Source organism: Amblyomma mixtum, chromosome 4, assembly GCF_055824585.1.
Source record: "Amblyomma mixtum isolate Tamu chromosome 4, ASM5582458v1, whole genome shotgun sequence".
NCBI classification, from domain to species: Eukaryota; Metazoa; Arthropoda; class Arachnida; order Ixodida; family Ixodidae; genus Amblyomma; species Amblyomma mixtum.
Window position 1 is genome coordinate 2,614,892 of NC_143015.1, and position 72,089 is coordinate 2,686,980.

The 72,089-nt window shown below is 46.7% G+C and overlaps 2 protein-coding genes and 1 non-coding gene across 3 annotated transcripts; 2 read left to right on the plus strand and 1 right to left on the minus strand.

Moving 5' to 3' along the window:
- The first annotated feature begins 3,306 nt into the window (after positions 1–3,306).
- LOC149345493 (uncharacterized) lies at positions 3,307–12,817 on the plus strand. Its single transcript, XM_089586094.1, has 3 exons — positions 3,307–3,537; positions 7,047–7,797; positions 12,678–12,817. The coding sequence occupies exons 1-3, from the start codon at positions 3,307–3,309 to the stop codon at positions 12,815–12,817; spliced, it is 1,122 nt and encodes a 373-aa protein (XP_089442220.1).
- Positions 12,818–13,505: 688 nt separating this feature from the next.
- Positions 13,506–13,579, plus strand: TRNAI-GAU (transfer RNA isoleucine (anticodon GAU)). Its single transcript has one exon. It is a non-coding gene; the product is annotated as a tRNA-Ile (tRNA).
- Positions 13,580–25,252: 11,673 nt separating this feature from the next.
- Positions 25,253–26,637, minus strand: LOC149345495 (uncharacterized). Its single transcript, XM_089585237.1, has one exon. The coding sequence runs from the start codon at positions 26,635–26,637 to the stop codon at positions 25,714–25,716; it is 924 nt and encodes a 307-aa protein (XP_089441363.1). The 3' UTR covers positions 25,253–25,713.
- Positions 26,638–72,089: the final 45,452 nt, after the last annotated feature.

Below are 72,089 nucleotides of genomic sequence, written 5' to 3' on the forward strand. Positions count from 1 at the left end.
GTGTTGGTTAAAACTTCTTGCTTAAGGAGCAAGAAGGCGTCTTGTGTGGACAAGTCCGCTCTGAAGCCAATAATAGATGGGTGAAAGAGGTTGTTGTCCTCTATGTAGCTCTGTAGTGGTGTCTGGATTGCCCGTTCTCAGAGTTTTCCCAGACGTGATGTTAGAGAGATGGGGCGTAGTGCTTCGATCGTCGGTTGTTTCCTTGCTTTGGGTATGACGATCTCACCCTGTTTTCACTCCTGTGGTATCGCCTTTTCCAGCGATACGGAGTCGTTAATGAATTCGGTGAGCTGGCTTTATTTGCTCGGTATTTGGGTTTCGAATCATGGCGTTGTTGATTTGTCAGCGCTAGCTGCGGTGTTCTTTTTACTTGCGCGTGTTGCAGCGTGCACTTCGGATTCACTGATGGGGGCGGCCTGTTCCGGGCAAGTCCGTCTGGTATAAGGTACTGTGCAGGGTAGCACCGCTGTTCCGTTTACCCCAATGTATTTGCCTTTCATGGCTTTGAGTAGTGCGTCACCACTAAGGTAGGTGTGGGCGATGAGTTTCAGTGTTCTTTTCACTTCTGATTTGGATTTAGAGGGGCCAATTAGGTTCCTAAGGACGGCTAATGTTTTCTGCCAATTGTTGCAAACTAGCTGTGAAGCATATTTTTGTGCTTCTTCTGTAATGGCCGCTATTCTAAGGCGCAGCAGTGTTTTCAGCTTTTCTTCCCTCTGCGCGCCATACGACGTCGTTGTCGCCAAAGTTTTACGAAATGCTTGTCTCTTTGGGCGGTGTCAAGAGTGCGTTTTTGGTTTCTGTGGCCTCTTCGTGGGCTGTACGAATGTTTTCACTCCAGTGTGTTATGGATGTTATTTGTTGACCTGTTTCTAAGGCCCAATTTCCGAAAAGGGCCCAATCCGTAAGATTGGCGATGCCAACCTTTCGACGGATGTTGGTGGTTAATACGGAGGTGCTTATTGTGTGGTGCTCGCTGCCTAGCATTTCGCCTAGGTTTGTCCTCGTCGCTTCCTTGATGTTTTTAATCATTCTTAGCTCGGGGAATGTGTTTCTCGGGACATTGTTACCCTTCCTGGTTTGGTACAGTAGGTTGGTGAGGAGCTCCAGGTTCAGCGTGGTAATTGCATTGAATATCTAGTCCCCTCTTTGTGTGTTTGATATGTGTCCCCATTTCAAGTGGGGTGAACTGAAGTCGCCCACTATGACGAGCAGATTTGACTGCGCCAACTTCTGAGTTTCTGTGATGATGTTCGTAAACGACTGCCTAATTGACTTTGGCTGTTTGTATGCTTGTATTTGTTTGCAATGAGGGTGCTCTTCCGCCTTTGCTTGTTCGGGACAATCTCGGCGGCCAGGTGATCAATGATTTAGTCTGGGAGAGTATGTTCAGTGGCCTTTATGTCTTTGGCCACGAGAACGGCTGCCGTAGGCTTGAGGGATTGGCTTATAGTGTAGTAGACCGGTAGGGTAGGGGTCTTGGCCGCTCCTATGTCCTGCAGGAAGATCGTTATATGGTTTCACCGGTGCATTGACAATGTACTGCTTGATGAGGGGCTGCTTACGCTGGTATCTCCTGCAGTTCCATTGTCAAATCTAGTTGTTCTGTTGTCTCCGTGCGATGATGCCCTCCTATGTAAATGCTAAGTCTAAGGGCTTTGGAAGCTGGGCTAAAGGAGTCGGTGCGAGGACGCATTTTTGGAGGCTGTGAGTCTGTATAACGACGTTTTTTGCGTTTTTGAGACTGTGTACGTCCTGTGACAAGTTATTCATGTGTTGCATCATCGTTGCCTCAAGGTCTTGGACGACACGACTCGTGTCCAGATTTGTTTTCGTCAAGGCCGGTAGGACATGTTTCTGTACTGCTTGTGCTACATACTGGTGTAGGCATGATACAGTCTGTGACGTTACTTTAATTTCTATACAGATGGGCTGCTGAGCCGGTTTTTTATTTTTGGCGCGGGGCTTTGTTCATGCTGGACGGTTGTACCGCGGCTATGTATGATTTGTTCGATCTAAGTTTGCACGCGCTAGATCTTTGCTTGTTGCTCTGCTGGCTGTATGCTTTGAGCATCAATGACGGCTTGGAGTTGTGGAATTCTTGGGTAAGCCAGTGGCGGCTGCGAATGTTTAAGCCTCTCTGCCCAGCTAACCTGTTTATCTTGTGCTGTCTGCTCCCTCCGCCTTCAGCTTTGTGACTGTGGGTGTTGTTGTCCTTGTCTGCTTGGCGCCTGAGGGGCGGGCGCCGGCGGCGGTGCGCCGTGCTGAGGTGTCAGTAGCCGCCTCGGTGTCGGCACCGGTCGCCGAGGGGGTCTCTGCTCTTGCGGCTCGCTGTTTGCTCTACCTTGGACTGCCTCAGTGCACGGTTGCGCGCTCCATTCTCATTCCGTTGTTTCCTGGCTGCACGTTCCTTGCTTGCGCTACGAGCGTTCTCCGCTTTGTGCCTTTGGGTGGACGCATCTAGATCTTCCGTGCTGAGCCCTCTCCGACGGTTGCTTGCTTGAGGTACCTCTTTTAGAGAGGCGTGACTCGTCTGCTGTGAAACTGCCGGTGGTTTGTTTGCGTGAGCAGGCTTGAAGCGTTGCAGGCACTCTCGGCTGCTGGATATAGGTCGACCCCGCAGATGGTGCCCTTGGGCTGGCACGTGTGGTCCTTTAGGACGTCTGGCTACTGCAGCAGCGACAGATAGACTAAGTTGGCTTAGGGCATATATCCGGTCGGTGTCCTACTTGCATGCAGTATTCGCAGAACTGACGCGCAGGGCCTATAATGATAGCAGTGGTACTCTCAGCTACTGTGATATGCGAGTTTCGGCAAGCTCGGGCCATCCAGCGTAAGGAGGGCAGTCGTGGATTTCCCTTTGATTGAGCATCGAGGATCTTGATTATTGTGCCTCTTGTTCATAGGCGCTTCGTCAAGGTTTCTCTTCTGTTGGTGGGGTGGAGTCCGTGTATGACTCCTCGCAACGGTTGTGGTGAGAACGGAAAACTCCGCGGCTGCCGACGAGAGTAGACGGGCGCTGATGCGCTTCCGCTGCAACGCTAAAACTGTGTCTTTGAACCCGTCGTATAGGATGACCAGCATAGTTTCCGCCGCAGCCGCCGTCGCTTATTGGAGCTGCGACTTCGTGAGGCCCCTCTTAGCCGTCTGGCCTACGGGCGACCTGACGTCGTCGTCGACGAGATTCTCTGTCTCGGCCGTGCCGCGCTAGACCTGTCGATCAAGTGGCCGGAGAATTGGACATCTCTTGTACCTCTTTGCAGTGTTAGCGGTCGCCCATCTCAGCGGACAACGTCTCGATACACCATGGCTACCGAGGGAGCGCAAGGCGAAGCCGGCATCTTCCAAGGGACTTTACATAACGAGCTCGAGAGTGAAGACATACCCGAGGATTACGACTGCATGGATGACAGTCCGGAACCCGACACTGTCTACTTCGAATCCTGCAATGAAAAAGGACCCCTGTCGTCGACCGCGGGTGCTCTTGGTGATCTTCCTTGCGACCCAGCGTGGGAGGACGCTATCAGGAGGTCTCGGGCGAGGAAGCTCCGCAGGTCAGCTCGAATGGAACCAAACCCTCAAAATGCAAGCCAACATGTCAACAGTGCACCAGCTGTTAATGCAATCGAGCAAACTCACAAGCAAGGCCCGCCACTTAGGACGAGGCTCCCGTCGCTACGCAAAGGAGAAATCAATGTAGTTATACACCCGACAAGGGGGCTCCGAGACTACCCGAACCAGGCCAACGCCACGGCCAGCACCAACTCGTCTCTCAGCTGAAATCCGTCAATGGCAAATAACTCATCAGGCCACATCTGGGTCCTAACATCACCGTGGCCAGTACCGACCACGAAAAAGTAGCAGCGACGCTTCTGCAACTCACTTACTTGAAAATAGCAGCCCAACAGCAAGGTGCTAAGAAAGTCGATGAGAAAATGACAGTTCGTCTAGACAGCAGAGACAAGTTTTTCATTTGAAGCCGCGGAGAGCAGTGTCAATCATGCTTTTGAATGTGACCGGAGCATTGCACAGGCCGAATGGCGTAACGTTGATTTCAACAATCATTCGGGTGGGGAGCCCTAATGCGTCGATACTTTCCAGTTTCCTTATCTTAACCGTAGACAATACAAAAAATTGATCACCTTGCAGTCGTGGACATCGTCAATCGATGGCCGTGAATGAACATCCTTTGGGGGGATTTTATTCAGAACATAATCGTCGACACAAAAGCGTGCTGAACCGTCCTTCTTTTGAACTTACGCAACAGGCGGAGGGTAAGGACTTAAAGAAGGGTGTATGATCTGGCGCTTGCGCATGTCGGCTATGTTATCTTGAATAATTTTGCGCGCACTAAAAGACACGATTCGGACGACGGCGAATGATACTGGAACCTTCTTTGTGGATTCGATTTATATCTGCGGCGGTTTGGCCCAAAACTGTTGAATGGGCATAGGAGGAAGCGGATTGCTAGTCAAGACAGAAAGTTATTCTTCTTTTTGAGCCGGTGTAAGATCGGTGTTGATTGTACCTTAAATAAGAGCAGACAGAAATACATAGGCCAAACCAGCGAAGCTTGATGGAGAAGAGGAAAGAACGGTGACAGGCTTAGCGTTAGCCATAGAAGAGATTACCGTGCGATTGCGCAGAAGGGCTCCAACGTATAGTTGAGTGCAGTGAGAAGTGAAGACCCTTTGTGAAGCGGAGCAGGGAAGCGATGAATATACCCGATGAGACAAGACAGGGGCTTGGTGCGACGAAAACATCCCCAGCGTTGACACAGGCAGAGGTAACTGAGAGGGCATCTTCGCAGCCTGGATAAAGTAAGGGTCAGTGGTGGTAACCAAATGATGAGAAGGTGATAATGCAGTGTCAAAAAGGTTGATATTCAGTAACATGAAGAGTAGAAGAAGAACATATAATTACAGCTTGCGCAAAGTGAAGGAAATACCAGGCGAAGATGAGGTCGAGCACAGGAGGGCCGCACAGCGAACTGTATGTGGTGCAAGCTGGGGTCGAGAGGGACACGTGCTGTGCACCGTCCGGAAAAATACATCGCTTGTTCCTTAGCATCACGGAGCGAAGGACCGCAGTAACGAGTGCACACCTTGCGAAAATGTGAGCACAAAGCAGAACTAATGACTGACAAAGCGGCGCGTGTACCAATCGAAGCTTCTACAATATTGCCTTCAATATCAAGTAAGTAACATGATCGACGGCGGCGGAGGAGTAATTGGCAGGTCGACAGGCGGTGCAGATTTAGCTCCGGAAACTGCGTGCACACTAGTTTTCTGCGTGGCCAGGGGTCTGAGAAGGCGGGCGAAGAGGCGGCGAGGAGCGGCGGAATGTTGACGCTGAGCGGTGGTGCGGCTACCGAGCGTTGGGCGAGTGGTCTGGAGAGGTCGACGGAGAGGAGGAGTGAGGAGGAACATTGGCGGTAAGCATAAGACAATACGTGTTGCCCGGAGGAATTTACCTTAGGAAGATAAAGAGGATAAAGAGGAAGATAAAGAGGTGGCAAACATCGGGTCGTAAGCAGACAACGAATACGTGCCGTCATGGCGGAAGTCACCATACCATAAAAACTCGTCGCACTGACGCCGACTATAAACGCGGTCTATATTGCTACGCATTCCACAGTAGTAGCACGCCGGACGAGCCGGATGTGGCTTCCAAACTGAAGACATAGCGGATCTCGGGATAAGGAAGCCAGAGTCTGCTGGGCTATCTGCACATGTAGAGGTTAGACCGCAAAAGCAGGAGTCGCAGGAACCTGGGTTTGTGGGGGCATGAAATAGGGTACAAATGGTTCCGGAGCCATGGGGCGAGTAATGAAAGCGAGCTCGTCCTTGATGAGATAACGCAAAGGCGAGGATGAAGGTGGTCGCGGATGACATACCAATGGCGGTAGGGTGATTAAAACCACTGGCCTTAAGCTGGCCGCCACGCAATTATATATGTGGGTGTGTGTCACGATAAACTTACTCGACTGCTGATAACGTAAGTAAAGGGCTGAAATCCGCTTCTTCAAGAAACACCTTTTATGCCAGCGATTTCGGACGGTGGGTCGTCCTTCATCAGAGGCGTAAGATGATGTCTGAGCGGTAAGATTCACGTGTTCAGACCACTGAATGAGGATGGAAAAGAAGAACTTTCTCCTGGAAATAAACATAAGCACATCACGAAATAGACATACAAAGTGAAAAGAGTGCTCCGGTCGATAAACAGAACAAAGAACAGTCGCAAACCAAGGAGGCGGGAAAAAGATGAGGAGTAATGAAATAGAGTAAATAAGACAACGGAAGGAGAAGTAAGAGTGATGAATCGGAGGTCGAGCGGGGTTGGTTGCGTCACAGCAAACGTCAGCAGTAGTATTGGGGGTGCTTTCCTTCGGCGGGAGAGAGAAGTTCTAAGACAAGGGAAGAAAATAGCACAAGAAACATGAAAACATTAAAATTACATCATCATCAGCCTGACTACACACACTGCAGGGCAAATCCCTCTCCACGTCTCTCCAATTGACCCTGTCCTTTGCCAGTTGCGGCTACTGTATCCCAGCAAACGGGTTAATCTCATCCGGCCACATAAATTTCTGCCGCTCCCTGCTACGCTTGACTTCCCTTGGAATCCGCACCGTTACCCTTAAAGACCAGCAGTTATCTTGCGTTCGCATTACATGCCCTGGCCAAGCCGATTTCTTCCTCTTGATTTCAACTAGGATGTCATTAACCCGCGTTTGTTCCCTCTCTCACTCCGCCCTCTTCCGATGTCTTAAAGTCACACCTATCATATTCCTTTCCATAGGTCGCTGCGTTGTTCTTAACTTAAGCTGAACCCTCTTTCTTAGCCTCCACATTTCTGCCCCATATGTGAGTACTGGTAAGATACAGCTGTTGTATACTTTCCTCTAAAGGGATATTGGTAAACTACCATTCATGATCTGAGAGAACCTGCCATATGCCCTCCACCCCATTCTTATTCTTCTAGTTATTTTCCTCTCATGATTCAGATCTGCGGTCCCTATCTGCCCTACAAAAAAAATTTGCTAGCGAGGTGCTGGAAGTAGTAAGTTGAGTGGGCATGGGAGCAGCGACACGATGTGGTTCACCAATGTCTTTCGTTTTTTCATCCTTCAGTTTCTTGTCCTGTGCACTGGCAGCGTCGCTTCAGATCCAGTTCTGTGCCACGATGGAATCCCATCAGCGCTTTTTGACTGGAGTGCGCCGGCGTCAAGCGACAAATGCTCTAGCGGCCCATGGAATGCTTTCATGACGCAGCTGATCACCGCTTCGCAAGATTTTTACCCCGGATCGACATCGACGTCAACCATCCCAGAAGATATAAATGGGATGCACCGTCGCCACCCCTTCAGTGGGCATGGGAGCAGCGACACGATGTGGTTCACCAATGTCTTTCGTTTTTTCATCCTTCAGGTTAGTTCAGTTTCATCCAAGCGTTCAAATGATGTCTGCCTCGTTGTGCTCCCTTGCCCACAAGTGCTGTTGGAAAATGTATGCCAGTGTTATTGTGTGCTCAAATGGCTCTTGTCCGGAGACGTTCAATTAAACCCTGGCCCTGGCCATAGCACTCGTAGCAACACTCAGAACCCGACGACCGACTCTGACAGCAGTGCCATACTCACCCTTCTGGAGGATCTAAGAATGCGCTCAACAAACATTGAACAGGGGCAGGTCGAAATATTGAACTCAATTAAAACTATTACATGCAATCAAGAGGAACTAGACGTGAAGGTTACTGATATTTCAAACAGGCTTACCAATGTTGAGACCAAACTTGCAGGTTTTGAATCCTTCCGTCAGGACCTGAATGCTCTGAAAGCAACTGCTGAATGCCTCGCCAAAGAAAATTACTCATTAAGGTCCCGAATGAATGACCTCGAAGATAGATCCCGCAGAGATAACCTCTTATTTTTTGGTATATCTGAAGGCGCTAGAGCCACCGAAACATGGTTGCAATCAGAAGAAAAAATTGTGAATGCAATACAGCAAGAAATGTCAATTACCATTTCTAATACTGATATCGCCCGGGCCCACCGAATAGGCATTGCAGACCCTACCAAAACGCGACCAATAATGGTAAAATTATCCAACTACAAAAAAAAGCAAATGCTTTTAAACGCTCAGTCTAAACTGAAAGATTCAGATGTTTCTATGTCTGAAGATTTTAGTCCATCTACAAGGCATGCTAGAAAAAAACTGGCAGAATTTGCGAAGGAAACTGCGCCTAACACGCGCTTTAAACTGAGGCATGCACGGTTATTCTTAAATAAGAAATGCTACACCTATTGTGCTGAAAGTGATAGAGTTTATGAACAAACTAGCCTGTATGCTACTACTTCACGTGTTGATTCTAGTGCCGCGGGCGGTTCTGATTATTCGAGATAGCTGGCTGGGCGCTTTCGTCCGCGTGCGCAGCCGATCTCTGGAATTTCAGTGCTTTTCACCAATATACGCAGTGTTGTGCGAAATCGTGATGACCTTTCCTGTGCCGCCGATACCACATCGGCCGACATTATTGTCTTAACGGAAACATGGCTGAATGATTGTGTTAAAAACACGGAAATCCTCGCTACCGAAAAACGGTACTCCATATTTCGCCGTGATCGCGCAGTCGCACGGGGTGGCGGTGTTCTGCTCGCCGTCTCGGATCATCTTGATAGCCTTCACATTGATATTCCTACGACACTGGAGTTTTTATGTGTTCTGATAACGACTGAATATCAAAAACTTGTATTTTGTGCATTGCTACCGTTCGCCTTCCACTGGGATTGGTTTTTCCAGTGAACTTCATGACACGCTAAGCGCTTTGTGTGCCAAATTTCCGAATTTCCCTATTTTTTTATTTGGTGATATTAATTTCCCTAATATTACCTGGTCTAGCTTTCCGTATTCTACTACCAACTCTACGTCAGAATTGTCTAATTTTTTAGACGTTTGTTCAGACTTTTGCTTAACTCAGGTAATAACGCAGCCTACTAGGGTCACATCTTCAACATCCAATGTATTAGACTTGTTGCTAACAACAGCCTCTGATGCTGTATCTAACATTACCTACTTATCAGGTATAAGTGATCATTCTTTATTACATGTCATGTTGAACTTCCCTGCTCGAACGTCGTATAACAATATAAAACTAATATATGATTATGCTAAGGGAAATTACACTACGACCAATAAAGCACTTGAAGACTTCCTTGACGAATTTCTGGCAAACTTCAACGATAGATCTGTAAATACAAATTGGCGCCTTTTCAGAAACAAGCTTTGCGAGCTGGTCGACTTGTATATTCCTCGAAAAAAGCTTTTAACCAACCGGCAGTGTCCATGGTACAACCGCTCATTAAAACGTCTGGCAAACAAAAAAAAGAAGGCTTTTCCGCAAAGCGAAGTCTTCTGGAAAGCGTGAGCACTGGTCAGCACTCCAAAAAACTGTTAACATTTATAAGAAGTCTTTGAAGGAATCGAAGCACTACTACTTTAATGTGACGTTGCCGACGCTTCTAACGAGCAACCCCAAAAAATTTTGGAGTAGTGTCAATCAACGAGACCAGTCACTTGTATCTCTCGTTGACTCTCTATCACACCCTATTACAAGCACTGACGTCACCGGCATCTTTAATGAGACCTTTAGTGCAGCGTTTTCAAGTACCGCAACTGACATTACTGATATTAGAGACTATGCATGTAACATAAGCTTTCCAATGGACCCTGTCAGGTTTAGTTATGACGGAATTATTAACATAATTAACAATTTGAAAATTTCCTCTTCTTGCGGCCTGATAACATTAACACCAAAGTACTGAATAATACTAAAGTGTACTCCGCAATTTTTTTACTGAAGATATGTGAACAATCGCTTCAAACAGGAGATATACCACACGAATGGAAACTGGCTAAAGTGATTCCACTCCATAAATCTGGCGACAGACATTCACCCCTTAATTATCGTCCAATATCATTAACTTCCATTTCCTGTAAAATCATGGAGCATATAATTTTTTCTCAGTTACCTAGTTGTCTTGAATCATTTTCGTTTTTCACACCTACACAACATGGTTTCAGAAAGCAGTTTTCCTGTGAAACACAGTTATTATCCTTCAGCAACGAAATTCATTCGATTCTTGATGAAGGTTCAGAGGTCAACGTCATTTTTTTCAATTTTTGCAGGGCTTTCGATAAAGTGTCCCATAGTCTTCTGTTGTATAAGCTTGCTCATCTTCATATCGACCCAAATGTTCTAGCATGGATTCGTTGTTTTTTAACTAATCGCTCGCAGTTTGTCTACGTTAACGGTCTTCAATCTTCTATGCCGGTTACGTCTGGGGTACCACAAGGATCGGTACTCGGACCCTTGTTATTCCTTGTGTACATTAATGATCTTCCTAACAATATAAAATCCTCGATCAAACTTTTTGCAGACGATTGCATACTGTACCGTGAAATTAAAAACACTAATGATGTCAACTTATTGCAAGCTGATCTTAACTGTATTACAGAGTGGTGCATTAAATGGAAAATGGTTTTAAACACATCAAAATGCAAAACCATGCGCTTTTCACGTCAAGGCGTCTCGCCACCAGCCTCTTACAGTATCAACAGTGCTTCGTTAGCCCCGGTTACCTCGTATAAATACCTCGGTGTAAGTACATCTGACATCAAACTTATCCTGGAACCAGCATATCACCTACATTACTGGAAACGCTAACCGCATGCTTGGTTATATAAAAAGAAACTTTTCTAATGCACCCACCTCAGTCAAACTCCTTCTGTATAAAACACTGGTTCGTTCGAAGCTTGAATACGCCGCGTCGATATGGGATCCTCATACTAAGTCACATATATCTGTTTTGGAAGCTGTTCAGAACCGTGCCGCTCGTTTTATTCTTCACGACTATGGCCGTACATCAAGTGTCACACAAATGAAAAGTACATTGTCACTACCATTACTTTCACTGCGCCGAAAAATTTCACGACTCTGTCTTTTTTTTAAGATCTACAATTTCAATCATGTTTTGAAAAACGCTTTGCTCAATCCACCCACGTATGTTTCATCGCGCATTGACCATCCACGCAAAGTGGGCGTTCCACCTTGTCACACTACTGCTCGCCAAAATTCTTTCATTCCAACTACACCATCCGAGTGGAATCACTTGCCAGCAGATGTGGCAATCACCGACGATCTCGAGCATTTTAAGAAAAAGTTGAGTGCCTGCTTTTCTTTCTCATGACATGTGTGCGACAGGTTAGTAGTGCGACATGAACTCTGTGTTCTCGATTTGTAGTTTTGTTTTTGTTGGGTTTTGTTCTCTTTTCTCGTTTTTTCTTTCCTTCTTCGTCTAGGCTTCCATGAATTGTTGAAATTTGTAATAACTCAGTGCAGTGAACAATATGTGGTCCTGTAACCCGTGATTGTATTCATTTTTTTTATCTGTGCTTGTTCCACTCCCCTCAATAATGCCCTCAGGGCCATGAGGGTATTTGAAATAAATAAATAACTAAATAACTAAATAAATAAATAAATAAATAAAATTACAAAAGGAAAGAAAAGCACCACAGTGCTCAAGTGTACAGCTCCCGTCAAAACTATACAGAATAAGGGGTATGGATTGCAATTAAATTCAAATTCAAATTCTTCATTTCTGCCTTGTAAAGATACAGACAGCGGAGGCGCAGAAAAAGCTCTGAGAGGCAGCTTGACTAAGCCGCAGCCCCCTTTCGCTTTGCAGCAGCTTAACAGCAAGACTTCTAAGACAAAAAGCAGTTGCAAAGCATGCTAACAAGTATAAAATAATGAGCAGGTACAAGAGAAAACGAAAGAACATTATACAATATTGACACAATATTCACATTGGGTAAACACAAGTAATGGCAGCAAAGAAAAAAAGAAAAAAAGAAAAGAGAAAGAAAAGGGCGCAAAACAAAAATTTTACATGCTAGGATACAAAGCACGCAAAGACCTGTTTGACGAACAGAAAAGGTCAAAATTATTATATACGTACGCGTTTAGCAGGGAAGGAAGAGTCAACTGCAGGCGTTCTCTACCAGAGTTTAACCGTAAGTCTTATTAAGAGCAGAAATACGAAAGCCTTTCCCTGTCCTCTTTCTCCCTTCATTTCTGTTCTTATTTCTGGGCCAGTATTTTTGTTTTCTAAAAATCGCTATTTGTGTTTTCTTTTTCTTATTATTGATATTTTTATTTGTTTAAGTTATGTTTTAATCATTTTTGTATTTGTGTATTTTTTGTTTCTATTTGACTTTCTTGACCACGGAAGGACTCTTTAGGCAGTTTAGCCAATGTATAGATTGTAATGTGGATAGTGTTCGATTGGCTATGGATCTGTCTCTTCGGAAAAGGCCATTGATGAGCCAAGAAATGCTTGCGGATTAAAACATGAAAATTACGAAAGGAAAGAGAAATGAGAGGAAAAACACCAGAGCGCGTATATGTACAGCCACTGTCAAAAGTATACAGACCAAGGGGTTTGCTTCTAAGTTATTTTGCGTGGCACGCTAGCAAATCTAGCAGTCCAATGCTGGGGAGGATTGAGGGCGCGAACAAATACCTCTTTCAAGAGATTGAGGTTGCTGAGGATGGATAAAGAAGCATACAGCAGAGCGGACAAGCAAACCCATTGAGCCGCACACTTTTGACGTGTGCAGCACAGCATGACCCGTCCTCCAGAGGTTTCGTTGTTGAAGACAGTTTTGATGCGATTTACGGCATGTTTTCGGGACAGCGTTGTTTCGCACTGCTCATCGGCATGGCGGCGGCGCGCGGCCGCAGCGGCACAGATTTGTGACAAATACAGAAAGAAGGCTACAAGGAAGTAATTTAGGTCATAGTCTGCCGTACAGATTAGACGGAATTGTGGTTCAGCAAAGGCTCCTGGTTTTATTTATTTATTTTGAAAAGGGGTTTGCGTACTAGTGAACTCGGCGATACAGTTAACCAAACAGCTGAGCGTACGGCAGCAAAATCACAGTCAGTGTAGACAGCCAGAGAGCTGGAGCCGCGCGCCGGCACTTCGTCGTCTGCCATCGAGGCAACATGAGGCGCGTTCATCATAGTTCAGGCGCATTCATTGTAATTCACTACAATGGCCCCGGGATGGAAGAGGAGCCATCCTGGCGACCTGAGGTGATGGCAAGAGGAGCGGGCCGTAATAAGTCTTGAGGCGACTGACATGGACAAGTTCATGGCCGCGACGACGGAAGTCCGAAGAGGGTGTAAGCGAAGAGGGTGTAAGAGCGAATTGATCAATAACTAGAAGTGGGAACTGGTTTGGTCAAATGTTTAGGGGAATCCCCCAAGGTGGAGTAGATTTGTAATAAGGGAGTAATTACTCATTGACATCCACCCAAGCGCAGCCATACGGCTACAAAGGAAAGCTATACAGCTTTCTCAGAAACTTCGTAGTTAAAGAAAAAAACCCAGTTCCCACTTCGAGTTATTGATCAATTCGCTCTCGCCCTACCACAAGCTTGCCGTCCCGGTTAGCTCAATTGGTAGAGCGACTGCTCCGATGAAGCGGTGGTCCCGGGTTCAAACCCCGGACCAGGACAAATTTTTCTTTAACTACGAAGTTTCTGAGAAAGCTGTATAGCTTTCCTTTGTAGCCGTATGGCTGCGCTTGGGTGGATGTCAATGAGTAATTACTCCCTTATTACAAATTTACTCCACCTTTGGGGATTCCCCTAAACATTTGACCAACCCAGTTCCCACTTCGAGTTATTGATCAATTCGCTCTCTCCCTACCATAAGCTTGCCGTCCCGGTTAGCTCAATTGGGAGAGCGACTGCTCCGGTGAAGCGGTGGTCCCGGGTTCGATCCCCGGACAAGGACGAATTTTTTTTAACTACGAAGTTTCTGAGAAAGCTGTATAGCTTTCCTTTGTAGCCGTATGGCTGCGCTTGGGTGGATGTCAAGGAGTAATTACTCCCTTATTACAAATCTACTCCACCTTGGGGGATTCCCCTAAACATTTCATCAGCCTGTTAGTTTGAGGGCGGTAGGCAGTGGTGGTCCGGTGAATGATGCGACACTCTTTGAGGAGGGCTTCCAACACGTCCGAAAGAAAGACACGGCCTCGATCACTGCCTTACCTCTTGCCTTAGCGTTGGTCACGACGTCGATTATAGACGCAAGCCACGGGACTTTGCGCTGTTCCGCAAGCATATCAGAGGTAATAAGAGGCGAGAGGACGGGTCTTAAACAGACGACAACCAGCAAAGCGCGTGATGGTCCGTGACGACATCTAACTGGCTGCCGTACAGATAGGGTCGAAATTTCATGAGTGCCCAGATGATCGCTAAGCATTCCTTCTCCGTAACGGAATAGTTGCATTCAGCCTTGCTGAGCACCCGACTCGCATTCGCCACGACGTATTCCTCAAAACCATCTTTCCGCTGAGTCAGGACCGCTCCGATGCCGACGCCACTTGCATCGGTATGTACCTCGGTAGGGGCTCTCGGATCGTAGTGGCGAAGTATGGACAACGAGGTGAGAAGACGGCGCAGTATGGTGAATGCGTTGTCGCATTCGGGTGACCAAGAGGACAGGTGGTTGTCGGTTCCAAGCAGTTTCGTGAGTGGCGCAATGATCGACGCAAAATTGCGGACGAAGCGCCGAAAACACGAGCACAGACCGATAAAGGTCCGAAGCTGCTTCATTGATGTAGGCTTAGGAAACTCCGCAACAGCGCGGAGTTTGGCCGGGTCAGGGAGAATGTCTTCCTTGGATACAATGTGCCCAAGATGGTTAGCTGCCGGGCGACGAAGTGGCACTTCTTGAGATTAAGCTGCAGGCCGGCGTCGGTGAGGCACGTCAGAACCTGCTGCAGGCGCGTGAGGTGAGTAGAAAAATCTGCTGAAAAGACAACGATATCGTCCAAGTAACAGAGGCACGTATGCCACTTCAGCTTGCGTAAGACGTTATCCATCATTCTTTCGAATGTAGCTGGCGCGCTGCACAGGCCGAATGGCATAACGGTGAACTCGTAAAGGCCGTCAAGGGTAACGAATGCTGTCTTCTCACGGTCAGCGGCAGCCATCGGGACCTGCCAGTAGCCCGAACTCAAGTCAAGAGAGGAGAAGTATTCTGCGCCTTGGAGACAGTCAAGAGCGTCATCGATGTGGGGGAGCGGATAATTTTCTTTGTGGGTAATTTTGTTGAGTCGCCGGTAATCGACACAAAATATGACAGAACCGTCTTTCTTCTTGAACAGCACCACCGAAGAAGACCAAGGGTTGTGAGAGGGACTGATGACGCCACACAGCCGATAGGGCCGCTGCCGAAAAGGCTGGTGGGAGCCGGTCTCAATGCGATGAGCCACGGTTGATGTACGGCCTAAAGGCTTATGGGCTGCATCGAAAGCGAAGCAGAAAGTGTGGAGAAGGGCTGAAAGCTGCTGACGGTAGGTGGACGGAAGAGTATCGTCGATGGCGGCGCGGAAAAGTTCGTCACGCTCAGGTTCAGTAGCGAGCTCGGAATGAATGGCGTTTAGTAAGGGACTGCTGGCTGCCTCGGAGACATTAAGGGCAGAGAGAAGGCAGACAGGTTGAATGCAGCCAGGGGACTCACCAGGGAGCAGGGTAAAGGGACACGGGGATGGATTGTAGAGCAGCATCTTCGCGACACCCTGGCGGACATCGAGGACAGCAGAAAGTAGCTGCAGGTTCGTGCGGCGTACAAAGGAAGCAGACGGCGTAAATAAAACGGTGTCATCCGACGCGGCACGGCACGACAGGGAAACGAGGGCAGATGCTCCCGGCGCTACTTCAACATCTTCAGTGATGGTGACCTTGAGTGACAAGGGTGCAGAGGTTTCAGTAGTAAGCTCGTCAAATAAGGCAGAAAATTCAACTTTAGCGCGGGCGCAAGTGATGACGGCGTTGTCGTGTGACAGAAAGTCCCACCCGAGAATTGTCATGTGAGCGTGAGGACAGCACCAAGAATTCGACTGGATACACAATATCGTCAATAATGACTCGTGCTGTACATGAGGCGAGAGGGGCAATGCGCTGTTCACTAGCGGTGCGGAGTGAGAGACCCGTATATGATATCGTGACTTTGGGCAAACGGCGGCAGTGTTTCGCGAAAAGCTGATACTGAGGCATCCGTGTCGATAATTGCATGTACCGGCAGTCCGTCGATGATGACCTGAAGAACGTTGCGTGGGGAAAACGGAGGCCTTGAGCTTTTCGAACAGCGCGCAGTTCTTGCCTCTGGAACTTCGGATCTTAGTTTCCCTCTTCAGTGGAGGGAGGGCGACGGCGCATTGGTGGCAGTGAGCGGCGGCGTGGTGATGGAGAACGTCGGGTCTCGTAGGGACGACGGTCGGGGGCGTACGCGTCTAGAGGCGAGGATGGAGAAGCCGAATAAAGCATCTGAGATGGATGCACAGGGGTTGAGATGGTTGGCGATGCCACTATGCGAAGGTGACAGTGGCGGGCGACATGTCCCGACATGTACCCACAGGAGTAACGGATGGGACGGTTGTCCGATGTGCGCCAAGGGGTGTAAAGCCGCTGCGGTGACGGCGAAAAAAACGGGGCTGGTCGTAAAGACGGGCTGGGCACAGGACGGGCTGACGAGGTGCAAGGTTCCGGGCTAGTTGGTATAGCATTTAAACGAAGAAACAGCGCTCGTGTGTGTGTCGTTTCTTCTTGTGTCCGTGTTTCGTCGCGTTGTTCCTTCGTGTAACTGACGAGGTGGAACAGTCAGGGGCACGGAGCGCGCCGCTGCTTCTGCGTAGGTCATCCAGGCGGGTATCGGAGATGGTTGGTGATACTGAGCCTCGGCGTGGGTTAATGGAGCAACCGGAGGGACAGGATGTGCAGTGAGAAGAGCCTCGGCAACTTCATGGCGGATGACCTCCTGCAATGGCGCCACCAGAGGACTCGCAGCGTCGTGACTGCAGGGCATCAACGAGAGCTGACGCGCGGCTTCCTCCCCAACAAACTGCTTAATCTGCGGTGACAGTTGCGCCGGGTCGGTGTCACACCTGAGGGAACCAAGCGAATCCTGCTGCGAGAGCGGAGAACGGGTGAGGATGCGTCGCTTCCGACATTCGTCAAAGTTCTGGCAGTGGGTTATGACGTCGGCGATTGTGGTGGAATTGCGTGCCAGAAGCATCTGGAACGCATAGTCGTCGATTCCTTTCATAATGTTTTCAATCTTGGCGCGCTCAGACATAGAGGCATCGACGCGTGTGAAAAAGTTCACAACGTCCTCTATGTAGCTGGTGAAATTTTCACCAGGCAGCTGCGCCCGACTCCGCAGGCGTTGCTCCGTGTGTAGCTTGCGCACCGTAGGCCTGCCAAATACATCAGAAAAATTGTATTTGAAGGCTGACCATGTGGGGATGTCGACTTCGTGGTTTCTGAACCATAGGTTCGCAACGTTCGAAAGGTAGAACATAATGTTGTTAGGCTTGAGTGTATCATCCCACTTGTTATGGGTGCTCACCCGTTCGTAGGATTCCAACCAATCCTCGACCTCATCGTTGCTGGTGCCACTGAAGACAGCGGGATCACGCTGTCGGAGCGCTACAGCGCAGAGAACGGTCGGGGCGGGTGGGGCAGGACTTGGCACGGAGTACTTAGGCATTCTGGGGGGTGGGAGAAGACGGCTGCGAAGGTCCAGGGCGTCAGACGACCGCAACCTCCACAAAATGAAAGGGGGTTCGCGTACTAGTGAACTCGGCGATACAGTTCACCAAACAGCTGAGCGTACAGCCGAAAAATAAGTCAGTGTAGACAGTCAGAGAGCTGGAGCCGCGCGCCGGCGCTTCGTCGTCAACTTCTTCCTCTGCCATCGAGGCAGCATGAGGCGCGTTCATCATAGTTCACGCGCGATCATTGTAATTCACTACAATTTATTCAAAATGCCCTTAAAGGTCTTTTTCGAGGGTACTATATAAGGGGAGAGGGTGGGCAATAGGAAGGAAACTTACGATGTGATATGAAAAAAGCGCGCAATAAAACACAAATTATTATACAGAGTCATGCAAATAAATTTCAAATACCAACAAGAAATATACCGAGTGCAATAACAACAACAGGTGAATTACTAAATCTAAATACATAGAGTAACATGCGCATCTTAACGTACGGGATGGCAAAGGATGGTACTACTAGAACTGTCGATGTCGTTAGATGGTATCCAAAACAGAGACCAGTTCTTGAAATTTATATGCGTTAAATTTGGTAGCGATTTTGGATGGTAAGCGGTTCCAATCGATGATCGTGCGTGGTATGAATGATTTTGTAAAAAGAGATGTGCGGTATGGCGTGCGTGTCACTTTAAAAGGATGATCACGCCGTCGAAAATTGGCGCCAGGTTTCTGAAAGAAATCGTCATGCAGCGATGCGTCATGATAAAGTCTATGAAAAAGGGGAAGACGGGCAAATTTACGGCGGAAAGTAAGTTCTTTTAATTGAGCGCTTGCGTTTAAAGCTGTGACGCTGGTATTGCGTGAATAATCTGAATAAATGAAACGTACCACACGATTTTGCAAGGCTTCTGTGTTATTTGTGACGCAAGTTTGTTCGGGGTACCAAATGGCAGACGCCTATTATATTTCAGGGCGGATTAAGGTGGCGAAGGCAAGTTGCCGCCGCAGTCGGCAGCAACCTTTTGTCGCGAACTGACTGCAATCTTTGTGTACGACAGGTAACTGCTTCCGACGGCCACCTGATACCATTATCCTGCGCATATTGTGGAAGAACTGTACAGCTCGGCGCAGCAAATCAGTCCACTTCGGGGCAGCGTGACCGGAAGGACCATCACTGCCAGGCTTCCTGGAGGCGGCACTGCCGCCGCTAGACAGCTATAAAGCCGTGGTTCACCTGGTTCACCTTCGCAGCCGGCGGCAACCTTTTGTCGCGAACTGACTGCAATCTTTGTGTACGACAGGTAACTGCTTCCGACGGCCACCTGTTACCATTATCCTGCGCATATCGTGGAAGAACTGGACAGCTCGGCGCAGCAAATCAGTCCACTTCAGGACAGCGTGACCGGAAGGACCATCACTGCCAGGCTTCCTGGAGGCGGCACTGCCGCCGCTCGACAGCTATAAAACCGTGGTTCACCTGGATCACCTTCGCAGTCGGCGGCAACCTTTTGTCGCGAACTGACTGCAATCTCTGTGTACGACAGGTGAGCATTTCTGAAAACTCATTACTAGCCTTTTGTCTCGTTATGCCGTCGACTGCAGTCTGTGCAATTTGTACCTTGTCATACCGTGTGCTTTGCTACACCTGCTAATATTATTCTCGACTGTTCACAATGGCACGTTGTGGTGTTTGTAATGAGGCTCTACCTACAGATGGAAAACGAACTGTTTGCTGCGAATGTAGCATTGGGCACCATCTCGGTGACTGCTCCGGTCTTTCCGAGAATACATTTTCATCCATGGGACCAGGAAAACGCGAAAAATGGCGATGTCGCGTGTGTCGCGGGGTGTCACTTCCCGTGAAATCCAATGATAAGCCAACTGAAGAACCATCGGACGTTGTTAAAAAAGTGGCTGCGTTGGAAGAAAACTTGATGGTTATTTCTGAACTGAAGATAAGCATAGATAGCCTCCTGGCTCTGCCGGCGCAGCTCGAGAAGCTTGTCAGGACAATTCAAGGCCTGCAAACGACAGTTACTGAGGTTGAAACCTCAGTAGAATTCTTGGCATCCAAATACAACACGCTCATTGCGACATGCAACGATGCCGTGCAGGCAACAAAGACGCTTGAGCAAAAGGTTGCATTTCTAGAAGGGACTATTGACGAACAGGCTTCGATGATTCACTGAATTCAGTGGGAACTCAATGAAAGTGAACAGTACAGCCGTCTGTCCAATCTAGAGATAAGCGGACTGCCAGTTCAGCCACAGGAAGACCTGCGGGCTGAAGTTGCGCAGATAGCTGAAACACTTGAAGTGCGTGACTTCAACCAATCTGAGATAGCCTCCTTGCACCGTCTATCATCGAGACAAGGGAAGATTCCGGTCGCATTGGTCAGGTTTTCGTCCCCGAGCTTAAGGGAGAAATGGCTGCAGGTAAAAAGTAAACTTAGGACGCTAAATGAGCCCCAGAAGCTCTCCTCAGTTTTCTTCAATGAAAACTTGACCCGTATGAACAGTGAGCTGTTCTGGAAAGCTCGAATCCGAGGAAAGGAAAAATCTTTCAAATTTGTCTGGGTCAAGAATGGCAAAGTTTTCGCCAGAAAAGAAGTGGGGGCTTCCGTTATCAAAATCGCGTCTCTTTCAGACATTGACAAAATGACGTAGGGAAATTCACTATTACTGCTATGGCTTCTTTTTCAAGTTATGACGTCTGTTTCCAATCGTTCCATCCAGTTTCATTCAGTTCTCTTACAATTCTTCACACTAACATTAGAAGTATTCGAAAACATTGGAATCAATTTCTGGCAATCGCACAAGACCTTTACCAAGTAGTAGACGTATTTGCTTTCACAGAGGTAAATATTGCTGACCATATTACCTGCATGTTCCAGCTTCCGGGTTATACGGAGCATTTCCTTACCCGCCAAAAGCGTAAGGGTGGAGGAATTGCTGTTTTCTTCAAGGATTCATTATCGGTTTCCAATATCAACATCTCCATCAACGCTGCAGAGGCAATGGGATTTGAAATTTTGTACAGCAACATTTCGAGTGATCTCCTTATCATATACCGCCGACCGTCTGGAAACGTGGCTAATTTTATCACAGCATTGCATGATGTTTGTAAGCAAAGCTTTAGCCCAGGTAACCTAAGCATAATGGGTGACTTGAATATTGATCTGTTAAAGCCTGAGACAGCATCTGCGCAAAACTGCCTAAATGCCCTTGCTGATCATGGTATAGAAACACTACTTTTAGATCCTACTAGAGAAGAGATCGTAAATAAAAGTTTGTTAAAACTTGCATAGACCACGTTAACGTACGCGCGTCGGACTTATCTTATGTTATGGCAGCTGTCATTCAAAAGAAATCAGCGGATCATTACTTTACACTATGCCACTTTGCTAAGGTCGATTCTGCACAGACACCTAATGATAGCAGGTGTGTTATGACTATACTAGATCGAAAACTATTTGACAGTAATGTGTCATCCTTCGACTGGAACTCATTCATATCACGAAATAACAAAGATACCGCCTACGATAACTTTGTTTTGGTTCTTTAAAATTTAAAAGAATCCTGCAAAAAAAAGTATCGTTGTCAAAAAACGAAATAATAAATGCTTCTGGCTTACAGCTGACATTCACAGCCATTAGATGCAAACAAGCGCTGTGGTCAAAATGTCGCGCTTCACCAAAAAATGCAATTTTACGAAACGAATTTCGGGCTGCTAGGAACAAAGTAACCGCTCTTCTTCGGTCCTCTAAAAGGCGTTACTATGCTAGCCAGTTTCGCAATTGCCACCATGACGTGTCCAAAACTTGGGCTATCGTGAACGAACTACGTGGGCGTCAGCGTAGACCGGTCAAGGACGCAATAGAGCATAGTTTTGGTCACTTGACATCCACTTTGGCAAATGATTTTAATAACTTTTTTCTACAGAACAGCGCATTGCCCGTGCCACATCACGTTCGCCGTTACTTCCTTCTTCTGTGATTGACTCAGCATTTCTTCCACACATAACAGAGCCAGATCTTTTCAGCATAATCTCCTGTCTACGGCATATCAAATCAGCTGGAATTGATGGAATACTTATCAGCGACCTTTCCAGAAACTTCCAAAGCTTGTAGTGTGTCCTTCTTTTTATGCTAAATGATATGATTGAAAGTGGCTTCTTACCATGCTCTCTTAAACAAGCGCGTGTTATACCACTTTACAAGGGTGGCAAAAGAAATGATATCTCGAATTATCGCCCAATATCTATCGTGTCGTGTATATCACAAGTTTTAGAAAAACACGTCTTATGCGCAATGTCAGCATCTTTACTGAGGCATAACGTGCTTAGCCCACATCAATACGGATTTGTTGCTGGTTCTGGTACCCAAACGTTATTAGAAAAGATGTCGGATTACGTTCATTCTAGTTTTGATGAAAATGAAGTGGCATTTGGTCTCTTTCTTGATGTCAGGAAGGCATTTAATACTGTTCACCATGATATTCTCTTTGAAAAGTTGTTTTGCTATGGTTTTCGTGGTCCTTTTCAAATGTTACTAAGAAATTATGTGTCTCAGCGATCTCAAATGGTGGAACTTGGACCTGTGCAAAGCAGAATTATAGACTTATATAGTGGTGTTCCCCAGGGATCCATCTTATCACCCCTCTTATTTAATCTCTATGTTAATGACCTCCCCAGCATTATAACTTCATCACAGATTTATCAATATGCAGATGACACCCTCCTCATCTCATCTAATACAGATTTTTCTTGCGCACTCCATCAACTAATAATAATAATAATAATGGTTTTATTTGCGCCAAATGAATACATGGCGCGGGAGACCCGCAGTAAAAGCTGTCACAAGCGACAGCTTGACAAAGCCGGAGGCCCCCCTATACACTTGACAGCATCATAGGCGCAATGAAACGGCATGTCTCATCCAAAAAGAAAATAGAACAAAACATGAAAACATCTGCAATTACAATCACTCATAAGAACTACATAAAATTATACAGAAAATGTGTTAGAATGAAGCTAAAAAGCACTTACAAAAGCAATGGAACATTCATGTGCGATGGCAATGAGTTTAGCGAAAGTAACAGATAAATTAAGCACATTTTTGCTTCAAATAAAATTCAAATCAAAGTGAATACAGACAAGCGGTACAGTCAGGGTAAACAACAATGTGACAGAGTAAACAGGAATGGCAAGCGAAGTGTCCTAGTACATGTTGAAATACCGGCGGAGTGTTTTGAACGTCACCTTTTCAAGTTGGATATGTTTATGATTTAAATCATTTAGTAACCGGGGTAGTTTATTCTGTAGTGTTTGTAGGCCGTATGTTGTGCGAAACGTCCTTACTTTCCAGAGCTCCGTGTAACGTGTCTGGCGTGTAGTAGCGTTTTGTTGTAACCTGGCTAGACGATGTAGAAATGAACTGTTGCTGGCGTTTTCATTCTTAATTGCCTTGCAAAGGATATAATCAAACAGCTTGGTAACAGGAATTATGTTGTATTTGGGAAATAGATGATACGTATGTGAATAAAACGGCAGATTTTCTATTACTCTTACAAACCTTTTCTGCAACTTGTGAAGCTTCTGCAAATTTCCATAAGTTGTCGTAGACCAAACTAAGTGACAATAATTGAGTCGGGAGGAGAATAGGGTATTATAAATTAACAGTAAGATTTTTGGTGGTAGTAAATTGCGATTGCGGTATACTAGCCCAATTACCTGTGCCAGCTTAATAAGCATACTGTCCACGTGGACATCCCATGACATATTCTGCTGAAAGATAACACCTAATGTCTTAATACTGGAAGTTATTTCGAGAGGAGTGGCATTTAAGTAGATAGACTTTTGTATTGTTAGGTTTTTGTTTTTACTTCGAAAGAATACGGCTTTTGTTTTGTTTGCATTAATCGTCAGGCTGTTTTTACGCGTCCATTCGTCTAGTTTTATTAATGTTAAATTAGCAGCATCAACAAGGTCGTCACTAGTTTTACCGGTTAATAATATGCTGGTATCATCCGCGTACATGATAAATTTCACGGTTGCATCAATATTCACAATATCATTCACGTACATATTAAATAAAAAAGGTCCTAATATACTGCCCTGTGGGACGCCTGCTGAAATAGATAATGGGTTAGAACTGTGATTGTTTATGACGACTATTTGTCTACGAAATTCCAAGTAGGAGCATAAAAGAGATGCGGCTTTACCACGAAAGCCATAGTGTTGGAGTTTCTTAATTAAAAGTTGATGACTAATGGAGTCAAATGCTTTTGACAGGTCAATAAAAATTCCTAACACAAGTCTTCCTTCTTCAAACTGATTTAGTATGTGTTCTTTTTGTTGTAGCAATGCGAGTTGTGTGCCTAAACCCTTACGGAAGCCATACTGGCAATCAGTCAGCAGGCAATGTTTCTGCTCAAATTCGGATAGTCGCTTTAAAATAACTTTTTCGAAGACTTTTGAAAAGACGGGAAGGATTGATAACGGTCGATAGTTTCCTAAGTCGTTTTTATCGCCTTTTTTAAAGAGCGCAGCGACTCGCGCTATCTGCATCGTTCGAGGAAACGTGCCTTCGCTTATACAGATATTAAAGATATATGTAAGACAAGGAGAGAGAAGGTCAGCAACATATTTGATGGGTTTTATTTGGATACCATCAATATCTTTAGCGGTACTATTATTTAGACTGTGAATTGTGCTAATTATCTCTCCCTCATTTACTGGATACAAAAATATAGAGCTAGAGTTGTATGGAATACCATCAAGATCATTGTCTGGTGCGTTGTTACTTCCAATTTTAACAAAGTGTTCGTTAAAAGCGTCAGCAAGTGCTTTTCCCTCTAACTCAAGACCATTTATTTTTAAGCTCTGTATCCTTTCCCCAGGAATATTGCAATTCAACAAAGAGTTCAGTTTTTTCCACATTGTGGCCGTACGTGGAACCAGTGAATTAAAAGAAAGTGTATAGTAATCTCGCCTGGCCTTTTTTATATCTTTGTCTAAACGATTCCTAATTTTTTTAAAAGCCTGAAATATTTCAGGGTCTCTTGTCTTTATAAATTCACTGTATAATGCATTCTTTCTCCGTATTCTGGCAGATAGCTCTGCACTAATCCATGGTTTACGTATTTTCTTTTTTTGTTTAATGCACTTAAAAGGAAAGCTAATGTCATAACTTTCTTTCAATAGGCTGAAAAAAGCCTCGTAAGCCAAATTTGCGTCTTTAAGATCGTATACAGTATCCCAACATGTCTGAGCTATCTTCTCACGAAAAATAGAAAGAGTCTGATCTGTTATTAGTTGAATGAAATGGTTTGTCTTTGTTTCCTTGTTTCGTACGTGACCCTTGAAACATAAATATATCGGCAAGTGATCACTGAGATCCGATGCGAAGACGCCAGCATTAATGAGTTCAGAACTTAAATTCGTAATAAATACGTCAATTAAAGATGACGAATTCTCGGTCACTCTGGTAGGAAGACTGATAGTATTCCAACACGCATTCATCTCCAAGAGAGTATCTAACCTAAGTTTTGGTGAATCATTCTTTATCATGTTAATGTTAATGTCTCCGCCATAAATTAAATTGAAATTGTTTTCATTTATAAAGACGAGAAAAGTTTCTAAGAACTCCAAAAATGATGTAACGGAACCATTCGGCGGGCGATAGCAAACAGCGAAAACAGTATTGTTTTGTATCACTGATAAAAATTCATAGTCATGAGTTATTACTGAAAACTGGTTCAATATTTCACATGCAGACGGCTTTTTAACCAAGGTGCATATTCCGCCACCACGACCTGTTGATCGATTCAGGTAGAAAGTATTGTACAATGGAAGCCGAAAGATGTTCACATCGTCAACACACCAAGTCTCTGTCAGCATAATGACGTCAAAGGATTGCTTTGTTTGCTCAAAAAAGAGTTGTAAGTCATGTTCCTTGCGAGTAAAAGAACGTATGTTTAAGTGAAAACATTTGAAAGCCTTCGAAAACGCTGTACCTAAGTGATGGTTGAAAGTGTGTGGCAATACATACGAGTGAGTAGGTGCCATAGTGTTCTTAGTGTTCAGCTGATCTGTTGCTTAAGTTTGTCGCGGTCACTAGAGCAGGAAATGACCACCGCATTTTGCCCATCAGCTTTCCGGACCAAGACCTTGTTGTTGTTGTTGTGCCATACGTATTTGTAGTTATTTGTCTTGGCCCAGAGCTTTGTTTCGGTAAGCAGAGTACGTGTCCTTTTTGTCAGGTTTTCTAACACAAAAATGCTGTCATTTCCTTGGCACAGTGTTTTCCTGTTTTGCCACCATTTGTCTCTTGCTGATTGTTTGGCGAAACGACAGATAATGCCAGGTATCTTATCTTGCTTTGAGGGCAGGCGATGAATGGACACTATGTCACTTTCCTGAAGCTGTGGCAGGTTGTTTAGAGTTGCCGGCTTATTTATCTCATCAATCAGGTTTTCATCCTTCATTGCTTTAATTCCATGGAATTCAAGGTTGAGCTTTCGGCTTCTCCATTCCAAACAGTCCATTTCGTTTTTCAGCTGCATTATTTCATCGTCTTGCTTCTCAATCTTATCTACCCTGTGTTTCAGGTCCTTGACTTCACGTTCGTTCTTTTCTATCCGAGTTAGAAGCTCATCGTACTGGTCACTCATGTACTGAACTGTGTCTTCGACGCTGTCAACTGTTTCTTTTAGCGGTAAAAGGTACTCCAGCTTTTCATTGATTGATTTCAGCAGTGCACGAACATCTTGGTCATCCGTATCAATGCTGGATCTATCGAGTTGTGGAGCACGACCTTTCGAACGCCTACAATTTGAGCAACGCCACGCACTGCGATACTGCTCCCCTTTTGACTTGATAGTAGCATCTGAAATTCCTGCACATTTTCCCGTGTGATAGACAGATTTACAGTCACTACAGTCGATTTTGGAATCAAGTTCCTCGAGTTGCATATCACATGACCCACACTGTTCATCAAGGGGCATAGCGACACTTCTGGCAGCAGCAGCAGCAGCAGTAAAAGAAGACAGCGGGAAAATATATTAACAGAGATGCAACTAACCTGCAATTGCAGAGAAAAACTTCTTAAGATGGTGCCTTTCCCGTGCCGCTGCCAGTGTGACAGCCGCAGGTCTCTGGGCTTTCTTTATAGCCTCGTCCGATGGGTGGGCGTGTCCGCTGGCCGGTAGCGATGCAGTCCTGGATGACGTTATCTTCCGCAGCAACCAGCACACGTGCACGCAGACGGTTGTAGTCGATGTCAAAACTTCATATCTGCAATTGCAGAGAAAAACTTCTTAAGATGGTGCCTTTCCCGTGCCGCTGCCGCTGCCAGTCTGCCGCTGCAACTCTAAACAACTTCAACAGGACGCTACTAATCTATATGATTGGTTTCAATGTAACCTGATTGATATAAACCCCCAAAAAACTCATCAAGTGTGCTTTAGAAATGCACACAAGCCAATCCCGAAAAACGCTGTGTTTTTTTTTGCACAGCTCCAGTTGCACTGCATGTTCTTGCTACCCCATTACATGTGTTCCGTCCGTGAAATACCTTGGCATTTACTTTGACAGTGATTTATCCTGGAACACGCACATGGCACACCTCAGTAAGAAGCTTAGAGGCGTCGCATGCTTGCTCTATGCTCTAAGGGCCTACCTGCCATTTGCCATAAGACGTTTAATTGCACAGTCTTTGGGATATTCTCTGCTGAGATTTCGCATGTGCTGTTTCTTCAACTGTTATGCAACATGGAAAAATAGGATAAACCGTATTCTCAAGAATATGGCTAAGAGTGTCATCTATTCAATACCCCATAAACAGCAAACTGTATTCCTTTCTTCAGGTCTGCCTTCCTTTGGCATTGTGTTCAAACAAATCACTGTACTCAGATATTTCTGGAACTCTGAATTTCGGTCCAAAAACGTTAAACCAATCCCATTAAGAAAAGTTTCTCGATATATTGTCCCTGCAGTGCGAACTCATTTTGGTATGTCTATGAGGTCATATTACATCCCATGTATAGTCAATGAGACGCCTGATAATGTTTTCAACTTGAACACTCGCAGACAGTTACGTGATGCTATTGCCGAGCTTGAACAGCTATAGTGCATATGTTTTAATGTACACAAAACAAAGAATTTGTTTGGTAACAGAGGTTGTTGCTGCTGCCGGACGGCGCCCTACAAGCCCAATTGAGGCTTTGGCGCGTCCGAGTCTTGTATTGTTTCTTTGGTGTGAATAAAGTATTTATTATTTATTATTATTTTTTTGCACAAGTGGGCAGGAGCGTGTGTAAGGTTGAGTTTAAGAAGGCCCAATGAGCGGTTAGCAAAGGCAAGGATGACATTTATGTGGTGACGCCAAGGAAAGTCTGACTGTATGCGGAGTCCAAGATATTTATATGTATTTGTAAGTTCGATTGCTTCATTGCTAATCTGATAAGAACTTTAACACCAGGTTAAATGATGATGAAGGACACGGTTTTAGTTTTAGAGAGATTCAAAGCATTAACCAAGAAGAACACCATTCAACTATTGCATTTAGATCGGACTGTAAAGCGAAGCTGTCAGTGTCACGGGAGATGTTACAATAAAGCACACAGTCGTCATCAAATAATCTAATAGAAGAAGGTACACATGCGTTGATATCATTGATAAAAAATTACCGACGATTACGTTACTTCCTAATGCGAAATTTGAGCGCAGCAAATAAGCTGTTTCACCTTTTCGATAGATTGAGGCAAAGAAATCGAGTAACACATGTATGCGCTATCACTTTTTTTTTATTTTTCCCACGTATTCCTTTAACAAAGACTCCACTAACAGTTCTTGACAGTCATGAAGGAAGCTTTGTGGTCGGAGAAATAGACTGATATATGTTCGACTTGGTACACCAATGCTTGATTCTCAAAGACGAGATCTATACAAGTGCCTCGCGAGGTTGTCACAGCCGTGGGACGCGTTACGAGCGAGAGGAACGGGATGTTCTCCCGCATAAGTGTTAGGAAATTGCTGTTTGTCTTTATGTCAACATTAAAGTCCCCCACTACTAACATCGGTGTGGATCGATGGACGGTTAATGCGAGTTGTAGGAAGTGCACGACGTCTTTCGTGAGTGCGGTAGGGGCGAAGTAGGCAGCTACTACCAGCAAGCCGTTGGGCAACTTTGCGGCGCACAGTTCGCCAACTTCATGTGACGTGCCAAACATTTCGACTGGTATTGCAGAGAGACCTGTGCGCAAGTAGATAGCGACTCCCGCCGCTCTGTTGTGGTCTCTGCGAGCACCACAGCAGTATAGGAAATCTATGATTTCGAGAGGCTCTTCGGGATCCATCCAGGTTTCAGCAAAGCAAAGTACAGAGGAATGGCGCAGAATGTGATCGTGGTGTACGTCCTTGGCATGTGCGGCAAGGGAGCGTACGTTAAGAATGTGGTTGTGAATGATGAATCAAGTGCTGCCAGCGAATGACGCGTCCATTGGCTGTCTGCGTGTGTTACTGATGTGTGGTTAACATGTTAAGCTTCGCCTGTAAGAGTGGAACGCGACAGCGTCTTGCAACGCTGCCAGGGAGTCCACAGAACGCCATTGCCAATTCGGCTGTACGCCTTGCTGGACGGTAAATTTTTTTTTGAGGAAAGGAAATGTATCTCTCTCGCATATCTGGGTGGACACCTGCACCTCGCCGTAAGGGAAAGGGGGAAGATGGGAGTGAACGAAGACGCCGTATTAGCTAGACGCGCCTTTGTTCATTCCAAACCATTCAGCTCGCATTACGGAGTGGCTAGCGTGCTCGTATCGCACTCCGGAGACCCTGGTTCGATTCCCCAACTCGACCAATTTCGTTCTCGGTTTTATTGATTTATGCGGTCTAACTAGAAAAGTTAATTAGGCTATTTCATATTTATATTATTGTATTTCTATTCATCGTGTTCTGTCATTAACCTGTCAATTGTTGGAACTGTCTAGGATGTTCGACACAACGTATATGAAACGAGCAACGTCTTACTGAGTGGGGAAGTGCGTGGTGGTGGAGGGAACGCGGCTTCGTACTTATCTGTTTTTTTTCAGCAGCGTCTCCTTCCGCGGACGCTGTTGTCGCTGCGGCGCGCGTCTTTCTTTTCTTTTCTTCTGACCTCTTCATTCTCCTCTATATTTATTAGGCTAATTGATTAATTAAACAATTAACTAAATTCAGTCCAACTTAGTTGCAGCATCACTATACGATCCCTTTGATTGGTTGCAAGGTTACTAGCCAAAGTACAATTGGCCCCATTTGAAATTCGCGCACTGTGACGTCACGAGCATTTCGACCAATTGAAAAGCGTGACATTGGGGGCGGAGCTGGTTACGAGGCCGACGACGCCGCGAAACCCAGGAACGGATGCCAAAGAGCTGCGCTCTAAAATAAGAAATAACAGTGGACCAATCACACTGCCTTGAAGGACACCAGACAGCAAAAAGAAGAGCTGCAATTATTAACGGAGGTAAACTTTATTTATTCAAAGCGGACAATATTGCGGACAATATTGTACTATCAGCGGATACCCAGGGAGTTTTGAAAACTCTGGTTAATTGTTGTGGAGATGAAGGAGAGATATACTAGTAGGTTTCAGTTTTAGCGCAACTAATTCAGGTGTAATGATTTTCATCTTTACAATTGATGAGGTGTTTAAAATACAAGGCCATGAAATACCTAGAGTGGCCTAATACAAATACCTCGGGATATGGGTAAACGAAGGGCAGATATACAAGGGGAAACATGCACAGTCTCTTAGGGTAAAAGGGCGGAGAGAAGCCGGGATAATGAAGCATAGTGTACTATGGGGTACAACAAATATGAAATACTGAAAGGTATTTCAAAAGGAAAAACGGTACCGGGGCTAATTTTCGGGAATGCGGTTCGGTAGAAGTTCAGAAGGGCAGAAGTTCTGTCGAGATTACCAGTAAATGAGAAAGCTGATGGAAGACCAGCACTAGATCCTCAAAGCAAAACCGCAAACGAGGCAGTACAGGAGGATATGGGCTGGGTATCGTTCAAAGCACGGGAAGCTTAGAGTAAAATACTACAGGAAGAACGCCTTAGGAAATTGGACGATAACCGGTGCGCAGCTATGGTATATACAGAAAGAGCGTTAGCTCACAGAGGCGGAAAAGAACTTGGAATCTAGCCAGTAAGTATGCCGGACACGAAGACGGAGAGAAAGGATTAAACGACTGATTAAAAACGCGGAAGTTAAAAATTGGATTATTTCAGAGTAAAAGAAGCATAGCGTAGAACTATACCGACAATGTAAAAGGTGCATCAGCAAGGAATTTTTCTGTGATAACTCGAGGCAATGCCCTTCTTTTTAAAGCTAGGTCGCGGTGTCGTAGAACGCGCAGCTACAAAAAAATTTAACCATGATGATGGCACATGTGCTGTGTGTTTTAAAGCTGTAGAAACAATTGAACACCTCATATGCAAATGTGATGTTATACATCCGCATGTCTCTTCTTGAGGCCCTAGAGTTTAGAGATAGCAATGGTCATGTAAATAAACCTGCAGAGGAAGTTAGCAAAAAGCGATTGGGAGATTCGTGGCTGAAAAGCAGATAGGTGACATAAGGCTAAAAGTGTGGGAAACAATAGTGAAACTAAATGGCGAATTACAGACCAGATAAACAAAAATAAACGAGAAAAGGAATTTTTCCATCTGTCCATCCATCCGCCCGCCCACCCGTCCGTCCGTCCGTCCGTCCGTCCGTCCGTCCGTCCGTCCGTCCGTCCGTCCGTCCGTCCGTGCGTCCGTGCGTCCGTGCATCCATCCGCCCATCCATTCATACGTCCATCCATCCATCCGTCCGTCCATCCGTCCGTCCGTCCGTCCGTCCATCCATCAGAACCTCGGGTGAAGCTAGGGTGTAGTGATCCCGCATGAGTTTGATTCCGCATCCATTTTATTCGGTAGCACATACATTTGCAGCTGAGGGAAACACATTTCGAGCGGAAGAGGGCTAGGACGCGCGCATGTATTTCAGGTGTTCTTTTCATATAAAGGTCCCTTATTCTCTGCAAGTTAGTCTCTTTACACTAAATATGCGATTCATGAGCGAAACTGCGCATCCTGAAGTATACGTTGGCTGAGCATTTTAAACAGAATTTGCGATTATGCGCTATATGCTCGCATAAACGATCGTATCCAGTGTCATGTGCGCAATAAAAATGAACGCCTATAAACGCTGGGTGGGAATGCGATTGAACTATTCTCTAACAGCAACCGCTGCGAAAAAGCATTGCGCTACTGGGATTTATTCGCTGGTGTTGGCATTGGAAACAAGAGAATGCTGCTCCTGCTTTCTTTGAAAATTGCACCATGAAGCTTAGCATATGACATAGCAAGATCGACTACTTGTGGTTGCAATCCATGAGCAGCCTATTTTCGAGAAGACCATCCCGTGACACCCTGAAGGTGGTAGTGACAATTTCCAATATACTGTAGCGCAGCAAAAGACGAGGACACAAGAGACGAGAGACGAACAACACGAGCGCGAGTGGTAGTGAATTATACTGCATTTATCTCAGCCTGAACTCCCCAAGGCTCCTTAACTGCATTGTCATCCTTCACGCCATTATCGTTGTAAGTGCACACAAGCTTATTGTGCGCTCTGACGGCGCGGGCAGGGCACTTGTTAAGCGCATAGAGCTGAAGTTGATGGTACACGAAAGACGGGACGAAATACAAAGGTGTCCCACGAACAAGCACTGACTATAAACTCAGTTTATTCAAGATCAAAACCTATATATATATATATATATATATATATATATATATATATATATTCGGTTGACTCACGGGAGAAAAACATCAACTTTATTCTTTATACTTTACAGCTTTATAGAATAAAGTTGTTTTTTCTACCGTGTGTGAACCGAATTACGTTTATGTTCTACCGGATCCATCCGAACTTCCCCCTTCTTATATATATATACATGTTTTGAAAGAAATTATGATTATAAGACGTTATAAACGTTATATGAAAGACACGTGGGAAGAGTGCAACAGAGGAGCTGCTGACACACATCGGGCCCTTCTGATGAGTTCACGCCACCTTTGTCTCGCGTGTTAAAGGGAAGCTGAAGAGTTTTTCGAATTCATTAAAATGCTCACGTGTCGATGTGGGAACTTTATAAATCATGCAGGTGAACTTTTTTTTACAGATTCATAACTTAGGAGCGACGTAATCACCGTTTAAAATTACGCGGTAGCTCCGCCTCCCCCCCCCCCCCCCCCCCCCCCCCGCGTCCGCCGAGCGCTGCAGATGACTCTGACGATGCGAGCCAAAACCGGAAACCGCGGAGCGGTGACGTAAACACCGGTGATCCGTCACTTCACAGCCTCCGCGGCCGTGCTTGTTTCTGCGTGCGTGCCGTCATAAACTGCTTCGAGCTGCCGTGTGCTTCTGTATTTGTGCGTTTTTATGTTTGTGATGAGGTACAGAAGGTGTGTAGCATCGAAGGAAGCGGTGGACCCATCATGCCGCCGTTCTGCGCAGCCCTCGGCTGCACGGACATCCACGGCCGCGACGATGTGGTCTTTCATCATTTCCCTCAAAATAAGAAGCTCTCAGCGAAGTAAGTCGCTGCTGTCAAGCGACGGGATTTCAAGCCGTCAAAGGCAACAGTGCTATGCTCTGGCCACTTTCGTGATCAGAACTATCACCACAGCCTGACGACAATGCATTCACTGGGCCTGTCAACAGACAGCTCGACGGAAACCCGGTGCAATACCGTCTGTTTTCTGATAATTTGATTAATTTCTTGGCAGCACCAGCAGTCTTTTTCACTCCCTTCTGGAATGTAGCGGACGCAGGAGCATCTGTTTTGGAAGTAGAGTGTTTACAATGACATCACTCAACTGCCAGGAATACATTTCTAATAACGCATGTAGTCCTAAAAAATTGCCGACTGCCGCATGGCTTCAGACATTAATAATATTATATAATCGTGCGCCAAGTGTGCTACAGCCAGCCTTGCGATTCGTCCTGCCCGGCTACAGCATGAGTCCATCTAGTTAGTGAAAAAATCGCTTGCCGCTAGATCTGAGAACAAGCACGATGAAGGCGGCGCAAACGGAGGAAAGTATTCTTAAAAGGACTTGCAGCATGAACCAACTCGCCTAAACAAGGAGTTTAATTTACTGCTAGCTCCCATCTTGGCACGCAAGACGGAAGGCGCACGTTTGTCACCTAGACGAGTTTTGTCGCAAAGCGCTGCGAACTTGTATGTTATGAATCGAGGCGGCATGCAGCTACTATGAAGTGGTGCAAGCATAAAATTTGCGTGCAAAAAGAGCCTGATAGCTTCTTGCGCATGCAAATGATCTTTGTGGATTACAAGCAGATTTCCGGCAGCACTGACAAGCGGCAAGACAAAAATGCCGACGATCGCATCCCGCTTGCATTCTATTAGGAAAATTACGTCGGGCAGTGCTATACTGCATTTTCTCGCCTCAAAATTCATCCACTGTATCTCTGAATGTAGTTGGGCAAGAAAAGTATACTTATCAAAGTCATTTCCAACACGTGGAGATGCTGACACTTCGCTTTCGTTCGAGTCAAAATCACGGCTTGCGCCAGCGTCGTTTCTTTCTTGGAGTGGTTTGCTGTGTGTAATCGGTTCTAACATGTAGGGGATGAGGCCAAGATACTCTGGGTAAACTTCGATGTGTTCCATCGTCGTATAAGAAGCAAATTAACAACCTCGAACCGCCGAGCGCCGCGGTTCATGTGCAGCGGCGGCGGCCGAGCCGACCGAGCCAGCGCCATTGTTGACGTCACGAGGCGCGCAACCAATCACAGGCGGCAACGAGGCGCGCGAGCTCACCCGAGGCTGCTGCTGCACTTCTAGACAAAATAAAATAGGTTTGCGCTTTCCTTTGTTTAATTTCGAAGAGAAATTCGAATTCCGAGGGTGGAAACGCATCTCTCCACTCAATTTTTCTGGGAAACCTTTCAGCATCCCTTTAACTTATCGCTGTGGCGGAAGAGGTTGCGCGTGTTCTTTTCGCACGCTCTGAGCAACAATGAAAAAAACACCAACTCACCCAAATTTCCTCTACCTAAAGTTGATGCGTCGGTCTGTTTCACCTCTTAGAGCACAGGAACCACAAAACTATTATTTCAGTTAAATTTCCTTTATTCAAAATACATTTCTGGATGGATTCTTGTATAAAATTTGCTGAAGCAGCTTCACTAGGTCCAGGAACCACATGCAATGCATGGCGTAGAAAAATGCAATGCATGGCGTATAGCCCGCGACCACTAAATAGAAGCCATCATTGACTGCAAAACACATAGAACATTATGGTGAAATAAAAAGCACAGAAAAAGAGGCAATGACAAGGTGTGAAAGTAAAACTTTCATCTTTGTAGCCAAAAAACTAAACAGAAAACTAAAATAGAATTGCATTCAAACAGGACATTTAAACAGAGTTATGAACATGTTCAAACAGGACGCCCTTATAAACAACACGGGAAATAATAAGAACTATGGTATCAACAGTACATAAGTATTCATAGACTTACAAAGCAGTTTCGTATTTTCTTTATTTTATAGACGATAGTGTTCTGAAATTTATTTAGAGTACAGAGAGGTTTACGAGCTAAAGACTAATTTATAGTTACTGCGAAAATATGGTACCGCCCATACATCCCGATTTAGCGTATCCATCAAAGCTTAGCGTAAATCGGAGGATGCCCAAGTTGATAAATAATGTCGACATGGGTGGATTAAAAATACATTAGTTACAAAAGACGAAATACATATAGTTTAGATTCGCAGATGAAGAAACGTGTTTGAATAGAAATTTGATCGCGTTTTTAAGAATTTCTTCATGTGAGTCTGTAGTGTTTGTATCACGATAAGCAAACGGCCAACTCACGGCCACGTGCCGGTATTTGGGCACCGCCCCCTTGCCTGTCTGTATCTCGATATAAGCACATGCGTGTTGGTTTTCGCGGGCAGTCGTCGACCAGCGGGACGCGCGGTCTGACGGCCGGCTGACAATAAACCCGAGTTCTTGTTGCACCTCGGCTACAGTGTCGTTTCCCTTAGCAAGACACGACAACTTTTTGGCGACGAGGGTGGGGTAGGGGTAGTGCGGATGAAGGAAGTTGCCCGGAGCTACGTCTGCAGACCACGGTTGTGGCGCCCATGGTGAGGATTCCTGGCAGCCGTGGCAACCATCTGGGTCATCGACGGGCACTGATGAACAGAGTGCCATGCAGCCGCCGAAACAAGCAGCGGGCACAGCTGAGGAAGATCCAGGGGCGTTTGCCGCAGGAGGCGGAGTATCGACGGAAGCCCTCGGTTCCGAAGACATCGATCACGACTCGGGGTCTTCTCCTGGCGACAGGGGCCACGAAGCCTCAACACGACATCGGTATCCGACAAGGGAAAGACGTCCGCCGGATCGGTACACATCAGTGCCGTGATTGTGTCAACCAATTTTTGGAACTAGAGTTTGAACCGTTCACTTGTGTTTGTTATTTCTGTATAAAAACTAACCGTTTGTCATAAATGTCAACCATGTGTAATGAGAGCATGCATCGTCTAGGGAAGGGGGAATGTAGTGTTTGTATCACGATAAGCAAACGGCCAACTCACGGCCACGTGCCGGTATTTGGGCACCGCCCCCTTGCCTGTCTGTATCTCGATATAAGCACATGCGTGTTGGTTTTCGCGGGCAGTCGTCGACCAGCGGGACGCGCGGTCTGACGGCCGGCTGACAATAAACCCGAGTTCTTGTTGCACCTCGGCTACAGTGTCGTTTCCCTTAGCAAGACACGACAGAGTCTTTGTAACTGTAGCCCGCAATAAGCTGCAAAAGAACAAATTGATTGACTGATTGATTGATAACTTTTATTTCCACCGCTGTAGGAGGCCCCCTACTCCCCGTCCCTGGCACGCAGGCCTAGGGGACGGGTGCCGGGACCTCCGCGACTAAAGACTGGCGAAGATACATTGGCTCTTTGAGGCTTCAGCCGCCAGGCGGACAGCTCGTTTCTGGTCGGCAACCCCAGGTGGTAGAAATTTCCGGAGCCCTCCACTACGGCGTCTCTCATAGCCTTAGTCGCTTTGGGACGTTAAACCCCATAAACCAAACCAAACCCAAACCGTTTCTCGTCGGCGGGGACCTCGCTTCGCAGAAGGGCCTCCCAGGCTGCTCTACTCTTAATAATGTCCTCAGCGCCCGGGGATCCGGGGCATTTCCAAATTATGTGATTGAGGGTCCCCCTTGCTCCGCAGTGCTTACATTTATCGTCTTTTTATCTTCTAACTGGGTGTGAAATAACCAAACGGGGTTTGCGAAATTTTCGGCCTGTAATTTTCGTCGCCAGACGATGGCCTCTGTATTGTTTAAGCTTAGATATCTGGTGGTGGCATTGGACGCCTGCCTAACCTGTAGTGCATGGCGATTTCCGCGTACGATTGCAACCGTTCGTCCATCCCCTGACTGAGTACAACGAATACGGGCTGGACCGTCTTAGAGTGGGTGGACCGAAAAGTAGATAGGAGCATATGTGACAAGGTTGCCCTACCGCCACAATGTCGCGAGAATATCATCAATCCCCCCCTCCCCCGCAACATGCACCCAGAACATCACAGGGAAAGACGGGAGAAGAGGGCGGAGGAGCTTGTTAAAAGGGCCGGGAATTTCAAGGCAGATGAGGTTGCCTACGTGGACGCAGCGAGTGGCAGGTCGGGGGCGGCGGTCGCGTCGGTATTCGACGGCCGAGGTGCACCAATCGCCGCCGCCTCCATTGGGAGTAGAAACATAGATACGGCCGAGGAGGTCGCAATAGCGCTTGCTTGCGCCGGAACCAAGGCTAGTTTGATTCTTAGTGACGGCAAAACCGCAATTAGCAACATCGGAAAGGGCAGGGTCTCGCCAGAAACGGCTCGAATTCTGTCCGCAGCCGAAATTGATCGCAAGATCGCCTTAATTTGGGTACCAGCACACACATCCGTCCTAGGTAATGAGACGGCTCAGGTGCTAGCCCGAGATCTCTACTACCGGGTAAAAGACCAAATTTTTAATGAAACAATGCATAAAAAATTGGTATTTGACATTTTAGAGGCAATTAGTCGCGGTATCATTGTAGTGAGCGCAAATCTGAATAAAGTTTTTTGCATAGGTGGTTATTGGGGTTATCCCAGATGAAGAAAGACAAAAAATACATCCCTGATGACTTATAATTGCTAACGTCGTTGTCGTGTGCTTTAATGTCTAACAGATATTTCATACTGGAGAACTTTATTCTTAGCACGAAATAATATAGTTTTTTGTCGCAGTTATTTTGAAGTTGCTTTGAGCCACATCAGGCTGATAATTTTTCTAGAGTAATGTTAGGCTTCGCTATGGGATACTTCACATCAGGGCCAAAGAGAAGCAGATCAATGTCGTCGGCGTGCAGAATGAACTGAATAGCATTGTTTATATTACTATAGTCATTAATGAATACATTAAACATTAAGAGCCTTAGTACCCATGGGCCTCGGCGCCTAGTTACGCGAAGGCATATGTTTAAAAACGTTCGCCGTACGATGTCACTATCCGATATGCCTGCCAGTGCAATGTCTGCACGACATCAAAGATCTGTATGTCTGCCGCAAATTTTCTGGAGCGAAAAATTATTCCACACTTCAGATATATACTACTTCTTTGCTCATTTAAAAATGATAAGCCTTGTTGTCAACCTTTTTTAAGGAACTGTCAGGCGAAAATAACCCGATCTATTTGACAATTAGATGCCAAAACAAATTTTTGTTCAGTATGCTATGTCTACTCAATCATATTAAGAGGAAGAGAATTAAGAAGAATGCCCGACAAAACATATTGCCAAGGAGCCTTGTAGTGTTTCCTTGATTAAAGACAATTTGTTGGGCTCGTGGGTCATAAATAAGTTGCTGTGATTACATTGTAAGGGAAATGTGTTTTCGTTTTTAAAAGCTGCAGCACAATGACTCACCGCAAATGTTGTCAAAATGCAACAGATTCCTTTCACGTCTTTTAAGGAATCTACTCTTACAAGCTACCGAAATCTACACATGTTGCATATAGAATTTAATTATGCCATAAATACCAAAAATGGGCCGGTCATTGCAGCATAAGTATTTGAGTTGTACATGTACGTTGTCGTTTTTAAACTAATTGGCAAACATATAAACACTGCCTCACCTTGCATATTGCTACTTTTCTTACTTGACAAAGCCTATACTGGGCTGGAATGTTGGTGATCTTGGATAGGGGAATAGGGCTAGAAAGCTAGAAAGCGGTTTTTTCAATGCGCTGTCTGCGCAAGTGAGCTTGTGCGTTACATTTTGTTTCTTCATTTCGTTGCATTGCACTGACGGGCGTCTTTGTTGAAAAGGATGCCACACGAACAGACAGACGCTTCAAACGTGAGGCATTCAGACGGTTATAGCCCCAAATCCCAGAAGTACATCGCTGCACTCATTTTCTTGCTGCAGTTCTGTATTCTTAACTTTGATGTTATCAGTCTTGTACTGAACGTCTGTTTCTAATGACAGTCTTTGTTTTTCAGGAAGTCATGCAAAGCAGCAGTCTTTAGGTAAGTGCTAATCGGCTTTTTGAAAAGAATAAGAGAAAACAATATTGATGGTTAAAAAAATTTTATTTAGAAAATGGCGGGTTTTAGGATCGTTCCGTATCTTACTGCAAAACAAAAAAAAAGCTTTTCAGGTTACGATAGCTACATTCGTGACATTGTACTTAAGGCTGGTTATTTACATATTCCTCTTTGTTCCAGGTTACTCCTTTGAGCCAATCACAGGTAAGCTTTGCTTTTTTTCAAGCGAAGCAGGGTGCAGTAGCACGCCTCCTGCGCATCACAAAATGTTTTGTATGTCACAAGATTTTGAAATTCCTTATTGAGAGCTCTTAGACTTCTTTCTTGGCCAGTTGCCGTGGTGAGGCATATCTCGGAAATATGAAAAAATATTGCCTTCACTGGAGATCGCTGAGAACTCTATAATCTAATAGTATCAAACTCTGTGTTCTACAGATGTCGACCAATATTTTTGCCCTGTATTTAGCCCTAAAATCTCCACATCTTGCTTACCTCCTTACCTGAAGTATCAAACACTTTTCGGGTTCTTTCCTAGGAGAAAAAATATCGTCACCATTAAACATTTCCAAAAATAACATGCTATCAATTCACCTAACTGATGACACTTCGATGGCAACTCTAATTTGGTCGCGAGGCTTTCATTCATTCTAAAATAAATTTGGTGCTCTTGTCGTCATAGATTTGGTTTCGAAAACGAACCCTTGGCTAGGCATATCATTTTCGCTGTGACGGAGTAGTTTACATTGCAACTTTGACGTCCCACACTTTGAGGGCGCCATGATTTGTACACTTGAAGGGTGCACAGAGCATGAGAAAAGAAGAAGAGTTTCAAAATAACTATTGAACAACGTGCTTGAAAAATTCAGGGGCCCCTTTGAGGATCCAAAGTGCGCGAGGTGAAAGCCTTTCCGCGCAACTTCGGCCGCACGGCCGTTGGCACACACGAGGCGGCTATGGGGCGACTTGGTTTGGCTAGCCATGACTAATTGGGCCATGACCAATGACTAACTAGTCATGATTAGTTTAAGTCTGGCTAGTTATGATTGGTTAATGACTAACTGGTCATGATTAGTTGACTAGCTAGTCATGATTGATTAGTTCCAGATTAGTTAATAACTAGTTAGTCATGACTAATTAGTTGGTGACGAACTAGTCATGATTGCTTATAGACTAACTAGTCACGACTAGTTAGTCATGAATCATGACTGGTTAGTCGGGACTAGTCGCGACTGGTTAGTGATTTATCGTCATGACTGGTTAGTCATGATTATTTAGTTGATGACTAACTTGATGACTGATTGGTTAATGACTAACTAGTCATGACTGGTGAATGAATAACTAGTGATGACTAGTTAGTCATGAGTTGTGACTAGTGATGACCTGTTACGACAGACAAAGTCATGGCCGCGATTATGAGCGCTTAAAAGCTTTCGCCTTGGAAACGGATGGTGCAGGTGCTCTCACCCAACGCGAGGCGCTGATTAGGGAAGAAATGGCAAAATTTTTAGTTCCCGTCACTGTGTCCTTCGAGATTTTAGATCGTACCGTTTGCGACGGGTAGACTCCAGCACAGAGAGATGTCAAGTAAAATCGATATTTTTAGGTCGAAAGACAGTCTCCCTGGACGGAAATGAACTGGTCCAGTGTCAGGCGCGTCCTCGTAAACGAAGGGAAGTACAATTTCAGGGTTTTCCCACATGACGCGCCCACGCGCTTGACCAGACCGGAAAGCGGAGCGAGGATTCAGCGGCCTAAAGCATTCATGCTCGCTTTTTCCACCCTTCATCCGGGTATTCGCTCTAACTCCTGGTCTCGCGCATTGTTGCGGAGCTTAAGGCCGTCGTACGATTGTTTTTCGGGCACATTCCGCCAAGAAGCGTACCGCTAGTTTACAGCATCCGCCCGGGCTTGGGGCGGAAAGGCGTTGTACGATCCTTTTGCTGCTTGCAGACGAGCCGGATGGTTCGAGCTTTTCGATTGGCGCTCCCTGCAGTGCCTCCCGTCTAATCGTGTGCGGCGGTCCAGGCATGTGTTTGTAGCTAATCAGATAGATATCTTGCTGTAGCAATTAACCGTATCAATTGCGGCTTATTCGAGACGTATCCATTGCGTCAACGTTTCTTGGCTGCGGGATTTTCGTAGGAGGTAAACTCGTGGCTGGCTGTGATGGCACGGATCTCGGTCCCTGACGGCCGTGAGCACATTCGCGCCAAAACTTTGCAACATGAAATGCGAGTCTGATCATGTGAAGCGATGTCGTGGGAAACGATTCTTGTATGGACCATTTCTACCCAAGAGACTGACAAACGCGTCACATCGCAAGCGAGAACTCCTCCTCGTTCGACGATACGTTCTCACAACGGCCTGTGATTTCTGCGTGAGAATAACAAAATGCTGCCTGCACTGAAAGTTACGCTGCCGACGATTTCAGAACGTCGACGCGATTCTTACCGCGATTTCTCGACCGGGCCAGGTTGCAGTACAGGCTGCTATCAACCATTCGTAATTATAATCGGGATAATCCCGTTCTTTGAATAGTTAAGGTTATATGCTTAAAATTTTTAGTGAATTATTCAAAAGAGCGCACTGCAGTGTTTTAGCACTGCTGACAGTGAAGAGGATTCTGGTGTGAGCTAGTTGGTTCATGCTTAATAAACAGATTCACAACAGTGCACGTTAAAGAACCCCAGGTGGTCGAAATTTCCGGAGCCCTCCACTACAGCGTCTCTCATAGCCTCAGCCGCTTTGGGACGTTAAATCACAGTAAACCAAACCAAACCATCACAACAGCGCTACGGAACAAGGACAGAAGGAACACGAAAAACACAGGACGGGCGCTGACTACCAACTCTTTATTGCGTGAGAAAACGAGCACAGATTTATACTATTTCCTGAACCACGTGATACACTGTCACACACGGGACACAGCGAGGGAACGCCTCACACATTTGGCGAGTCATAACGCAGCTCGAATGATCTCATGAAAAGTGCATGCACTATCAAACTATAGCATTACCAAACTAATGATAAAAGGACTAACAGATACAAATATGTGCATGACCCAGCTACCGCTTTTTACAACTACAGCTCAGATAGGCAAGAAAATGAGTACATCAAAGCAAAACGGAATCTTTGGGCTACGTAAAAAACATTTAAGAATGCGAGAAGGCGTAAAAGCGTGAGGGAATGCATGAGAAAATGGCGATGAAAAAAGGGGCACGAAAAATAAAAGTTGCTAGGCAATAGGCACAGTCAGCAGGCTAGAATCGAACACAAAAACAAAAACCCGACACGGGGAGGCTTGGGAGATCCTACTGCGCTCCGAGGACCCGACCATGCAAGCCATCGCCGCAGGCCGCGCTGCCAGCGTCATGAGCCTCTGGGACATGAACGTTTGAGTGCAGTGGGGCCGTGCGGGGGCCCACGGACCTACGTGTCCAAAACTCCCTTGTTCCAAATAAAGTTTTCACCACCACCACCAACCGCGCCCTGGGGAAGGTAGTAGGGCATTTTGAGAAGGAGGAGATCGTGCCAGCACGCGCTGCTGTGCCGGGGCGAAGGTCCCAGCGTCTAAACGTATCTAAGGAGCCCGGGCTGCAGCTTGCGTTAGTGGCATTCCGTACTAAGAAACCCAACCAGTCCCCATACACACACAGCTCCTTGTGACACCCCTTCATTCAACCACCTACGCCACCTGCCACTCGGCCCGCCGCGTAGCCCGTGTAAAAGGTATCCACTAATAGTACGGGAAGGAAGCCGACGCTGTGTGGGGGGACGTGGTAAGCACAGGTTGGAGACGTGGCAATTGCAGTCTTTGACCACGCACTGCAAACCATTGCAACTCTCTTGCCGCATCCACCCCGGTAATCTCGGAAGAGGAGGCAAACGCGCTTGCCTTACTCACGCTAATGCATGGTACGTCCTTACCGACTAAAAACTGCACTGTTGTTTTTTGCACGAGGGCGACTGCATGATAACATTTTCCTCCTTCTCAGCTCGCCCCCTATAAACACGCCTTCACACGTGGAGCTAATCTGGGTGCCTACGCACTCTAGGTACCCCCTCAACGAAGCCGTCAAGGACCACTCCCGAGATCTTATGAACTAGGCGGCGGCAGAATCCGAGTCGGGCTCTTCCCAGGAGAGCATGGAGGTGATCCAGGCAGGAGCAGCTGACCCAGGCATATCGCTCTGGACGCTAGCTAAAACCATTACCTCACCAATCATTTGACAATTGGAATAAAATTAATCTCCGCCTTCAAAATCGCCCCTTCCCTCCTCCTATGTGGTCTCCCGAATCCACCCGGCAGCATAGACCCGCTCCTGTATTCAGTCAACCTACCCGTAAGCTGCCCGTACCATATTCTCTTTGAATCTCCTGCGGACGCTCCTACATGGGGCGAGGAGCTCCTGACCACCTGGAAGAAATGGGAGATCCTACTCCGCTTAACGGACCCGCCGAGGCAGAAGATCACTGCGTACCGGGCCGCCCACATCATGGAACTCTGTTAAATCGTTAACCTGTAGTGCAGTTGGATCGTTCGGGGACCAAGGGACCTGCGTGTAACAAATGCATTGGTTATTAAATTACTTCTTTCACTCCAACCGCCGCTAGAACCTCCTAAAGAGTGTGCATAAACTATTTTTTATTGTTTTTATTTTTACTCCGCCGCAGTGGCTCAGTGGTTACGGCGCTCGGCTGCTGGCCTGAAAGACGCGGGTTCGATCCCGGCCGCGTCGGCCGGATTTGGATGGAGGCAAAATATAAGGCAGTTTTAGCTGAGCGTTTTTACGACCAGCGGGGCGGAGCGGGCGAGCGGATACACCAGCGGAGACGCGTGCGAGAAAAGAGTTTTATTAAAGCTGAGATCTGGGCGAGTTGGTATGCATTCATACTGGTGAAAAGCGCAAAAAGGCGGGACAACGACAAGACAAGCGCTGTTTACTATAAACTGGGTTTATTGAAGGACGGAAGGGTATATATACGAAAACATAACACAAAGAAGTAAGAATACAGCGTGAACAGGGCCGTGAAAATCAAAAACTATGCCACATGGGAAGTGATGTATGCTAATTCCTTGTTGCTGAGCGGCACGGAAGGATTGCTGATTCATTCGACACCTTGCCTGTGGATGTGATGCGCTTCCATTGTTTCGCGCGTGAGCTAATCTTTATGTCGGAACAGAACTTCGGTTTTCTTGTACTCAGGTGCGCACTTGCACTTTTTGCAGCGGAACTTGTGCGCGGAAGCCCGCCATTTTGTTCCGATTTCCTTTCTCGCTCCCTTTCATGTTGGCATTTGCACTTTTCACAATGAGTGGCAACATGGCTAAGAGGGTCACTTTTTCTTGAGTTTTCATGCTCCATGAGCCTTTTGTTTAAGCATCTGCCGGTCTGCCCGACGTAAACAGCACCGCAAGAAAAGGGAATTTGGTACACCACGTTTTCTGCACATGGTACAGAGGGTGAAACATGGCATACCTGGCAGCCTTTCTTCTTTTCTTCCTTTGCCTGTGCAACCTGCTTGCACTTGGAGCTCAGTTTGTGGGGAGCAGAAAACACAACATCGACATCATACCTGCCGGCAACTTTCTTGAGACCGTGAGACAAGCCGTGCGTGTAAGGAACCACCGCTGGTCTTTTTACCTTCTTGCTTTCATTGGGTCGGCCATTTTTTACAAATTTTATCAGCTTTTCGGAAGCCCTGGAAATCATGTCATCCGGATAACCATTTGCGCATAACCTGCAGACCTGCATTGTAATGCTATCAGCAGTCTTCTCATGGCACGAATTTTTGAGAGCGGATTTCAGGCACGAAACCGCTATACCTTGTTTTATAAGTTTGGAGTGACACGACGAAAAATTCAACAATAGTTTTTGAGACCTCGGGGAATAATACCGGCATACATGTCCACGTTCAATAAATAAAGCCAACTGCAGAAACTGGAGCTGATGGCCGCTTGGAACCTCGGTTGTAAACTTGAGGCCGCGTCCGTATTCACTGAAGACCTTCAAGACATCAGCGAGCTTTCTTGGCAAACTGCCTTCATGAGCAATATCCAGGAAGTCCTCTACGTACCTAAAGATACGAGTGACCATTCCTTGTGACGCTTTGCTAACATCAGAGTCAACATTGCCAAGAAAGATATTGGCCAAGATTGGAGCAACCCTTGATCCTATGCAAACACCTGCCGCTTGCACGAATGCCTTCCCTTGCCAATCAATCACAGTTGCGGACATGTAAAACGACAGAATTTCTAAGAAGCTCTCAACACACTCCGCATTTGTCAATAAAGGCGCGCTCTTCATTATCCTCGCAAAGGCACTTTTTCACAGCAATTATCAAATCAAAATGTGGCAAGGAATAATACAGATCAGCCACGTCAATACTGAACATCATTCAAGTCCCTGGATTTTTCACATTAAGATAGTCCACAAGCGCTTGAGAGTTCGGCACTAGGAATGCGTCGTGCACGGTCAGGGACCCCATATGTTCTTTGAGGTATCCCGACACGTCCTGCTGCCAAGTGCTGCGCTCGAAAACGATAGCGCGAAAGGGTATATTCACCGTGTGTGTTTTGGCGGTGAAAAATACCTCCAGGAGCAGTCCCTTTGACTTGTTAACTGATTCTGCCAACTTCATCAGGTTGTGGCGCTGCAAAAGGTCGACGGCCTCTCTCTTTACCATGGCTCCTTTGAATGCGCTTGTCTTGTCTCCGTCCCGCCTTTTTGCGCTGTTCACCAGTATAAAAGAGTTTTAGCCGGGCGGATTGCCCGTCTTCTCGAGTGGACTAGAGTCGATTTTGCTCAATGCTCCACCTATAGTCCACAATTCGAGTTAGAGTGAATAGAATATCAATTAAGCCAGCTAATAATGCGCTGAAACTCTTCAGTAAAGGTAGATTCTGTGTTTTAGTTAATTATTTGGTAAGTGTTGCGTTTTAGTTGTCAAAAGAGGCTGCCATCTTGAATACCCTACACGCCCGCGCGCACTTAAGCACGCTCGCGCGCTGCCTATCGCTCCGCTGGAGAGGGCTTCCCAGCGGGCGTAAGCTACGCTGCGTAAAAACGCTGGCCGGCCCAGCGACGTGCGCATGCGCAGTGGCGTCTGCGCTCGTCCGCTGCTCTCCGCTGGCCGTAAAAACGCTCAGCTAAAACTGTCTATAGAGGCCCGCGCACTGTTTGATGTCAGTGCACGTTAAAGAACCCTAGTTGGTAGAAATTTTCGGCGCCCTTCACTACGGCGTCTCTCACAGCCTGAGTCGCTTTGGGACGTTAAACCCAAACAAAAGCAACCAAACTATTTTTTATTGTTGTTGGCACCGTCTTGTGGAAAGCGTTGTGGATAGAGAGATGTAGAAAAAATTAGGGGGTCACACTCTCTAATTTAAGGGCATGATGCAATAGCATTAATGGGTCATTTAAGCGGCCTGGAATCATCTTTTCCTCTCACTTTGCAGACACAGACACTGGCAGATTCTGTACTTAGAGACTTCCTTCTCGCGCGCCATCTGTGGAGGCAAAGGCATGCACCAGACCGCGAGTTTCCCGGCGGCCACCCCATTCCGGCGCATTTTGCCGCGTCCGGCAAACTGGATATGGAGCGCCAACATACACTTCACTACTCGCCTAATTGCTGCTTACGTAACAACAACTTCTCTAATTACACGCATATTCATTAGCATGCAGTTGCAAGATACTAGTTCATGCAAAAGATCCCACGACATACATAAAAACCTTCGCTTTTACACCAGCTGTACAAGCGTGCCTGCATCACACTGCTAGCATGTCTGACTCGCCACCCACGGGTGCCGACGGCGTCTGTCGACACGGCTGCCGACGCGTCTGTCGACACCGCTGCCGACGCGTCTGTCGACACGGCTGCCGACAGCGTCTGCAAACGACTGTGTGAGGCATTACAGGCTTTCGCCTTAATAAAACACCAGCGCATCAATCCTGAACTGTGCGGTATTCGGGCGGAAGAAGCAGCCGTGGCTCTAGCAGCAGCGGATGGCTACCGATCCAACAGGTCTTTAACCATTGTCGCGAATTCGGTAACGCGTCCCCAACTGCTGAGGGGGAACGCTTTCGCGTGCAGGTTCCAAGAAGAAAGCAAACGAACCAAATAAAACAAAACGAAGACAATAAAAGAAACGAAAGCACAAAGAAAAACACACACTAGACACGTGTACAACACTACGGATAAAAAGGAGACAGCCCAACGGATACAAATCGTCCCAGGTGGAGCGGGAATGCTTTGCAGGCAGCACAGACGCCGGTTGACGACCTTCGATGCGTCGCTGCCGTTGCGTCCAGAGAGGCGATGGTAGAGAGCCAGGAGGTGAGGAACGGAGATGGACACGGGAGACGCTGATGAACTCCTGTCAGCCGCCCCCAAGAACTGGGCAGCTGCAGAAGGAGAACCGTAGCCAGGTCCTGTCGACGGCGTTCCAAAACACCGTAGGCTTGTGCAGCCTATCCAAGAAAGCCTTCGCAGCAAGGACCCTCCATCCATCTGCTGCCTCTTCCGACCTCGAAAGGGACGCAGTAGGCCTGCGTCGTTGATTCAAGGGAAGTCCAAGGCAGCACAGACACGAATTCTGACGGCTGCCACCTCCACGCTTGAAAGACCAGACTTGTGCTGCGGTGTCTTCGTCTACACGTCGGTATCCTGACACGTCAGCTCTCCGCTCCTCGTGCCTGCCTCGCGCACACCATTCGCACGCGCACACTAATACCCTGGTTCTGCTGAATAATCCGGGCTCTTTACCAACTTATGAAACTCCATACGCTTCCAGTTGGATTGACCTCAGCTTCAGTTTGCTTAATTTTCTTGCAAACGGTAACTCTTGGGAGGTCATTCCTGATTCATCACTTTCCGAGCACATATTTATTACATGCTCCTTTCTTTGCCAACCGTAGTCGCCGTTCAAGCGGCTCACCAGAGCCTGTTCCAGTCGTTTAATTTCGTAGTTAACTTCTCTGCCTTTGTTAAAATCTTTTTGCAATCATCAGTTTTATTCGGACACGTGCTCTTGATTATGTCCTCGCTAAATTTAATGCCACCTTCATGACACTACAAGCAAAACTTGCGTTTGGTAATGCCGATTTTCCGGAGCGTTCCATTTGGTGGACGGCTGATTTCAGTATGGCGTGTATCGATCTAACATCAGAACCAAACATAATAGTTATTTAAAGAAGATGTGCTCCGGCGCTACGCGTAAATTTCTCTTTCGTAAGCCATATAAACTTGCTTTCCGCAAGCTCAGGTGCCCTTCCATTATCCCTCCTCTACAGTACACCGATGGCACTGAAACGCTTTCTGACGCTATACACTTGCTACTTCGTACTCACGTCTCTACAGATGATTCTTCCTGCGATCTCCCTTTCAATACTCACGGTAGAGATATTACCGCGCAGCCTTACAATAACTCAGTTTAAGATTTACCGTTCACAGCTGCTTAGATCGAAGCTCTCATCAATTTATGAGATTTGTCGTCTTCTGCTGGGCCTGATCTTATCTCTCCTCGTTTTGTTGTCGCCTTGTTTAACGTTCACCCCTCGTTTTTCGTCTCCCTGTTTGATTCTGCCTTGCACTTGGGTTACTTTCTTGAGACCTGGAGAATTAGCAAAATTACTTTTATTCCCAAACCGAATAGACCGAAGCACCTTCCGAATTCTTACCGACCGATCTGTATTAATTCGTGTTTCGGTAAACCGCTCGAGCGTTTATAACATGATCGATGGTGTTACTTCATGTGCCTAAATAAACTACTTCATAGAAATCAGTATCGTTTGACTCATGGCCGAAGTTCTCTTCAGGCTATCATTTGCGGGAGTTCTTATATAGTTATAAAGAGCAAAAAATTCCTGTGGCTCTAATTTCTCTGGGCTTCAGAGGTACATTTGATAGTGCTTGACGCCCTCTGGTTTTGCATTTTTCATGAAAACGTCGTTGTCCTCGAAATCTATATTCCCCTCTGGCGTCTTTCCTTCCTAAGTGCCATTTGAACTATCAATCTCCTTCGTGTACTTTCCGTGCCTTCTTCCAGCGGCAGTACGCAGGAGGGTTGACCACTTTGGAACATTTTGAAATATGATCTTTTAAACCTTCCTGTCCCTTCACTTATACACATTCAGGCATATGCAGATTACACCATTACACTCATCCCTGGTAAAGCTAGCCGCGAGTTTTCAACGGTGGGTTCAAACCTTTTAACTTTAATCCAAAACTCGTGTACCACATCTCGCGTTCAGTTAAATCCATAAAAGTGTTCTTATGTTTTGTTTTTCAATGAAATCCCTACGTTACACAGACGTAAGCCGACTATTCGACTGGACACTTACAGTCTAAAGTCTGAACCGAGTATTAAATTGTTAGGTGTCGTCTTTGACTCTCACTCAAGCTTTATTCCCCATGTTATTTGCAAACGAAAACTCTTGCATCTACCACCAAGCTACTTATTGGGTTCCATTTCCATTTTCGTGTTTCTCCTTCTCATATGCGCCAACCTTATCGTCTGGTTATTCTTTCTACAATTACCTATGCCGCCCCAGCTTGGTGGTTTCATTGCCCCCTTTTCCGACTAAGAGATCGCATTTTATTGCTTCAACCAAATCCCCTTCTGCCTCTTACTGGTGCCCATAATACTACGCGAAACAGTGCTCTTCATCTTCTTGCAAACGCTCTTCCTCAGCCTATCTAGCTAGACCAGTTATGCACAGAGTCTGTTTTTCAAGTTACGGCATAGTATATGGCAATACCTTTTATGACCCCTCTGAATTTCAACCTTCATTTAATCCCTGGTCCGACCATCCGTTATTGAAAATGAAATTTTCTTGTTCAACTTAGTTCTCAGAAACCCAGTATTTTTTTCTTGTCTACGTGCCCTGGATATTTACACTGATGGGACTTTCACTCCTCGCTCAGCTGGTGCTCCTTTGTTCTTAGCTAAACAAAATATTGTGTACGTTCATCCTCTCTCTTTATAACAACCCTTTAGCGCCTATGCAGTTGAGCTTGTAGCCTTTCATTCTGCTGTTGGTTATCCTATTCGTAACGCTCTCTGTACACCTGATCGTTTTTACACTGATTCTCTATCTCTGCCTTCAGACCTGTCTTCAGTTACTTCTTGCAACCCGACTATTATTGCCATTAAGAAAGATTTCTATTATTCGTCTTCTCTCACCCCATTTCTTTTATTTCATATCCGGGGTCATTCGGGAATTTTCGGTAATGAGTTAGCTGAGCAATGTGCTGGTAGTGCCGGGCAGTTTGGCAGTTTACATTTTTATACCCTTTCACGTCGTTGCGTTCGTTCCCGTTTACATCGTTCCTCACTACTTTTATGGAGCATTTTTTTGGCGGGAGAACAATGGTGACACTGAGTTATTAAATTGGATCCCCGGTACACTAAATATTCCACCTATTCGTTTACCCAGGAATCCTCTTACTACTTTTTACAGGGCATGGTGGATTTCCGTTCTATTTTTAAAAAAATTGCCCTGTCTCCATCTTCATATTCCCCCTTCGGAATGTTATGCAAAGACCTCCGTCATTACTTCTGTGACTGTTCCGCTAATGCTTCTTCAGTTTCCCGTTTAAAATCTCTTTGCTCATTGGACATCACGCCTTCTGTTTACCCTTCCCTTCTCCGAGACCCTGCTGTGTGTTCTCTTCTTCTTGAAATGGCTCACCTCATAAGTAGCGCAATCCCTAATTATTCACGCTGATTTCTATCTTTCCTTTAATTTTTCTTCCCCAAGCTCTGCGCATAGAAGAGCCCCGTGCTCCTTTATTGGGCATAGGCGGTTTCGTAGTGGCCTGTATACTGTGCTTGACTGTTTGACTGTTACTGTGTCCTTGGCTGTGTTGCGACTTTGGTTTTGTCTTGTTTTGTTTTGATTATGTTTTTACTTTTCTTATTTTCGTTGTAGCCGATACTCGGTGCTTTGTTTTGACTGTTACTGTGACCATGACTATGCTGTGACTTGTTTTCTTTTATTATTTATTACGCGGACTGCACGGTGTGCTTTGGCTGTCTTCCTGTGACTAACATTTACTGTGATGTGCATTTTGTTTCCCCTTCTTCTGAGTTTTTTTTTGCTACTCTGTCTTTCTCTTCCATTTTTTTTCTTCTTTGGAGCATTTACTCCTTTTTCATTTATCTTGAATTGGCGTTAAGCGTGGCAAAGCTTTGCTGGTACGCGCACCCTCTGTCTTTTTTTTATGTGCTTTTTATTTTTTCTGAGAGGACCAATAAAAGATCTGTAAACAAGATGAGCAGCAGGGAAGAAAAGATGTTTTATTCCATCACGCAGCTGTATTTAAAGACGCATGCGATTAGCGGTCTGCGCAGGATACATGCGCAGTTGTCAGTTTTACAGGCATGGCATTTTGCTCTGTCACATCTTTCCTTCTTTGGAAAGAAAAAAAGAGCAGAAACAAAACGAAAACATGAAAAAAAGAAAGGAAAATTATGAACTTCTGCAAACCAGGCTTGCTTTGCTATGTTTTACGTTCTGGTAGTGGATAACGCTGCGGTTCTCGGCGTATGCGTTCACTTCTTCGTAGAGCGCCATGAATTGTGTCCATAGGCGGGCTACTTGAAGAGACATGCTCTGGAGGCTCTGCTGGGGATGCAGGGGCATGCGCCACGGCTTCTGTGGCCCTCAGATGCTCTTTCGTGCGGCGTAACTGCTGTCCGCTGTCTGTAGCCACAACATAGGATCGCGTCAGTCCAGCTGGACCGATCACTGTGGCGGGAGCCCATGTTCTGCTGTGTGTGTCGTACACAGACAACCGGTTTCCACTGTGAAGGTCTGGTAGATTGCGTGTCGTTCTGTTGTAGTAGCAACGCTGTTCGTGTCTTATTTCTTGTAGTCGCTGTCGAACGGCGTCGGTGTGGATCGTCTTCGGCTCCAGGTGACATTTGAGGACCGGAAGTCGTGTTCTGGTGTGACGTCCCATTAGCCGTTGAGCTCGGGATTGCAGATGTTTGTCCCTCGGAGTGTTCCTCCATTACAACAACGCACTGTAAAATTCAAGGCAGGAAAACGGGTATTTCTTGAGCAGTTGTTTAGCTTCTTGAACGGCACGTTCTGCCGACCCGTTGCCCCGAGGGTAGTATGGGCTAGACGTGATGTGGTTGATGTTGAACCGACTCGTAAAAGATTGGAAGTTTACACTGCTGAAGGGAGGGCCAATCACTACAGAACTTGACTGGGATGTCATGCGTCTCGAATATTTCCGCACTTGCATCAATTACGGCAGCAGCGGATGTCCGATTAAGCTTGCGAATCTCGAAGAAAAACGAGTAAGCGTCTACAAGTATGAGGTACTCATTATCTTCGTGTTGGAAAATGTCGGCACCGACAATTTGCCATGGCAAATTTGGTAACTCACGGCTAAGCATGAGCAGTTTTGCATTTCTATTTTGTACTTGTCGCAAATGGTGCATGACTTCGCTACAACAGCAATGTCCGCGTTCATGTTTGGCCAGTACATTACCTGTCTGGCTCTCGCCTTCATTTTATCTTCGCCACAATGTGCAGTGTGCAGCAGGCCAAAAACTTCTCTGCGCATGGCTGGAGGAATGAAAAGCTTGTTGCTTCTGAGAAGCAGCCCATCCTCGACGTGCAGCTCGTCGCGGTAGGTCCAGTAGGCATTAAAGGCATCCGGCAGTTCTTGCTTGCTTTGTGGCCACTCTGTGCTTGCATAACGGCATAGCTCGGTCATGAGAGCGTCGTTATTGGTCCCATGCTTGATGTTCAGGAGCTGTTGATCTGAAATAGGTAGCGTAGAAACAACGTTCAAGTGAAATTGCTCCGTTTCGTCCACCAGCTCCGTTTTACAGGGAAAGCGCGACAGGGCGTCGGCCAAAGCGAGTTCTTTTCCCGGTGTGTAGATCTCCCTGTGGGAATTTTTGAAGCACCAGCCTCATGCGTTGAAGTCGGAGAGGGCTGTCACAAAGCGGATTCTTGAAAATTGATTCAAGTGGCCTATGGTCAGATTCTACTGTGACCTCTGGCTGCCCGAGTATGTAGTCCCTGAACTTCATACAGCCATGAAAAATGGCTAGTGCCTCTTTTTCAATTTGTGCGTACCGCTGCTGCGCGTCAGTTAAGGAGCGGAACGAATAGGCTATGGGATGGCTGTCTTGTAAAATCACGGCACCAACACCGTACTGGCTCGCGTCCACAGACAACTTTACAGGCTTTGAATGGTCAAAGTATGCCAGGACTGGCGCTGTGACAAGGCAGTCTCTCAACCTTTGGAAACTGCTTTCGTGTTCTTCTGTCCACGTCCATGCGACGTCTTTTTTCAGTAGCTCTCGAAGAGGCGCGGATGTAATGGACAGATTCGGGATGAACCGCGATACGAAGTTTATCATACCAAGTAATACTTGCAGCTGCTTACGGTTGTCTTGCGCTGGCACTTGCACGATGTCTTGCACTCCGTCAGGGTCCAAGGAAAGTCCTTCTGCGGTGAGGATGTGTCCCATGTAACGTACTCCGGACTGCAAAAATTGGCACTTTTTTTTATTAAGCTTTAGGTTGTGTTGTCTGCAGCGTTCAAACAAAGCGGCGAGGTTCCTGTCGTGTTCCTCCTTTGAGGTCCCCGAGACCAGTATATCATCCATCACGGCAGCTACGCCTACCAACCCTCCAACCACCTTGTGCATTGCGCGTTGGAAAACCTCTGGTGCCGATGTGATGCCGAATGGCATCCGCAGAAACATGTACCTTCCGAAGGGAGTGCTCATGATGAAATTACGCGAACTTTCTTCATCAAGGGTGATTGTCCAAAACCCTGACGCCGCATCGAGGGTGGAAAAACATTTGGCTCCTTGCAGCCGCGGTAGTACGTCTTCCAAAGTAGGCATATGGTAGTGTACTCTTACAATCGCCTTGTTTAAATCTGAAGGGTCCAAGCATATGCGCACCTTTCCATTTTTCTGCACTACAACCATATAACTGGACCAAGAGCACGGCTGTGTCACTTTTGCAATGACGCCGTCGTGTTCCATCTCATCTAGTTTTGCTTTCACTGGCTCTTGCAGGGCTACAACAATTCTTCTTGCTTGTTTTACGGTGGCTCGTGCTTCGGGCTTCAGCTGCAGGCGATAGGTGATACCCTTAAGTTGTCCGAGGCCTTGAAAGACGTCTTCAAATTCCTTTACGAAGTCCGGAGAGTATTCTGCGTGGACCGCATTTATGCGTTGCATCAGGCCTAATCGCTCAGCCGCAACCCCGCTCAACGTAACTGGCACATTTTGAAGAACAACGAAGAATGTTCCTTCTGTACTTTGCGTCTTCTTAGCGACGAGAAGGTTTATCTTCGCGATAGCCTTTTTTGTGTGGCCAAAAAATGTACGTAATGTAGCCGAGCAATTTTGCGCTGGCGCTGTTGCTACCTTTCGAAAGATCGTTTCTGGCATGACACAATAGTTGGCTCCGGTGTCTATTTTACATTTCACTGCGACACCGGCAACATTTACCGTTGCTGACCAGTGCTCGTCGCTGGCTACTGCATGAACTTGCAACGTTTGAAAAATATTCTTCGGCCTCGGCGATTTCTACTTGCCGTATGCGCCGTCCATCTGGCGGCGCTTTCGAGCGGGATGTGCGGCACACACTCGCAAAATGATTTCAGCCGTTACATTTCTTTCAAAGCCTTCCTAATGCGGGACACCTTCTGGTTTTGTGCTGTTGTAAGCCACATCTTGAACATAAGGTCTTCTTTGCTTTTACCGCGTCTATGCTTCTTTCTGGCGCAGAAGATGGGACAGTTGCTGCTTGGATCAGCACGAACTGCTCTTTACCCTGTTCCTTAGCACGACAGATTTTACTATTTTGGTATAGGATGGATTTTCCGAGATGAGCCTTTGCTGCTATTCCTTGCCTCTCATACCGAGGATTATTCGGCTGCGTAGAAGCCTGTCCTCAAGTTCTCCAAATTCGCATGGCCTCGCGATAGTCCAGAGCTCTGTGAGCCAATCGTTGAATGACTCGCCATCCCGCTGGTTCCTGGAACTAAACACGAACTCGTTGAACGTGAGGTTTCTGGCTCGTTTGTAATACTCTTCAAACTTCAGGATTAAAGACTTCAAATCCTTTTTCTGCTCCTCTTTTTCAAACCTGAAGGTACGGAATGTACGCCTTGCCTCTTCGCCAATAGCCATCAAAAAAGTAGCGGCCTGAACATCTTCGGGTTGTTAGTTCAGCTTCGTCACAGATGCAAAAAGTTCGAACTCACATTTCCAGACAGTCCAGTTGTCGAAAACGTCGCCTGTAGCGCCTGTTGCGTCGAGAGGCCTTGGCGGAGGGAGCAGCATCGAACTCATCGTTGAGGCTGTGTTCTGGAAGACCAGCTGTCACGAACTGGGGCCTCAAGCACAAACGTCGATCATTAGCGTGACGACTTGGTTCACATGCTACAGCTCGCTGCACGGCAGAAACAAACTGCCGGCGCCACTTCTGACACCATGTAAACGAGACGAGCAGCAGGGAAGAAAAGACGTTGTATTCCATCACGCAGCTGTATTTAAGAACTCGTGCGATAAGCGCGGTCTGCGCAGGATACATGCGCAGTTGTTAGTTTTACAGGCATGACATTTTGCTCTGTCACAAGGTCAAAAGGGTGTGTCGGTCTCGGCTTGGTAATGCTCTCATGGGTGCTGTCTGCGCCGACTGATGGCAAGCTTCCCCGGTTTCCACGATCAAAAGGCTGCGAAGAGCGGATAGGGACCTTATGATGTTGTACGCAGGTGCACCGCCGCTGAACTGCAGTAAAGATGATACTGATGATCCCTTTTAAGCACAGCGAAAGGCGCTTGCAGTCCTCTGTCGTTGCAAAAGGTCAAGGACTCGTAATTGGCAGTCCGTGTGTTGGGCGTGTCATTCTCATCTTCGCAGTGCTCTCATGGGTGCTTGCTGGGCCGACTGATGGCTAAAAACTGCGAAGAGCGGATAGGGACCTTATGATGTACTTAGGTACACCGCCGCCGAACTGCCGTACAGATGATACCGACGATCCCTTTTAGGCGCAGAGAAAGGCGACGGTCATCCCGTATATGCACAAGATGGCCCGCAACATAAAAAAGTGGCAAATAGGCATGGCGTCCCCGTGGTGTTTTCGGCGCCACGCAAGCTCGCCGGGTTGTGCCCAAGGATCGGCGCGGAAGGCACTCGGCGAAGAGCATGCGAGATAAGAAGGAGATAGACACCGCAGCGGATACGGGACATAGAAAGAAGACAACAGAGGGCGGTACTTGAAACTAAAATTTTATTTGAATCTTCATGGCTTTTTAAAGACAGAGGCACGTGTGATCTTACAATCAGGTAAAAAGGATGAATGAAAAGCAAGAGATAACAAGACCTAGCTGACAACAATGCACATGAAAGATATGCGAGTCACATTCTCCAGAAATCAGAAGTATTAAAACGTTATGCGATGCTCATTATGCGAGTCACAATCTACAGACATCAGAAGTGTTAAAAACCGTCGACCCCTTCCTTCTTCCAAGTGCCGGGGTTGTTGCCCTCAGTTCAGCCAGACCCAGATTGTTGGAAGAAGGAAGGGGCAGATTGTAGAGGCCATTGCCATCTTGCGCTCGCAACCAGATGAATGCTGGTTGGTTTTGTGGGGTTTAGCGTCCCGAAGCAACTTAGGCTATGAGGGACGCCGTAGTGAAGGGCTCCGGAAATTTCGACCACCTGGGGTTCTTTAACGTGCACTGACATCGCACAGTACACGGGCCTCTAGAATTTCTCCTCCAAAGAAATTCTAGCCGCCGCGGCCGGGATCGAACCCGCGTCTTTTGGGTCAGCAGCCGAGCACCACAGCCACTGAGCCACCGCGGCGGCCGATGAATGCGTTAGTTCGCCTTCGGTTTCCATCCTCCAAAAAGAACTGGGTTTCCTTGACAGGTAACAGGTTTGGTTGCTTCCTTTTGACGTCCTTTTTCTTTTTTTCTTCTTTGGCTTGTGGTTTTCAACCTTCCACATGCGGTCGACGGTTTTTAACACTTCTGATATCTGTAGATTGTGACTCGCATGATGAGCATAGCATAACGTTTTAATACTTCTTATTTCTGTAGAATGTGACTCGCATATCTTTAATGTGCATTGTTGTCAGTTAGGTCTTGTTATCTGTTACTTTTCATTCATCCTTTTTACCTGATTGTAAGATCACACGTGCCTCTGTCTTTAAAAAGCCATGAAGATTCAAATAAAATTTTAGTTCCAAGTACCGCCCTGTGTCGTCTTCTTTCTCTGTCCCGTGTCCGCTGCGGTGTCTAGCTCCTTCATGTCTCACCAACTGGCCTACAACTCTACCCTCCTAAGTTATGCGAGATAAAGCATGCGGAAAAATTTGTCAAATGTGCCACGGGCGTTGTAGATCACATTCCGCTCAAGTGTGGTCTGGTGTATGTGGGCCAGACAGGACGCTGCGTGAATGAAGGCGCAGGGGAGCATCAGCATTTAATTAGGAACAGAGCAGGAGCAAATTTGCCTGCTCGTTGCATTGCATGCACCGGTTGTGAGCCACTGCTTACAAATATCAGAATTCTGGGCAGGAGCAATGACAAAGTATCCCGTGAGCATTTAGAAGCGTACCACATCAAGGCAAGAGGCGATAACTGTGTGAGTGACACCTCCGTTTTATTGTACAACGCGGAAAATAATTTTTTTAGCGTTTTTGATGGATTGTCGCGCAGGGTTTGATTTGCCTCCTTATTCTCTCTGTTCCCTCTTTGTAGGCACGTGTGCACACTGCCTATAAAGCGAGACTGAATGGAATAAACACCAGTTGATAGTTTGCGCTCTTTCAGTCTCCCTCGTGTTTCTTCCTGTGTGTGTCTTTTGTGCGCAATTCGTACCTACAACAGGATGCACCGAGTCGCCCCAACAAGAAGTTATTCATAAGTACCAGGTAGTACTAATTGCCCTTTTAATTACCGCCCAATATCGCTAACTGGCATTGCATGCAAAATTTTTGAGCACATTCTATACACTAACATAGTTTTCTTTCTTGAATCTAACTCCTTCTTCACTGACGCTCAGCACGGCTTTCGCAAATCATTCTCGTGCGAGACGCACTTACCTTCACGCACAAACTTCACGCTCTTCTTGATCGTCGTTCATGCGCGGACTGTATCTTTCTAGACTTCTGCAAGGCTTTCGAGGACGTTAGTCACAAACTACTTCTTTTTAAACTTAACAAGCTAAATCTTCTCCCGAATGTTTTAACATGGTTTGAATATTTCGTTCGTCATAGAACACAGTTTGTAATGGCTAATAACATTTCTTCTCCGTTGACTTCCGTGTATTCTGGGGTCCCACAAGGGTCCGTCCTTGAGTCCCTTTTGTTCCTGATATATATTGATGACCTCCCTATTTCCGTTACCTCCCACATTCATTTATTTGCGTATGACTGCGTAATATTTCGTGAAATTAGCGACTCTAACGACACTCTTCTTTTGAAAAAAGACATTGATGGAATTCGTCGGTGGTGTGAAACGTGGTCAGTGGAACTAAACAAAACCGAATGTAAAGTACTACGTGTGTCACGCGTTTCTACACACCTCACTTCTTGTCATCTTGATAACATCGAAATAGAACAAGTGTCTTCATACCGCTATTTAGGCGTTCACACAACGAGTGATCTAACTTGGTCGTTTGACATCAATTCTATAATTAACAACGCCAACCGTGCCCTCGGCTACTTTCGCCATAACTTTTTCTCTGCCCCCATCTCCCTGAAACTTCTCTATAAATCTCTAGTTCGTACTAAGTTTGAATATGCTGCGTCCATTTGGGATCCCTTCACGGAAAACCTACTCAGTTCCCTGGAAATAATTCAGAATAACTCGGCATGTTTCATCCTTCGGAACTATAACCGCACCGCTACGCAACCTCTATGGAAAATACATTACAGTTACCATCTCTTGCTAGCCGTCGAAAGCACGCTCGCCTTTACTTAATTCATAAAATAATGTATCATAACCCCAGACTGCGCAGCGATCTTACACTTCCTCTGTCGTATGTTTCATCACGAGTTGATGACGCGCATAAAATCGGAATTCCTTTCTTTAAAACAAAATGCGCAGCTAAGTCTCTCCTTCCACTAACAGCAAAGGACGGGAACCACCTTCCCGGAACTACAGCCTCCGTCATCGACCATCAGTGTTTTTTTCCGCCTTAGCTACCATTGTATAATTAGAACTGAAACGCCCTGTACTCAACCACTGTATACAACCATTCCCCTCTTCAATGCCTTCGGGTCTTGAGGGTAGAAAGAATGAAATGAATGTCTTGTCAGCAGTTGTGTCCAACGCTTTGTTCCTATTCAAACTAAGAAAAGAAATGCTAATGTTCCTTGAATGAACGACACATTTTGAATTTATCTCGTCGCGTTCGTAGCCGTTCTAGAAAAAGGAACGATCCCATAACCTTGGACAGATTTCACAAGGCAAAACAAGAATTTAATCTTAAGCTACTTCTGTTCTACTTAAGGTCAAAGATTTCTTTTTTCGTGTCCACCTGCGCGATCTGTAAAAACTAAGCCTTGAAAATATTGGTCATCCTTCTTACCTCGCGGTGCTTCATCCACTTCGTTTAAATTAGATAATGACGTCCTCAGGGAGCCGGCAGTAATATCACATGCTTTCAACAAATATTCTCACTCAGTCTTCGTTCCCGATAACAATGTCATCCGCCACTCACCAATATAGTTCCTTCTCTAGCAATCAGTGATGTAAACACTGATGGCCTCCTAAATCTTCTATTAAAACTCTACGTTAAGAAATGTACCGGTCCAGAAGGAATATACATTGCGTTCCTGGTTCTTTACTCCATGTGGTCATCACAATACCTGTCCATCATATTCAATAAGTCGTTATCATCTGCTACTGTCCCTTCTTCATGGAAATTAGCCAAAGTGATTTCTCTCTATAAATCCGGTGATAGCCAGTGCTTGCCGAACTACAGACCGATTTCTTTGACATCACAGTCATGCAAAATGTTGGAGCACGTCATTCATAAACACATCATGCTCTTTCTTGAATACATTAATTTGCTACCTAACATTCAGCTTGGGTTCAGGTGCGGTTTTAGTACGGTAACACATTTAACAGAATTCACTCACGATATATCCCTTAACCTCTATGTCTTCAACCAAGTTGGTGCCATTTTTGTAGATTTCTCGAAAGCATTCGATACTGTTCTAAATTCCAAACATCTTGCTAAGCTAAATGCTGTACTCAACAATCCTCACTTGGTTGACTGAATTTTTAGATTTCTCTCATCTCGTTCCGGTCCCGGCCGCGGCGGCTGAATTTCTTTGGAGGAGAAATTCTAGAGGCCCGTGTACTGTGCGATGTCAGTGCACGTTAAAGAACCCCAGGTGGTCGAAATTTCTGGAGCCCTCCACTACGGCGTCCCTCATAGCCTAAGTTGCTTCGGGACGTTAAACCGCAATAAACCATCATCTCGTTCCCAGTTGGTATCTTGTAATTCTTCTCATGCCGCTCCTGTTGATGGGACGCCAGAAGTCCCTCAGGGCTCCGTCCTTGGACCGCTACTATTTTTAATATTCTAACGGCCTTTATTGGCAGGAGAAGGCTGGTTGTGAAGGCCGGTTTGAGCGGACAAGGACAGGTCCGGTCCCAGAACAATTGATGCTCTCGTCTCGCTCCGCGCGTGGGCTCTGCTGCTTCAGCTGCCGATCGTATTTTTCTCGCCTCGTGCCGCGCATCGCTTCTGTTGCTCCGACTGCTAATATCTTCCTCTTTACAATTCGCCCCGGGGAAAAAAGCCATCGTGGCGATTTAGGGGGTCAACAGGACGCAGGGGTCGTAGTGCAGCTTCAAACGGGAAAGAGGGACGGTCTCGCGCCCACGTCGTCGGAGATCGGGTGATGGCGTCACGGGCTCAACGATGTAATTGACGGGAAAAGTGCGCTCAAGGACCCGGTAGGGTCCGTGGTAGTTTGGCAGAAAATTGGTAGAGAGACCTGGTGCAGCAGAAGGCACACGGAGCCAAACAAGGGATTGGGGCTGAAAAGTGTCTGTGCCGTGGGAGTGGTCGAAGCGGTATTTCTGGCGCCGTTGGTTGTCGGACGTGAATGACCGGGCGAACTGGCGGCACGCTTCAGCGTGCCTGAAGCTTCAGAGATGGTTGTGAGTTCCGACGAACCAGGATAGTAAGGGAGAATATTGTCGAGAGGCAAGGATGGTTCACGGCCGTATAGAAGGAAGAATGGTGAGACAGCATTAGTGCGTTGCGTAGCGGTGTTGTAGGCGTATGTGATGAAGGGGAGGACGACGTCTCAGTTAGAATGGTCTGCCGCCACGTACATTGAGAACATGTCACCTAGTGTTCGACTGAAACGTTAAGTCAAGCCGTTCGTCTGGGTTGATTGGCACTAGTGGTGCGGCGAGTGATGTTGCATTGCTGCAGGAGAGATGAAACGACATTTGACAGAAACACCCGCCCACAGTCACTCAACAGTTCACGCAGTGCTTCGTGCCGAAGTATGAAATGGTGCAAGAGGAAGGCTGCAACATCCCGCGCCGTAGCAGCTGGGAGGGCGGCTCTTTCAGCGTACAACATGAACTGGTGGGCGAGTTGGTCTGACATATCTAGTGAAGCAGCGCAACGGCACAAGGCCAAGGGAAAAAGAGGACAAACACAGCGCTGTACTGACAACAAATGTTTATTCCGGACGCTAACATCATATATATACTCTTTTGCACCTTAAAAAAAACAAAGAAACAGATAGCAGCAGAAAGTATCAATCCCAGTGTTTGTCCTCTTCTTCACTTGGCCTTGCGCCGTTGCGCTGCTTCACTAGATCTTTCAGCGTACCGTGTCAGGTGGTATACAGCGGCGATGACCCAGCGGCTTCCTGCAGCAGTGTAGGGAAGTGGTCCATACAAGTCAATGCCAACTCGATCAAATGGTCTGGTTGGGCAGGGCAAAGGCTGCATAGTGCCGGTCGAATGGTGATGGCCGTCCGTGCAGCGCTGACAATCGGGGCAGTAAAGGACGTACTTTCGAACGTAGTTATACATGCGGCGCCAGTAATAGCGGAGGCGAAGCCGGTTGTAGGTCTTAAAAGCACCGCCGTGACCAGCTTGCGGGTCGCTATGAAAGGCAGTGCATATTTCTGAGCGTAAACGTCCATGGATCACAAAGAGTCATTTGTGGCCATCACAGAGATAATTTCGGTGGTACAAAATCCTGTCACGAATAGTGAAATGGGCAGCCTGACGGCGGATTGCGCGCAGTACCGACACTAAAGAACGGTCGGAAAGATAGCTTACAAGAGAAGTGATCCAAGGATCCTTGGACTGCTCGTTGGGCATATCATTTAATGACAAGGGGGAGCAGTCGATGGCGGGAGGAGAGCCACAATCATTGGTTAGAGGTGAACGACACAAAGCGTCGGCGTCGTAATGCTTCCTTCCAGAGCGGTAGATCACAAGAATATCGTACTTTTGAAGGCGTAAGGCCCAGGGGCGAAACGGCCATTTGGGGCTTTCTGGGAAGACAGCCAACATAAGGAATGGTGGTTCGTGACAACCTCGAAAGGCCGGCCGTATACGTAAGGCCGAAATTCGCCGATCGCCCAAACGATCGCCAAACACTCTTTTTCAGTGACTGAGTAGCTCTGCTCTGGCTTCGTCAGGGCGCGGCTCGCGTATGCAACAACGTACTCCGCATAACCCGGCTTGCGTTGAGCAAGAACGCCACTGGTATCTGTGTAGATTTCATTTGGAGAAGCAGGGTCAAAGGGGCGCAGTATGGGCGGAGAGGTAAGTAGACGGCGCAACGTGACGAACGCTTCGTCACAGGCAGGACTCCAGCTTGATAGGTCGCTGCTGCCACGAAGAAGGACAGTCAGAGGTGCGATGATAGAAGCAAAATTTTGGATAAAGCGTCGGAAGTAAGAACATAAGCCGATGAAACTGCGAAGTTCCTTCATCATAGAGGGCTTCGGGAACTCGGACAAAGCACGAAGCTTTGCTGGATCAGTCTGCGCCCGTGTCGTACCTTCTCGTTTTGTGTCTTCGTTTTTTTTTGCGCAGTTTACAGTAAGAGGAAGGACACCCTGTTTTGACACGACGTGGCCCAAAATCGTCAATTGGCAAGCGACGAAGCGACATTTTTTTTTAAATTGAGTGGAAGCTCGGCTTCTGCGAGGCATCCCAAAACTTGCTCCAGGCGAACGAGGTGCGTCTGGAAATCTGCGGAGAAAACAACGATATCGCCCAAGTAACATACGCACGTTTTCCATTTCAGGCCGCGCACTATGGTGTCCATCATCCGCTCAAAAATGGCAGGGGCATTGCATAGTCCGAAGGGCATGACGTTGAACTTATACAGCCCGTCAGCCGTCTCAAAGGCTGTCTTGGAGCGATCAGCGTCGGCCATCAGGACTTGCCAATAACCCGAACGTAGATCAAAAGATGAAAAGAATTCAGCTCACTGCAAGCAGTCAAGTGCGTCATCAATGCGGAGCAGCGGATAGACGTCTTTGTGGGTGATTTTGTTCGGGCGCCGGCAGTCAACGCAAAAGCGGATACAGCCGTCTTTCTTGGTAACAAGGACGACGGAGTAAGCCCAAGGACTGTGCGATGGTTGCATGACGCCACGCTGCGGCATGTCATTCACCTGGGCGCCGATAACCTGGCGTTCGGTGGCCGAGATGCGATATGGGCGTTGGCGCAACGGCGAATGGGCGCCAGTGTCGATGCGATGGGTAACAGCTAAGTGCGGCCCAAACATTGATGAGAGAAGTCAAAGGATGACCGAAGCTTATCTAGCAGGGCTGCAAGCCGGGTCTTTTCCGGTGGCGAAAGATAAGCGTCGAATGAGCGCGCGAAGACGGCCTCGGGAGCTGGATCAGGAGACGGTGGGGAAGAAGTAAGAATCATACAAGTAACAGTATTTTTATAACACGTTGTGACGAAAATGAGGTGCTTAATATATATAAAGGCATGAACAATACAAACAGTGAAGATGCTTTTGGACTGAAAATGAAACCTGTTATGTACGTCTTGGACATTATCTGCCCAATTTTAACTTATATTTATAACTTGTCTTTGAGTACCGGCATTTTCCCTTCGGACATGAAAATAGCAAAAGTAGTTGTTCTTTATAAAGGTGGTTCGAAAAACGATCTTGGCAATTATAGACCAGTATCTATATTGCCTATTTTTTCTAAGGGGTCGGAAAAATCAATACATCTACGACTTTCCAACTTTCTTGAAAAATACAACGTTATAACTCCAAGACAGTTTGGATTTAGACCTAAGTCCTCTACTGAAATGGCTCTCCTGAAGCAAAAAGAAATAATCTTAAATAACATTGAATGTAAACAAATAACCGTTGGAATATACATAGACTTCTCCAAAGGCTTCGATAGGATTCATCACGAAACTCTTCTTTTTAAACTTTCTGCATACGGTGTCCCGAACAAGGCACTATCTCTTATCACCAGCTATTTAACTGACCGATATCAGTACGTTTCTATAGATAATCATCGCTCTACTTATAATAAAATAAAGCATGGTGTACCTCAAGGAAGTATCCTTGGTCCCTTATTATTTAATGTATATATTAACGATTTAGTACAGATTGACTCCGAAACAGAATACGTAATTTACGCTGACGACACTACTTTATTTCTGTCCGGCACCAACGCGAATGATGTAGTAGAAAAGGTTAACAGCGTGTTGGGCAAACTTAACTCATGGTCTGAAAAAAATTCCCTACTAATAAACACACGGAAAACAAAGGCGATATTTTTTAGGGCTAAAAATGTCAAATGGGCTGTACATACAGATTTAGTATTGGGTGGTAATATGATAGAAATAACTAATGTTGTAAAAACACTTGGCGTTCACTTCAATGAATTTATGCTATGGGACTACCACATCGAGCAAATCGAGAGTAAGCTAGCTCGCGTTGTCGGCATACTCAGAAGGTTAAAGTGCATGATACCTACTAGGACAAAACTTGTTATTTACCATGTCCTCTTTGACTCTCATGTTAAATATTGCCATTTGGTCTGGGGTACAACGACGCAAACTAATATTCAGAAGGTTTTGACATTAAAAAAAAAATGCAGTCAGAGCAATTGCGGGTGCCACATACTTAGCACATACGAGTGCTCTATTTGCAAAATACCGCATTATGGATGCAAGGGTTATTCATCAGTACCGTGTAATTCAGCAGTACAAATCTCAGGTAAATAGTGACACCACATTTTTTGCTGACCTTGCTAATCTACGGGAAAATACCGCTGTTCACAACACAAGGCACTACGAATATTGGTATGTACCTTGTCCACGCACAAATTACGGTTTTCAAACTCTCAGGTATGTCTTGCCATCTTTCCTTAATAGAAACGCTTTCACTAATCAATCCATTCTTTCCGTTTCATATAACTCTGTCAGAAATATGTTCTTACAAAAAAATGAATCATATCCAACTGTAAAATAAACAAAGTATCCATGTGCTGTGATTAAACTATCATTTGCGTGTGTGTAACAGTACCGAGACTATTCTGGTGATCTGTTATGAAGATATTCTACATATTTGTTATTTCATGCATTCTCTTGTTATTATTTTACTGCTGTCTGTCATCGCCGTGCCAAGCCGCTACGGGAGATGGGAGCTTTGTCAAGCCGCGTGCGCGGCTTTTTTTCCTTTCTCCTCAGCCATTGTACATGACTGAAATAAATGCACTGAACTGAACTGAACTGAACTGAAGACACTTGCAGGCGGCAGGAGTCATCCTCATACAGGTCCCAGGCGACGACGGAGGCGAAAGGCTGGACACGTCCCAGGCATTCACCGCGAAAAAGAGTAGAGGGGCACAGGAATAAATTTGCAAAGGGGCAAGGGGCTGCAGCCGGCTGAGACGGTAAGCGCGGCGAATGGCAGGGGTAGACAGTGCCGAGAAGCGAACGAGTCTGACGGGATGAAGATGACAGGAATGTTGGATGCAGAGTCGCAACTAGCAGAGACGACAGCAGAGCACGCCGGGATCATGACATCATCAGTCACAGTCCAATTGGAGCACGGGTTAGTGGAAGCCTTCAACGAGAAGTCGCCGAAGGGAAGAAGGGCGACTTCGGAACGAGTGCAGTCGACGACAGCTTCATGTTGGTAGAGAAAGTTCCAGCCTAAGACGAAGTCGTGAGACGGCGATGCGAAGACGATAAATTCAACAACGTACAGAACGTCCTGATGAGTAACTCGGGCTGTACAGGCCCCCAAAGGCGCGATAATTTGCGAATTAGCGGCGCGAAGCATAAACCAGATAGCGGAGTCATCACGTTTCGTAACTGGCGGCACAATTTTGCACTGAGTACAGATAAAGACAGCAGCACCGATGTCAACAAGTGCGAAAACATTGGTGCGCTCTACAGAAACGGTGAACAAATTGGCCGGAAAAAGTTGAGGACTTGAGCTTGGCGACGAGCACGCATTTTTTGCCTTCGGAACTGCGGGCACTAGTTTTCCGAGGGGGAAGAGCGACGACAGCAGATCGGGGAAACCGAGCGGTGACGCAGAGATGGAGACCGGCGGCGAATAGAAGGGCTGTGATCGGAGGAACCAATGGTCTCAGAAGGCGAAGCGCGGTGAAAAGGGTTCACCAAGATGTAACGGCCTTTATTGGCAGGAGAAGACTGGTTGTGAAGGCCGGTTTGAGCGGGCAAAGACAGGTGCGGTCCCAGAGCAGTTGGACGGACGGACGGATGGATGGATGGATGGATGGATGGATGGATGGATGGATGGATGGATGGATGGATGGATGGATGGATGGATGGATGGATGGATGGATGGATGGATGGATGGATGGACGGATGGACGGATGGACGGATGGACGGACGGACGGACGGACGGACGGACGGACGGACGGACGGACGGATGGACGGATGGATGGACGGACGGACGGACGGACGGACGGACGGACGGACGGACGGACGGACGGACGGACGGACGGACGGACGGATGGACGGACGGATGGATGGATGGACGGACGGACGGACGGACGGACGGACGGACGGACGGACGGATGGGAGCGCCCGGTTTGAAACGGGGTGGTGGCAATGGCCACCATGACGCTTTTCTTTGTTTTTTTAAACTGTGTTGTCGATTCTCATTAAGATTAGCATTCATCTTTACCTACTGTTTCATAAACTTCCAACCTTAAGCCACATTTCTGGTTTTCAGCCACCAATCCCCCAATCGCTTTTTGCTAACCTCCACTGCAGATCTATTTACATGGCCATTTTTATCTTTAAACCCTAGGGCCTCAGGAAGAGTGACTGTGCCTGCATCGACATCCGGATGATACCATCACATTTGAGTATGAGGTGTTCAATTGTTTCCACAGATCTAACACACCATGCACATGTTTCGTCTTCTTCGTTAAATTTCTTTTTGTATCTGCGCGTTCTAACACGCCCTGACCTGGCTTCAAAAAGTAGGGCACTCCATCTTCAGTTATCATAGAAAAATTCTTTCCTGATCTGCCTTTTCCAGTATTGATATAGTTCTACACTGTGTTTCTTTTGCATTCAATTAACCTGTAACGGCCTTTATTGGCAAGAGATGACTGATTGTGAAGGCCGGTTAGAGCGGGCAAGGACGGGTCCTGCTGCTTCAGCTGCCGATCGTCTTCTTCTCGCCTCGCGTCGCGCATCTGTTCTGTTGCTCCGTCTGCTAAGCGTCTTCCTCTTTACATTTGGCCCCGGGGGAAAAAGAGCCATCCTGGCGATTGAGGGGGTCAACAGGACGCAGGGGTCGTAGTATGGCTTCAAACGCGAAATGTGGACGGTCTCACGCCCACGTCGTCGGAGATCGGATGATGGCGTCACGGGCTCAACGACGTAATTGACGGGAGAAGTGCGCTCAAGGACACGGTAGGGTCCGTTGTAGTTTGGCAGCAATTCGGTAGAGAGACCTGGGGCAGCAGAAGGCACACGGAGCCAAACAAGAGATTGCGGCTGAAAAGTGTCTGTGCCATGGGAGTGGTCGAAGCGGTATTTTTGGCGCCCTTGGTCGTCGGACGTGAATGACCGGGCGAGCTGGCGGCACTATTCAGCGTGGCGGGAGGCTTCAGATACGGTTGTGGTTTCCGACGAATCAGGATGGTACGGAAGAATAGTGTCGAGCGGCGAGGATGGTTCACGGCCGTATAGAAGGAAGAATGGTGAGAAACCAGTAGTGCTCTGCGTAGCGGTGTTGTAGGCATATGTGACGAAGGGGAGGATGACGTCCCAGTTAGAATGGTCTGCCGCCACGTACATTGACAACACGTCACCTAATGTTCGATTGAAACGTTCTGTCAAGCCGTTCGTCTGGGGATGATAGGCAGTAGTGGTGCGGCGAGTAATGTTGCATTGCTGCAGAAGAGATGAAACGACGGCTGACAGAAACACCCGCCCACGGTCGCTCAACAGTTCACGCGGGGCTCCGTGCCGAAGTATGAAATGGTGCAAAAGGAAGGCTGCAGCATCCCGCGCCGTAGCAGCTGGGAGGGAAGCTGTTTCGGCGTACCGGGTTAGGTGGTCTACAGCGACGATGACCCAGCGGTTGCCGGCAGCAGTGTAGGGAAGTGGTCCATACAGGTCAATTCCAACTCGTTCAAATGGCCTGGATGGGCAAGGCAAAGGCTGCATAGGGCCGGTCGAATGGTGATGACCCGGCTTGCGGCGCTGGCAATCGGGGCATGAACGGACGAATTTTCGAACGTAGTTATACATGCCGCGCCAGTAATAGCGGAGGCGAAGCCGGTTGTAGGTCTTGAAAGCACCGCCGTGACCAGCTAGCGGGTCGCTATGAAAGGCTGCGCATATTTGTGAGCGTAAATGTCCAGGGATCACTAGGAGCCACTTGCGGCCATCAGAGAGATAATATCGGCGGTACAAAATCCCATCATGAATAGTGAAGTGGGCAGCCTGACGGCGGATTGCGCGCGGTACCGACACGGCAGAACGGTCTGAAAGATAGCGTACAAGAGAAGTGATCCAAGGGTCCTTAGACTGCTCGTTGAGCATATCGTCCAATGACAAGGAGGCGCAGTCGATGGCGGGAGGAGAGGCACTTTCATTGGCTAGAGGTGAACGAGACAAAGCGTCGGCGTCGTTATGCTTCCTGCCAGAGCGATAGATGACACGAATATTGTACTCTTGAAGGCGTAAGGCCTATCGGGCGAGGCGGCCATTTGGGTCTTTTAGGGAGGACAGCCAACATAGGGCATGGTGGTCCGTGACGACCTCGAAAGGCCGGCCGTATACGTAAGGCCGAAATTTCCCGATCGCCCAAACAATCGCCAAGCACTCTTTTTCGGTGACTGAGTAGTTCTGCTCTGCCTTCGTCAGGGTGCGGCTCGCGTATGCAACAACATACTCCGCATACCCCGGTTTGCGTTGAGCAAGAACAGCACCGATACCAACGCCACTGGCATCTGTGTGGATTTCAGTTGGAGAAGAAGGGTCAAAGTGGCGCAGTATGGGCGGAGAGGTAAGTAGACGGCGCAACGTGATGAACGCTTCGTCACAGGCAGGACTCCAGCTTGATAGGTCGCTGCTGCCACGAAGAAGGGCAGTCAGAGGCGCGATGACAGAAGCGAAATTTCGGATAAAGCGTCGGAAGTAAGAACATAAGCCGATAAAACTGCGAAGTTCCTTCATTGTAGAGGGCTATGGGAACTCAGAGACAGCACGAAGCTTTCCTGGGCCAGGAAGGACACCCTGTTTCGACACGACATTACCCAAAATAGTCAGCTGGCGAGCGGCGAAGCGACATTTCTTTAAATTGAGTTGAAGCCCGGCTGTCGCGAGGCATCTCAAAACTTGCTCCAGGCGAACGAGGTGCGTTTGGAAATCTGGGGAAAACAACGATATCGTCCAAGTAACATAAGGATGTTTTCCATTTCAGGCCGCGCAGTATTGTGTCCATCATCCGCTCAAAAGTGGCAGGGGCATTGCATAGTCCGAAGGGCATCACGTTGAATTCATCGTTTGGTCGTTTGGCAGACATGAAGCACAGGAAAATTCCGGTAATGATAGAACGAAGTATGCGGTAATACCCTACATTCATCAGTTATCCCACAGGCTTAAGCAGGTTGGCACTAGATATGGGGTTAAAGTGCTCTTTTCGGTCCCTAATAAACTAGGCAAGGTATGTGCTATTGTTGACAAAAGAGCCCGGGAACATAAGCAAATAAGAGTCAAAAGAAAAAATGCATGCCAGGTGGATCATGAATCACCCTTTGTGCCATGTGCAGAGGGAGTGGTATATGACATACCTTTTAAATGCGGCAAGAATTACATTGGGCAAACCGGGAAATGCATAAATACACGCTTACGTCAGCATAAAACCTCTTTGAATGGTGCTCCTTCATCTAATCTGTCCCTTCATTACAGAGATTGTCATCTAAACAAACCCGGTGTGTCTAATAAAAAAGCATGCTTTCCACTGCTTAACAGGGCAAAGATTAAATTCAGACATCCAGATCAGCTGACTAGGGAGTTGTGTGAAGCCTATCACATTCACAAGAACAGCGACACGTGCGTTAGCACACCATCTGTAAACTTACATGAATGTGAAATTTTGTATCTAGATTCTTAACTTTCTTTTGCGTGCTTTTTGCGGGAAGCGCAGGCGCTTTGGGCTGTCAGTTGTGTGCATATAATCTGTGTTTTTTCAAATAAACTTTCAGTTGTTAGTAGCGCTTGTCCTTGTCTTCCTTCTCTGTTTCTTGTTCCTAGTCGCAGCGCTGGTGAAATTTTAAAGATGTACCAAGTAGCTCAAACCACCATTTTGCTCCAGTTCATTTCTAGTACATTGAGCTCTTTTCTATGTCCTAATCCTGCTCCTTTTGACAACCAGGCAGCCCTGGCTTCCCTAATTGCAGTTTGTGCCTTCAAAGCAAGGGTAGCTTCGTGGCATGACAGACGTGGTGTTTGCCCAGTTGAGGTCCAAGTTATGTGCGGTGGCCTGCTTCCATCTAAAGGGCACAGCCGCAGGATTTGCCGGATTGCTTCTTCAGAGTGGTGGCGTCAACATCGATACTACAAGGATTGCCTTTGGGTGGCGTGTGGGAAGGACAAAAATCGTGTGCGGCACTTCCATGCGTGGTGCGAACAATCGAAGAAACACACCGAGTTCCTTTGGTACTCCGCCCGCCCGTGGTTTCCCTCCAGTACAGCGTCTCCGTGCTCCGAAGGAAAGCTCTTGGTCCTGGGTGATCAGCCGGTGCCAGAGAAGTTTCAGAAGATTCTCAAGGTGGGTCCAAAATTCGGTGTCCAGCCTTCTTTGAGAAAAGAAGAAAAGTTGGCTCTTGGAAGGACTATCGCGCGGCAAGCACGGAAAGAGGAGCAACCTAGGTGCGTTGTGGAATGTGTTGAGGCCCTCAAGAAGAGTGGTGGAGGGCCGGTCAAAAGGTGGGATTTTGCGCACCTGACCGATTTCTTGACGTCCGCAAAACTTCGCGTGGTTGTCTCGGATAAAGAAGGTTATTTCGTTACGCTGCCAGAGAAACTTTTCCGCGAGAAGGCTAGGAATTCAGTCGCCAAAAACTTTAAGCCTGTGCGTACCAGTGCAGTTAAGCAAAAAAGCGAGGCGTTAAGGCTGGTAGGTGGTATGAATTTGGTTGGCCTGCAAGCATCCGTTAAGAAGGCGAGAGGCAACTTTTTAGAAGGGTTTTTTGCTGCCAAAACTCACAAAATTGACATCCCCTTCCGTTGCATTGTTACTGAACGGGGAACTTGGC

Excerpts from the sequence above, each read along its gene's own strand:
- LOC149345493 (XM_089586094.1), top strand. The coding sequence starts at position 3,307 with ATGGCTACCGAGGGAGCGCAAGGCGAAGCCGGCATCTTCCAAGGGACT. Across the intron at positions 3,538-7,046 it reads ACGCTATCAGGAGGTCTCGG|CGAGGTGCTGGAAGTAGTAA; the intron begins GCGAGGAAGCTC and ends AAAATTTGCTAG. Across the intron at positions 7,798-12,677 it reads TGTTGAGACCAAACTTGCAG|CACAGCATGACCCGTCCTCC; the intron begins GTTTTGAATCCT and ends TGACGTGTGCAG.
- LOC149345495 (XM_089585237.1), bottom strand. The coding sequence starts at position 26,637 with ATGCCCCTTGATGAACAGTGTGGGTCATGTGATATGCAACTCGAGGAA.